Genomic DNA, 61,721 nt, shown 5'->3' with positions numbered 1-61,721 from the left:
AAAATCTGGTGGAGAAAAAATTATCATCGATACAACGTTGATGTTTGTCGTAGCTTCCCTGCAAGTATTTGATGAACTCCACCACAATGCTCTTTCTGCCATAGTTAGCTCACCTGTTCTTGATCTGCCATGGTCCTACACGTCGGTCAATGATAGTGGGCTTGGCGTTCGGCAAGTACGCTACCAACACACCCTTGCCTGTCTTAGTTCGTGTCAGTCAGCTCATTTGGTCTCGTCTCTCACGGAATGCGGCATCACCGATACCCCGGAGTTCCTTCGTGCCTCTAATGATTTCTGTTTATAGTCCTGAAGCGCTATTCCATCCGCTTTTACTGAAGAATTTTTCAGAGAAAAACCCGATAAGGCCAACTACAACACTTTCTTGTCTCTCCCAGATTGGCCCAAGCAGGCTGGGCATGAGTCGCTCTCTCTGCCCTACGACGTTGCTTGGCTTAATAATAATAATAATATGAATTTAGCGTACGCAAGGGGTTTCCCCCCACAGTTTCAGTTCAGTTAGTTAGACATATTTCTGCAGTTGTTTCGGGTACAGTTGCACAGAATTTTCCAGCTACAGGTGTTGGAGTCATCGAATCTTCTCTCGAAATGCTCCCACATCCATTGCAGCAACCGTCCTTTGAGTCCTATCGTGTTGGTAAAGTCCACTTTTTGAGGAACCAAGTGGACCCGTTAAAGGTCTCGGCTTCCACATGATTCTTGCTGCCCACTCCTAATAATAACAAGCTGCCCTCAGATACCGCCCTAGCCTCCCTGTGTCGCGTCTGCTTGTAGGTGCCCAACTTGGCCTGTCCTACTGGCCTTCTGACTATCGCTTGCGGTAGGAATGATGGACGGATCTCCTGTCACGACAGATTCTGTCACGACTTACACTTTTATTCGTTCACAAACTTATTCTCGCAACAAAGTGATTTTCATAAAAATCCGCGTCCCCTGGTGCTTTTTAAAAAGACCACAGAAACTGTCAGCTTTTTAAAGCTATTTGTTTTCCAGAACTTTATGCCCCAAAATGATGATATGAAAATGATGGCTTCAAGTTAATTACCGCCAAACGAAATGACCCACGAGTCTTTGGACTTAAGCCTTGATGATCAAAAAATCATCAGAGAACTTACTGGAAACGAAAAGTTACGGTTGTATTCGAAGTTAGCTGCCTCGACAGAGAATGCTTACAGAAGACTATTTGAGCTGAGAGAAGTTTATGTTCCTGCAGCAGTGGCTTTTACTCTTAGCAGCGGGTTATTTGGTTCGGTAAATTTTAATTTAAATAAATCGGGTATCTTTTAAATTAACCCTACAATGGTATTTTTAAAAGAGTTTTCACCCCTCTATAATTTGCATAAAATTCGGACAGACAAATTTAAGTTAAAAAAGCAATCGACCTGTGTTAGGAAAATGTTGCATGCAAAACTAAGGTTTTAGAACGAATTGTGTCTTCTGATAGTCGCTGAAAAAAAAACTAAATTACATCTCTCAAATGGAACGATTGCTCTTTTTATTTAATTCGCGACTGGCTAGCGTCTAAACACAGCTTCACATGCTTTTAACCGTCTCTACCAAAGCCAGTGCAATGTGTGGTCCATTAACATCGGGTCGAGAAAGTCGTTACTATTTAAGGCTATCGGCCAAATCGCGCAAATTAAATTACTAATATGCAGAAATAGTGAGCTGTTGGCTGGGTCTCAGTTTCCTTAGACCACGAGATCACTCCTAAAAACAGGGCTACTACTTATTATCATATTGCTATTGTTTTTGTTCAGTAGATGAAACTCATCATATCCATCGGAGATGGATCAACCCTTTCCCTCAACTCCTAGATTCTCATTATCTGAAAACGAATTTGATGTTATTTAATTCAATTCAGGACATACCAGGAAGCTAAAAGTTGTTAAAATTGAGTCCCAAGTCTTTTCCCAAGACCCTTCCAGATTCTTGAATCCGGTCGAAGAGCTGTCTTGTTGTTCTCGGGAACTACTCCGTAACGATTGTAGCTGCACAAGCGTTACAATTCGGAATGCTCTTCCGCTAATATCTTTGACTGTAAATTTTTATCTGCTGTCCGTTTTTCTCGCGAAAATCGTCGTTCTTATTTCGACTGGCGAAATATGTTGTTATGATTTTTGCGCTTTTTCTGTATTCGCGAAAATCAAAATAGTCACGTGTCTTTACAAACGAATTTTTAAAATTCTCCATGTCAGTCAAAATCGACCTCTCCCAGTTTGTTCATTTTGCCCAATAAGACCGTTATTTTTTTGAAACAGTCAATTCTCCCTCTAAACTGCTCCAGGTGAAAATTCTTTTTGTCATGCATTTTAAGCGCAATTCTGGTCGAATGCCACATCTATAAATAAAAGTAAATAAGCACGCGCTTTCGATTCAGAATAATAATTTTGCTGCTTTCTTATTGGTCAAAAATTTGACTTATTTGACTTATTTAATCTACTTAACAATCTCCACCCTTTCTTGAAGTCTGTTTTTCAAAAGTTTATTGGAACGATAGATTTTGTTCACCGCCGCCATGCCATCAGAGTTACAAAAGAAGTCATTGTTTTGTTCCGACCATTTAAAAATTGTGGAAGAACTTTGTATTCGGGTGTGTTTTAGTTTTTTCTCCTTTTTTCACGCAAAATCAGGTACCACAAATAATCATCGGAATGGGTCGAGTGATATATCAAATTGAAGCCCCTCCAGTCGTGATCCGAACGACATAAAAAATTTTTCTCGGTATCGAGATAAATCACAAGTGCAATCAGTGCGTACCTTATTCAAGTGCTTTCGTGACGTAAAGTTGCATCATCAGGAATAACATTCTTCTGAAAATGTGGTAACATCGTCCACTAGTAGATAGAAACTGCAGACAATGAGTTAAACAAAAACAAATGAATGAATAGGAACAAGCTTGTCAGGGACTAGAACATGTATCCAAAAGCATCACATCTTTGGAGTGAGGTGGCGTTGCCGGTACTCTTCCCGCTGCTTCAGGGCCGGCTGCCTCCGCGACACATGTAAAGCCTCCAGTGCAAGTAACCTCGCTGGGTTGTCACAGGTGTCTATAATTTAGCAAAAATTTCATTCACTGGTGCTACCGGTTCTTGTAAGTGCATGCCAACAGGAGCTGTAAGACATGAATGTGCGAGAAAAAACAAACAAAGATGTTCAGTATCGAGAGAAACTGGTTCAAAATTTTGATTTTATTTCATTTTTGAGAAAAAAAAGCGAGCGAGCAGGCTTACAACAGCTTAATTATGCTTTATTTGAAACCTGAAATTTTAATTTCAAGCAAGTTTAATTAGTTCTTGGAGATTTTTGCGCCTTTTCAACCATCTGAAAGCAATTGATGTCCTGGGCGTAAATTGGAAAGATATTTAACCTGTGATCATTTTTGCAAAATTACGGGAGTGTGAAGATTAACAATTTGAGATGTTTAATTCAATCCAGACTTGGATGGAGAAAAATAAATAATCAAGGGCTGTACTCATGATTGCGATTTGCATTGTTGTAGCATTGACTGGATTATACCATTGTTATACCCGTGTCCTTTTACTCTTATTCTTAGCCAAGTGTGGAATCCAGACATCACAATTCGAGTTTTATTAATTCTTAAGTCGTTGATTAGTTTAGTCGGTTTCGTTTTATCCCATGTAAAGACCCAGTTTGGGATTACTTAGGCGGATGGTTTGATTTTAACCGGAAGTCATTTTTTTCATATTGCCAGACCATTGTTTGTCGGCTTTTTTCGATCGTCCCACCACTTTCTAAAGCAGGGAATTTTGTTCTGATTAAAGCTGTTTTTATTACCCTTGAGATAAGCAAGGGTATTACAATCGGGTACTATACCTTTTTCCCGTAAACAACTTTGTGCACAGGATGTCTGAAATACGGTCATCTCCAAATGTATCTCTATTTCTACTCAGGATGCACGTCTAACAGCTGTAATTCAAAAGCTGGCTTCAACGTCTGAAGTGAGAATTGTTTAACAGCTGAAAAAGATATCTAGGTTTAAGTTCATTTTTTGTCGGCTTTATTGATTTCGACTCAATTTTTGTCGGCTTACTTGCCGTGTAATTAATTCTGTAAGTTTTTGGTAGATTTTTTGATACTTTTTTCTTCATTTTCATGACGGCAAATTTAGTTCTAATTTTTTTGTTCTATAAGTGCGTGAAACTAGTTGTAGGTTAAATTAGTGTTACGTGTTTTAGGTTTGAGCAGTTTTATTTGAAAATCGATTCAAGTTGATGGTTTAACGTATTGTTTGAATTTGTCAAAAAAATTGATACATTTCCAGGTTGTTTTTTTTGCCGGTTTGACCCGAGTTTTTTGTCTACAAAGGAATATGGTGGCAAGTTTTGCACGAGATTTAGGCGTGTGGTTCTTTCTGGCTGAAATGTTTGAAAAACCTTCCATATTTTTTCATTTCCAGTTTTGGCGTTTTTTCGGATGATTTTTTTGTGATCTAGCTCTTTTACCGTTGCGTTTAAATTTCATAATTGATAATTCTTGAAGTAATTGCGTTTTTTTCATAGGCTTTCTGAGTTTTTTTCAGGTTTTCTGCAAGTTTTTTTGTGTCAAATGTTAGTATTTTTGCATTCATGTGTTATTTTGTTTTTCTCGTTTTTTTTTTCATTTTGATCTTATACTATAGTGGATTGGGCCTTTATATCCGATTGTTTTTATTTGATATGCAGTTTGTTTGGTTGCAAGTTTTAATGAACTGTTTTTGAGTACATTTAGGAATTATTTTATTTCAATTTTTTTACCGAAAAGTTTTATCGTTTTCATCGATTGGTTATGAGAAAGAAATGGTGAAGTTAAGCCCAAATACTTCTTTTGTTTTGAAGGTAATTGACTTCTATAACAATTACAATAAAATTTTTCCGATTTTTGAGCTTACGATTTTTTCAACAAAATTCGTTCATGTTTTTTAGTTTTCGTTTAAGACACATTATCTTTTGATTTTTGGAGCTTGATTGTGTATCGCAAGTGCTGCAAGGTAAGCTTCGCCTCTGTGTACAAAGTTGAAATTTGTTTTGATTCATATTATTAATTTGTAAATATGCAAATAATGATATGTACTGTTTCTGTTCATTATTTTTGTCGTCTTAAAAGTTTCGACTTGGTTAAAAAGTTATAATTGAGTCATATTACGTCGTTTGATGGTAAAAAAATAAATTGAAGCTGTTGTGATTCAGGGGAATTCGATCTGAAAATTTTTTATGACAAATCTCTTTTCAGCCTAACGGGCATCTATTTCAGTGTTTGGCTTAAATGCCGCTTAGTAATTTCTCAATGAATGAAATTTTAACCCCGGTGTTTGTCTTCTTGATCTGATTTTTCTCAAATCAAAAGTGGTTAACTTGAGTCTTGTGAAAAGTTATTTAATGGGACCAATTAGCTTGCCTCAATTCATTCGTCAATTAATCCTTTGCACTTATAGCGGTCTATAGTTTCGAAAAGCTTAGCAAAATAGGCCATTTTGAAACCCGCAGAAATTATCTAAAATTTATGGGGTACAGTTTTTTTTATTTTAACTTAAGATGTTGATATCTTCATCGAAGTTATTTTGCTGAAATTAGTCGGAATAAAGACACAGTGTCGAGCTTAACTATTCCGTTTTTTCTTTGAAATTCGGAGCAATTCTAATTTTCGCAATTGCTTTTTAAGTTGAGTTTCCTTTTTTTTTTTCATTTTTCATGCGTTTTTTTTTTGCTTTTTATTGCTGATTTTTCTCGTATATGGAAGTATTTACTCTTTCAACCTTCAACTAAGTTTTGATAGCATATTAGTTTTTAAGGTGGACTAAGAGCGCACCAAGCTGGCGAAAGCTTTAAGAGATTGAACGAGCAGGCAGTCTACGCCCACAGAGTGCAGTCGGTGAGGGATTGGCACTCTGCTCAATTCAGAGCTTTCTTCAAGTATGGCTTCAGATTCGGATGGCGAGTGTCATTTCTGGTGTCTTCCGTCCTTGCAACTCAGAGCCTGCTCTGGATTTACACCGATGATTACAGATTATCACATTATTCAATAGGTTTGTTAGGGTTATTATAATAGCGGAAAACTTGGAAAATTAAACGTCTCTTTGTCAACATCACATTTTCCTGGCTTTTTTCTTTTTCATGGTGTTTCTTTTTACTGGTGGTTTTTGGTTTTATGCTTCGTCGCAATTCGTAACAAGGCTTTGCAAGTAGCGAATGCTTGCTCATCTGCGCTTACATTAGAAGTATAGTGCCTGTTAATTGAGCTTTTACGCTCAGTTTACTGTTATGCATTGTGGCTTATTACAATTTGTCGATTTGCAGAAAATTTTGGCTATCCACGCCCAACCACGGCTAAGTTTGAAAAACGAATATTCGATTTGAAAAAGTTTACTCTAAGGAACTTAAGTGAGCGTTTGTGCAATAGTACGACTGTATATTTTTCTAACCTAAGTCGTAAATATTGGTGCTACTTTTGATGGCACCTTTACGGTTTTTTGATAGCATGTCGAGTTACTATATAAAACATTTTCGAGTTACTATATAAAGCGAAAATCACCTACGAAATTGACATTTTCCAAGGTTTTCGATAAGTGCCGAAGTGTAATTTCGCTTCTTTTATAGCAACCGTAAAGTTTTGTGTTTCTTTATTTTAGGTGGCTGCATTGGTGGTACTTTGTACAGAATGACTATGGGAGTGAAAGGCATGTTTGTGGGGTCCCTTCTGGGAACTATTTTGGGCACAATGTCTGGATCTCTGCTCTACTTGAATCAAGTCTACATCAATAAATCTGAAGAAATAAAAGCTGCAGAAAATAGAAGACACAAGTTTTACTTAGAACATTTGAACTCACAGACTTGACTTATTTGTTTTCATTTTTGATGGAACAGAAAATTTCTTTACATCAGAAGTTTTGTTCCGTTTTTTATCTGTAGCGTTAAAGACATAATCGAAACCGAAGGTGCCAAAAAATAAACATTGACAACCGAAGGTGCCAAAAAATAAACATTGGCTATGCGAAAAAAAAATTGACAACCGTATCTAAGTCAAGCTGCTGCCTTTGATTTGAAACAACAGTTTGTGGTTGTCAAAAAGATTTCAGTGTCAATAACGAACCTTAATAGCACTCTTAAAGTTTCGTGGAAGTCTAAAGCTGTCTGGAAGCCTAAAGCTGTCTGGAACAGCAGTAAGAGTTAGGAGCGTCTTATATAAATAATATAACAAACTTTGTTTAAGAATTCAGAAACTAAGAAATAATATTTTTGCGTACTCATTAACTATGCGGTGTAATGTTTTGAATGCACCCAAGTGCAATTTCTCTGACCATGAAATATCTTAGTTTGATATTTCTTCATTCCGCAATGAATTTATTGTTGAATTCAAAAGAGTTGGAAATTTTTGATAATTTAAATATCACTAATTCGCATTTAACAAAGCGACAAATGAAGTATTATGGCCAGAACAGACGACCACTGTATCAAATTCTAAGCGAAAATTTGATGAGTGGCTACGCCTCAATAGCGAAACCCACTTTAAATCAATCGGAGCAGATAGATGTCCATGTCGCTATTACATTGTCTCAGATTGTCAGTGTTGATGTTAACTTACACCAGGTAAGTATGAAATATTAACAAGAATTTGCTTATTCTGATTGAAACTGAAACTTCACTTAGTGATCCCAAAGCATAGGGGGGGGGGGAGCATTAGACGGTGGATTAGTTTCTCAAATTGAACCAGATTTCATTATTTTGCGACAGGCATTGTTTGACACATAATTCTTTTTTCTAATTAAGTTGTGAACTTAAAGCGCAAATAATTCTAATGCGATTGAATATAGGCACGCTGTCAAAAAACCGTTTTTGTAATCTTCTGCAGGTTATGTAGAAAAACATAAAAGTATACGCTATTTGTAAGAGTAATGAACGTAGTGAGTATTTTTATATAGGTCTTGGTGATTTTTTTTTCAGGAAAAGCCTTAAAAATATTGTTCACGCTCAATTTCGCGGTTTGAATTAAGATTTCTTTTTAGTTTCAGTGCATTTGCATTGTTTACAAAAGCATAGCTTGTGTTATGGTATGAACTTTCTTTTTTCCCAACCTAAAACGCAAATATTGTTGCGATCCAATTGTTGCAAAAAAATGTGTCGTTTTCATCGTTTTGAAAGTGTTACTGCTAATGTGTCTTAATTGGCTTGCGTCACTTAGCAATTATGTAGACTCATAATTCGGGTACGTCACTTATGAAGTTTTGTAGACTCAAAGTTCTACTCATTCAGTTTTTCCCAGGAGCGTTTTCGGTCATATTATTGCTTGTGCAATCGAAGTACAACTTCGGCTCTATGTAAAAGGAAGGCAAACTCCACTATCGAGCAGCAAAAGTGTAAAGGTCACGAAAATGTGACCGACTTCTAATTTCAAAAATCGAAATGAATTATCAGTAGTCCCAGTGAAACAAGTGTTACCTATGGATCCAGTTTTCTCGAAATGGTTGGTTTTATCAAAAACTGTCCATCATAAAATGTTCTACAAATTCAAAGAGCTTTCAAATCATCTACTTTTTCTTCGAAATTCAAAAGTTGAAGCTTTTTGCAAAAACCAAGTCAGTTTTTTTTTTATTTTCCTTGCGTTCATTGCTCTTTTCCAACTCTCAGTTGGCTATGTTTAAGTTAAATAAAAATTGTTTTTTTTTTTCAAAAGTTGGTACCTTCGTACGCTTGCGATTAGAAAACCTTATCAAAGCAGAATGATTTATTGGGTCACTAAATTGCAGAACAAAACCAAATTAATCATTAGTTTATAGTTTGGCTTCTCATAAATTTAAATTTCGTAGTTTACTGGGACGGTTGGTCTAGGGCTAGCGATTACGACTGACACGGAAAAAATCGTAGGCTCGAAATAGGTCCAAAACAAATTTTTCAAAAAAAATCTGTTTCAAATCACTTAATGGATTTTTGCTTAAGAGGAATGAATGTAGTAAAAACCTTTCTATAGGTCTTGCTGAATTTTTTGTTATTTTTTTCTGTAAAAGCCTTAAAATGCTCAATTAACTACTGATGGGCATTCATACATATTGATGCATTTATGAATGTCTTTAGGTATATATGCTCTTTTTGAGTTCCTTGAAATTCATTTGCTGAAATTGACGTAAATAGCAATCCCCAATTAAGAACCTGCGGAAACAAAAAACTTTACCTATTAGTCCAAAATTCTCTAGTTGGTTTCATGTTATCAAAAAAACCCCAATCAAAAATTGTTCTGGGAATTTGGAGCTTAAAGGGCATCTATTTTTTTTTAAATTGGAAAGTTGAGATTTTTTCAAGTGTTTACTTACGTTCATTAATCGTTTCCAACTGTTAGTTGGCTATGTTTGTCTGTTTACTGTTGTTCGCTTAGTTGAGCAATTTTCTTTCGACTCAACGGGAGTTTTCGCACGTTTTATTGGCTCACTTTCCCCTCGAAAAATGTTTCTATAGATTTAGTTGACGCGGCTAATTATGTTTTTAGTTGCAAGCTATGCTATGTTTGTATGGTAACGCATGTAGTGGAAAGCTCTGCTTTGCCACTGTTCTGAAAATTGAAGGTTGCAAAACATATAATTACGGCTTTCAATTTTCTTTATTTTTCGCCATTCTTTTTTGGAAGGGGAACACTATGACTTTCAATTTGAGGAGAAAGGAGGAGGAAGAACAAAAAGTGGTGTCAATTGCTGGGTTATTAGAGTAATTTAAATGCTTGAGTAATTTTTTATGCTTGTGTTCTCATCAATTGGTGCTCAGCTGGGTTAAATCTGCCATTGATTGGAATTAAGTAACTCAAGTAAAATAGTTAAGAAAAATAGTTTGATTGAGCTCAAATTATGAGCAAGATGAATTATTATATCTATTTTTATAAATCAGCGTATAAGGAAAGCGTGACATCAAGCAGTGATGTTACACTACCTCACAAAAAAACATCTTCCTGGGTGGATGAACTTTTTCTTCTGATAGTTATACAGTAGTCAGAAAAAAACACCAAATTTTGACAAAATATATACTGCTTTTTACTGTGAATAATCAAACTTTGTGTCGCAAGAAAGGAATAAACCATTTACTTAGAATCAAAGGTTGTAACTTCTTTTTAAAAAGTCAGAAAAAATTTTTATATTGGATTTATATGGAAAAGTGAATTCGGCCACCTGGGATTAAAAGTGGGAGATGGATAGATTCTCTTGCATTTTGGTTCTTTTTGTTTGAGAGGGCAGAATTTAAGTGTTTTGTCTTTTAGATCTTCTCAAACTCTCTTTAGCGTATTTTGAGGTAAGTTAAAACTGTTACTTAGGCGGGAATTATTGCTTAAATGTCGGTTTTAAATTCGTGCTGGACTGATTGATGAGGTGGTTTATGTGATTTGGATTATTTGAGGGCTGACTCAGTGGTCTTTTAATTTTTTTTTGGCTCAATTAAAAAAGATAACAATTTACCGTTTCATTGTGGTTTCTGACGCCATCAGCATTGAGTTGCCGTGTAGTTTAAGTTTTGAACAAACGTCGCAAGATTTAGCTGATGCTCTGATCATTGGTACAAAAGGTCAGCTGAGATTGTGAGTTTCTATTTGTGGTATCTGATTGGCAAGACTTTGTGTTGTGGCTGCCGGTAATTCGCTGGTTGCTGTATCTGTGCTAGTTGAGTTTGCAAAACTTGCTGATTTTGCTGCTTGTTTGGGTACTGCTGATGTTGTGCCACTGAGAATAGCGCTGAGCTGTAATTGGTCATTTTGTTCAAAAAATAAACTTTCTTTTGCCGGATCCAAACTGATTTGCTTTTTTCGTTTGCATCTGCCAATTTTTTTGTGGATCAAACCATTCATTTGGGTAATGTTCATTACCACTAAACAGAGCATTCTAATTTGTGTTGTTTTGATGTTGTTCTGAAGGGTAATCCGAACTTTTTGAGGGTAATCAGCTTTTTGAGATCTTATTGTGTTGAAATTGCGTTCCAATTGCTCTTGATTTGAGACAATTTTTGTAAGAGCGTGTATTAAATGTTTTGATATTTTGTCCTTGATTTCGTTGAAACCGTTTTCCGGGCAGTCTTTTTTCCGGCAAGTCTCACGAATCGTGATTTGAACTTTTTGATAAATTACACAGTTTTTGGACGCTTATAGCAGATGGCTGCTCCATTAATTTCGATCTCAACTATTCTGACACTCTTTTTGTGAACAATCGTTTGATTTGCTCATCTATGTTGTCATTTACTTAGTTTACTATTTTTTGTCTTCAAGCAAAATCTGCAGGAATTGTGCTGCTTTTTTTAACAATGGCTGATGTACCGTTAATTGGGGCTGCGGGTGGCAAAACTAGTGTTAGGTACGCTTGTTGCAATTTTTTGTTAGGCTCACATAGAAATATTTAACTATGTTTTTTTGGGGTTAGAACGAAGTTGCTCTAACACCAGGACGTGAACATTTTAGTTGGTTAAACGCAAGATGGTAGAAATGATCTTCTAAGGCTGCGAGCCTGTACGGATCGTTGTCACTGTTTTTTTATGGCAGAGTCGGTAAAAAATGCAGCGCATTGTCTCGTAAACGTACCTGCAAGAATTTCGCTATATGCGATTCTGGTATTTCTGCTGCTCCGACTTCTCTTTGGAACAGTTGTTCGATTTGCAGAAAATCTTTCTTTTTCATTTCTCAACAAGGAGAAACCAAAGTTTCCGCATGCGCCATCGTTTTACAGTTGAATATTATCAAATACGATGCAGTTAAGGACAAAAGACACCGTACTGAATCAGTTTAAGGGGAATACACGGAAAATTTGCTTTTTCTTAAATCAATTAGTGATGTTCATTAGTATTTTGATTCTGATTGGTGTGTTATTAAATCTTGAATGTGCTAGATGCTCCTTTTCCCATTTTGTGGCGTGGAAATTTTGCATCAATATCAATTGGCTGGACGAAACAGAATTCTTAGATAAGTTTTGTACTTCCTATTCTGTTAGGCCAGTAGCTCACTAAAGAACCTATCTACAGCCAGAATTAGCGATGTTGTGGAATCACAATCCTGTATCTGCTTCTATTGATTGAAAAAAATGTCAGAGAAATTGAAAGTTGTTACTCATCTGCAGCCCATATCTGATCTTTGCCGTTTGAAGTGATTTGGAATGCAACCGTTTTATATCAATATATTGTGTTTACCATTGCTTTTTCGTGTGTTGCAGTCTGAATTGCTGATGATTTGTGAATTCAGAAAATGAATCTTCCACAATTTATCACCATGTAATATAACGTGCCTTGAGGAAAGTTTGAATTTATATTTTTTGTTGAGTACGAGTTTTTTGGGTATTGGTTTAGCGCTTTTGGCTATCAAGTTTTATTAACGTTTTTTTTCTAATTTGAGCGGTTTTGCCAAAATTTCTTTGAGGGATGCTTGTATCAGATCTGTTCTGGATCTTCGAGAGCATAACCAAATAAGTGACAGCATGATTAGAACTTTTTTTGCTTTGTGCTCTCGTCAATTGGTACTCAGCTTGGTTAAATTTCATTGTAATAGTTGTTTTAAAAGAACGCTTGCAGGAAAAAAAATTTTTTTTCGTAGGACTAAATTTCATGCAATTTTTTGGTGGTAACAGTTTTTGGGTACTGCTTGTTTGGGTACTGCTGATGTTGTAATACTGAGAATAGCGCTGAGCTGTAATTGGTCATTTTGTTCAAAAAATAAACTTTCTTTTGCCGGATCCAAACTGATTTGCTTTTTTCGTTTGCATCTGCCAATTTTTTTGTGGATCAAACCATTCATTTGGGTAATGTTCATTACCACTAAACAGAGCATTCTAATTTGTGTTGTTTTGATGTTGTTCTGAAGGGTAATCCGAACTTTTTGAGGGTAATCAGCTTTTTGAGATCTTATTGTGTTGAAATTGCGTTCCAATTGCTCTTGATTTGAGACAATTTTTGTAAGAGCGTGTATTAAATGTTTTGATATTTTGTCCTTGATTTCGTTGAAACCGTTTTCCGGGCAGTCTTTTTTCCGGCAAGTCTCACGAATCGTGATTTGAACTTTTTGATAAATTACACAGTTTTTGGACGCTTATAGCAGATGGCTGCTCCATTAATTTCGATCTCAACTATTCTGACACTCTTTTTGTGAACAATCGTTTGATTTGCTCATCTATGTTGTCATTTACTTAGTTTACTATTTTTTGTCTTCAAGCAAAATCTGCAGGAATTGTGCTGCTTTTTTTAACAATGGCTGATGCACCGTTAATTGGGGCTGCGGGTGGCAAAACTAGTGTTAGGTACGCTTGTTGCAATTTTTTGTTAGGCTCACAAAGAAATATTTAACTATGTTTTTTTGGGGTTAGAACGAAGTTGCTCTAACACCAGGACGTGAACATTTTAGTTGGTTAAACGCAAGATGGTAGAAATGATCTTCTAAGGCTGCGAGCCTCTACGGATCGTTGTCACTGTTTTTTTATGGCAGAGTCGGTAAAAAATGCAGCGCATTGTCTCGTAAACGTACCTGCAAGAATTTCGCTATATGCGATTCTGGTATTTCTGCTGCTCCGACTTCTCTTTGGAACAGTTGTTCGATTTGCAGAAAATCTTTCTTTTTCATTTCTCAACAAGGAGAAACCAAAGTTTCCGCATGCGCCATCGTTTTACAGTTGAAGATTATCAAATACGATGCAGTTAAGGACAAAAGACACCGTACTGAATCAGTTTAAGGGGAATACACGGAAAATTTGCTTTTTCTTAAATCAATTAGTGATGTTCATTAGTATTTTGATTCTGATTGGTGTGTTATTAAATCTTGAATGTGCTAGATGTTCCTTTTCCCATTTTGTGGCGTGGAAATTTTGCATCAATATCAATTGGCTGGACGAAACAGAATTCTTAGATAAGTTTTGTACTTCCTATTCTGTTAGGCCAGTAGCTCACTAAAGAACCTATCTACAGCCAGAATTAGCGATGTTGTGGAATCACAATCCTGTATCTGCTTCTATTGATTGAAAAAAATGTCAGAGAAATTGAAAGTTGTTACTCATCTGCAGCCCATATCTGATCTTTGCCGTTTGAAGTGATTTGGAATGCAACCGTTTTATATCAATATATTGTGTTTACCATTGCTTTTTCGTGTGTTGCAGTCTGAATTGCTGATGATTTGTGAATTCAGAAAATGAATCTTCCACAATTTATCACCATGTAATATAACGTGCCTTGAGGAAAGTTTGAATTTATATTTTTTGTTGAGTACGAGTTTTTTGGGTATTGATTTAGCGCTTTTGGCTATCAAGTTTTATCAACGTTTTTTTTCTAATTTGAGCGGTTTTGCCAAAATTTCTTTGAGGGATGCTTGTATCAGATCTGTTCTGGATCTTCGAGAGCATAACCAAATAAGTGACAGCATGATTAGAACTTTTTTTGGTTTGTGTTCTCGTCAATTGGTACTCAGCTTGGTTAAATTTCATTGTAATAGTTGTTTTAAAAGAACGCTTGCAGGAAAAAAAAATTTTTTTCGTAGGACTAAATTTCATGCAATTTTTTGGTGGTAACAGTTTTTGGGTTAAAGTTTCCTATCTGATCGGCCATATTTTACAAAATTTTGCTGCGATATTTTCAAAAAATGCTTATCTGCTATTATCTGCTGTTGGATTGCCTCAACCACTTGCCAAATCCTAACTGATTTTTTTTTAGAACGGAAGTGTCTTCTAATCGGGTATTAGACTTTTTCACATAAACAACTTTTCTTACCCCTAAACTTGAAATTGAAGTTACGTCATAAATGAATCTTGGCAACTTCGAGACTGCTTCTCATTTAGCCTAGAGATAACGCGGTTCTGTCTCTAACTTCAGGTCTGGAGTTCGAGTCGCGGCCGGATCTTGTTTTTTTTTTCTGTATGTATGCAATTGATTTTTTTTGTTTTCGGTTAAAATAAAATGTTGGAGTTCTGTTTGTCTGCTTATGTCTTGTCGGCTAAGTTGCTACTTTGTAGAAATTTCCCGCGCCTTTTGCATTTTTGTCTTAGCTGCAAGTGTTTCTGTTGTCTCCTGTAGTTTATAAAACTTAATAGCCCTGACTTTATATAATTTCTTCTAGTGTTTTTTATTCAGAGCTTCAGCCGTCCTAAATATTTTCGGCCTAGTAGCCTTCATTTTTAATGCTTCAATCGCAAAAATGAACGGTTAAAAATCTGGTAGTTTGTATTGCAAAAACTCGATGTTTTAATGCTTAATTGCTCAAGATAAATGTATCTAAACAGTTTTTAATAGCTTTTTTGTTTCAGACTCAATGAGCAGCTTAGAGCAGTTTTTTTTGGCTCAATGAATGCATTGTCCGTCAAATGGCCGCTCGGTAAAAAAATAAAGACTTTTAATGCTGTTTATTGTATTTCTTGACTGTTTTTCGGAATTTTTTTTTTTGGTTAAACTTTTTTTTAAATTTTGTTTTTACCGCCTATTTTTTTCTCACCAGCCTTCAATGCTGTCCTTGCGTTGTATCATAATTGATGCAAACCTTCTTTTTACTTTTGTGTATCAATTCGTGTTTAGCCATTATTTGAGTATTTACTTGACACCTGAAGATCCATCATGACCACAAGCGGATTTAGGGGGAGGGGGGGGCAGACGCTCTGGTTTAGGAATTCGACACCCCCTGTCGACCCAATGGGTCCCCCTGAAACGCTTTTCTAGCCCGTTTTTTTTTCAAAACTGATCATGACCCTGATCATCTGCCCCTGATCATGACTGCTAGCCGTATTGAAACCAGTTTTTGATTCCGAAGTCCGAAGTGTCATTGAGTGATCAGCTACTTGTGTTAAAATTTTGCTCAACTGCGACCAGATTTTCATCAAGTGCTTAGCCTAACTTGAGCTTAATCTGTCTAGAATCACTTGTCTGTTCATTTAACATTCTTGGTCAAACTTGGGAGTTTATTTACTTGAACTCGACTTGTTTTTTTTTGGCTAGAAAGGAAAAATTGAGCGGGACAACAATGGTTCCATGTGGCGGATTCGGTATACTTGACTGCTTATGATTACAATTGATTTGCCAAAAATCAAATTCTGTTTCTGAAGATAATTTTTTTCCATTTTTTATGGATAGTCTTATAAATCCCCATAAAGTGATTTATTTTGTTTCTCTCAGTTAAAATTGTTTCGTTTTTGAATTATGAGACTTGAAATGTTTTTTTTCTCAGCCCAAGTTTTTTGAGCGTTGTTAGTACAAAAGTTTTATACAGGTGAAACAAAATATCGAAAATAAACTGTTGCTTAAATCTAATGCAGCATGCAAAGCTACAAATTTAGGGACTATTAAAGTTGATTTGGCTTGAATCGATTTATCTTAGTTTTTTATACAGCGTTGTTTAATGCCACCAATGAACGATTCGTATTAACTATACTGCAAATTTCCTTGCTCGGAGATGTCTTTTTTAAGCAAAAATTTTATACTGAAATTTCGTGATTTTGAAAAGAAGCTTAAAAAGTTATCCGTCGCAAGTATCGACCTATTTTCCTGTAATCTGGTTTGTGTTGCGCTGGGAACAATTTCAATTCTCGGTATCTGATCCAAAATTTGTTGTTGATTTTTGACGCATCTTGTCTTGTTTTTTGTTCACTAATTAAAACTTGAGCAATTTTGATATCAAAAAAGGTCTACATTTGATGCAATAATTGAAATTAGTGAAAGTCTTTTAGATTGTAATTACAGGCAAGAGCAATGATATTGCAATGATAAGCTATTTTTTTGATTTATCAAAAGCATTCGATGCAGTTACTCACTCCATTCTACTACAAACATTTTACACACCTGCTTGCCGAGCAAAGTGCATGACTTGTTAAAATCTTGAATGTCTGATAAAAAAATGTAGTCTTTGAAAATCAAGGTTCTAGTATTGAAAGCTTAAATTGCGGAATGCATTAGGGTTCAGTATTAGGACCTTTACTTTTTCCTTTTTAAGCTAGTGATTTAAAAGACACTGTTAAAGTTACCTAAATGATTTTTCTATAGAAGATGATACATATTGAAACGGCAAACTGAAAAATGAAGATTTATTTTAAGAGACCTAGTTGAAATTACAAAATGAATCAATGCTAACAAAATAATTTTGGCGAAATTAAAAACTGATTTCACAATAACCAGCAGGAAGTCCGATTTTATATATATATATATATATATATATATATATATATTAAGAAAAAATAATTTTAACCCCACAAATTAACCCCGCAGTATTCAGGAAGTCAAACAATTTTATCTCAGTTTTATTTTCCACAAAAAAAATTCTATGCGAAAAAACGGTTGATGAAAACCTTCAAAATTTTCGTTCAGCCGCGGTACCAACATGGAATCCTTATTGATGAACCTCCAAACAAAACTACTCTGTTCAAGTTGCAAGGACAACAAATTTTTTTTGTTGAGTTTTATCAATAAATCCAGAAAGCTTGAATAGTGATAATAATTAGATTAAAAGAAAAAAATCGCTTTACTTTCGAATTCTTTGCTTAAGAGTTACTCAAGTTGTTTGCAAAATTTTTAAGATCTGAGCGCACCTGCAACTTCGTTAATGGTTTCATCTCCAAATAATTCGAAGTAAAGATCGCTTCACTGTAAAAAATTACAAAAAGATTTGAGGCCGAATACTCTAAAATTGCGTTTGCAAAATTTATTCCTTCGATATTACAAACTTGTATCAACATTGAAAATCAAAGCTTGATAATTAATTTTTTCTATTTAAGAGATACTTATTTGATAAACTCTGAAGTGTTTACACGTTTTTTTTGGTGATTGTTTTGATTTCTAGTTGTTTTGTATATTTTTAGAAATTTTTTCTGGTGAAACTTTCTATTGTGAATTTTTAAAAGTTTTTCGTTTGTAAGAAAACAGTTAAATTACATTCATTGATAAAAGTTTACTAGGATCAATTTAAGGAAAGTTATCATTCGGCGTTTTTTGACAGGCTATTAAGCCTTCAGTACACGTTCAAGATCGGTGCTTGCTAGTTGAATTATACTAAGTAATCAGTTTAACAAACCGTCCTTGAAAACAATTGATTATGATTATCTGCATGACATATATGCCTATTATTTTTTCCAAAGTTAAAATCTTTTAAAAAATTTTCAAATACTTTCCACTTTGTTCATCTTGCATCTTCTGTTTTCATTTTTTGCAGAATTAAAAATTATTTTTTCACTTTTGAATTTTAGCTTGAGTACTTCAATTTTTTTAAAATAGCTCGTCAGTTTGTAAAAGTTAGTAGCAAAATGTTCAAAAAATCTAAAAACAGGTTAATCAAATCAAAAGAAGCATTTTAACTACTGGACTGAAAGTATGCATGAGTCGCTAGAAATTGCTTTGGACATTTCGCTAGAGATTGCCTCGCAAATAGATTTTTAAGGGAACGTATTTATGACCTAATTTAGGTTTTTAACGGTATTGCAAAGTTACTTTCTTAGAGTAAGAAAATCTTATTATTGTTCACGTGACGGAAATTTGTGTAAATGTAAAACTCTAAATTGTTTGTAAATCTCTAAATTATAGTATTCAAACGCAAAAAAATCTCAAGTTTAATCTCAACCACGATTTATAGTTTCAACTTGTCTTTCCAGCTAGTGCTTCTTGCTTGGGTCTATCTCTCCTGGCGTGATGATAATCTGGTTTGGGATGTGAGCCAATACAAGGGGATCCGATTCATCAGATTGGCTCCCACTCGGATCTGGGTGCCGGATGTTGGGTTCATCAACTCAATCCAGAACTTCGAGTTCATCAAAGAAGTATCTCTGATACACGCCAGGTTGGCTGAAAAATTTGGGAGTTTAAAAAGGAACAATTCACTTTGCCGACCAATTACAATCTGTTCATGACAATGTACGAGAAAATTGGTCTAAAAACAATTTTTCTATGTTTTCAATTTTTTCTTAAGTTTTTGAAAAAAATCATTTCAAGCTTGCGATGTTTTTGCTCATCCATTTTGAAAGGGATATGAAGATATTCGATTAGAATCATCATTATAATTAATTTTTTGCAAAGTAGATTCCATTAACTGTAAAATTTATTACATTAACAACCAAATGAAAGGGTCACCCCTTTGGTATAAATTTATGTCATCCATTTTTCGCTGAACAACCTCAAAATTTTTTGCTGAACAATCTCACAATATTTCTCAAATTTGTTTTTACTATGAACCAAGATGATTCTGTTTCAAGTGGTTTTGTTTAAAAAGTTCTTAAGCCGGAAAGAATCAATAATCCACTTTGATAATGCTTACTATTCGCAAGCGTCAAAATTATCTGCTTTAAGAAAAGAAACGAGAGCATTGAAGCAAAAACACAATAACTTGAAATATCAACTGAAATAGGAAATTTCCCGTTTGAAAAAAGTCATAGTCAGATTCGAACCAAGAAACTTTGCCGTCCAGACACATTCGTTACCTGCAGGCTAAGTTGGCCGGGAACACACAAAAAACTGTCTTTACTATGAACCAGAATACAAAAGATTTTGTTTAAAAAAGTTGTTAACCCGAAAAAAATCTATAATCCACTTTGATAACGCTTGTCAATCGCAAGCGTTAAAATTATATGTTTTAAGAGAAGAAACGATAGCATTGAAGCAATAGCAATAAGACAAAAACTAAAAATGTTAAATCGTAAAGAAGTTATTCGTATAATTCAGGTAGTTCTAATTGAAAAAAAGAGAGAACACGTTTTTTCAGTATAAAAGTTTCAGCTAGGCAGATACCTGTGCATTCAAAGGGTTATCAAAAAAATTCAATAACTGTTAGATATAAAAAAAATTCAGTTTCGTTTTAAGAAACTACCCAGATTTTGTACCGTGGATTCATTTTTGAATAGAAGTTACAAAAAATAAATTTGCAGTCAAACCTTGACAGCAAATTTTCTTATCTATTTTTTACTAAAAAAAATGAGTTCAACCAGTTGATATTTCCTAGAGTGAAATTATCCCAAAACTCCCACTGATTGACAATTTGTATATAGTTTTTTGTGCAGCCCTGAATCCACGGTACAAAGTCTGGGTAGTTTCTTAAAAAGAAACTGAAATTTTTTAAATATCTAACAGTTAATGATTTTTTTGATTACCCTTTGAATGCACATGTATCTGCCTAGCTGAAAATTTTATACTGAAAAAACGTATTCTCTTTTTCTTTTCAATTAGAGCTGCCTGAATTATAAGAATAATTTTTTTTACGATTTAACATTTTTAGTTTTTGTCTTATTGCTATTGCTTCAATGCTATCGTTTCTTCCCTTAAAACATATATTTTTAACGCTTGCGATGGACAAGCGTTATCAAAGTGGATTATAGATTCTTTTCGGTTTAACAACTTTTTTAAACAAAATCCTTTGTATCCTGGCTCATAGTAAAGACAGTTTTTTGTGTGTTCCCGGCCAACTTAGCCTCCAGGTAACGAATGTGCCTGGACGGCAAAGTTTCTTGGTTCGAAACTAACTATGACTTTTTTCAAACGGGAAATTTTCTATTTTTAAAAAATTGTTAGCCATTTATTGGTCTGCTAATCTGTCGCTCGCTTATTGGCCACATCCTAGAATCAGTTTTCTGCTGCTACTTTTCTTTAAATTTACTTTCAGCGTTTGACTGACTCGTACAATTTTTTATTCTCTCTACCCTGACATCGTGTTTCTTATTTTTGTTTCGCTAAAAAAAGTTCCTCGGCCCGAAATATTTCGACCTATTGATCATCGGATTTTTTACTTGATTTTAGGTAGTTTCAAAGGAAACACATTTTTAACACTCCCCTTTTCAAGTTGGTTATATATTTATCAATCGGTTTGTTGAAGCTTCTGTTTTTTTATATGGAAACAACTTCCAAATTTTTTGAAAAAGATTTAATTTCTCTCAAAAACCTCTATTAATTTTGAAAAAGGTCTAAATTGAAAGAGCGCATACTCTCTTGTCGGCCTGTATACTACCCGAGAGCCTCTTTGTACTTGATCCCTCTGTCTACAGTCCTCAAAAAAGTATATGGGGTAATTTTTGACCCATTTTGTCAACTTTTTGGTTTTCTTAAGAACAGCCTCTCCAAAATTTGAGTTTCTGATTCAAATGAATACAATGGTTTTAAAAAAAACTCCTGGCATTAGCGACTACGCCCAAGTTTTTTACACATAATTTTATTGCCCTCGGAATAGTCAAATAATTGATTTTTGATCAATTTGTGGATCTGTTAGACTCTTTTCAAAAACGAAACTCTCAAATCTAATATGGTGCGCTCATTGGAAATAACAGTTATTAAAAAGAGCTGCTGCATTAGCGGCCATCGCAAAGTTTTTTATACTCAAAAATTTATTACCCTCAGAAAAGGTCGATTTATTGACTTTTTGACCGTTTTTTTAAATTTTTTAGATCTTCACAAACACTTTTCTACCATATCTGAGTTTTTGAGTTCACTTCAAACAGTGGGATGCCGGAAACTGATTTATTATCAAAAATTTGACTAAACTATCGGAATAGTCAAATCTGATTTGTTGACCGATTTTTGGTGTCAAGTCTGATATCATAGTTTAATCGAAACAAGAGGTTCTTAAGAGCCTACATTCAAAATTGACAATGATCGTTTCCTATAAAAAATTATAAGACCTTTACACACGTCAAAATTGTGAAACTTTGAAACAATTTTTTTGGAAACTTTTCGACTTTATGTGAAAACCACTGTGCCAGTTCTCAGGGTGTGTTCATTTAAGAATTCTGGTTTGGGGAATATTTTCTGCTTGAGCTAAAATAACCTGCTATTTGAAAAAAAAATTCAATGATTTGAAAACATTTTTGACAGTTTTATAGATTTTTGGGCCGTTTTGTAGAAAATTTCACAGTTTTTTTTCGAAACTACACAATCAATTGAAAGACCCGGTGGCAATTATTGTTTCTGCAGAAGCGGTAACTCCATTATTTTGTGGAAGAGAAATAGTAACTACTTTTAAAATTAGTAGTCCTAAAATTGGTTACTCCTATCACTTTTATTATTAGAGAAACAGTTAAGGTTCTGGGCAACGGCCAATTCTTGAAGTTATATTTTTCGTGCCGTATCAGTATAGCCAATTCATTTAGTATCAAGCACGTACATCTATCTTTAGCTAACCCCAGTTGTTTTTCATCGAGGCAAACGAAAATCGAGACATGAGTTCAACTAGTTTTTTTTTCAAATTTTAAAAAAGTTTCGACTTATGTTTTTTATAACCACTTGGCCTCTGTGTCAAAAGTAGTTTGATTTTAAATTCAACTCTTTCTAATTTATTTTGTATTTTGGCCCATAAGCCAAAACTCCGTACTGTAAAACGGGTTTCACTTGAACGTTATATGCTTTTAATAATTGATTTTTATATAGAATTTTCCTCAACCTGTAATACATACCACAAAATCAATCATAAAACTTTACTAATGGAACGATTGTTTCTCTTCGATAGCTATTCCATTCATTTTTAGGTCTGAAATCCCGCTGCTCTTCTTAGATATTATCATTTTTGTTGTTTTCTGATCAATTATATCCAACGTTTCCTTATATATTACGGTTAATTCACTATTTCTAGTTTTTGTTTTTGTGACAGTTTCGTCTGATAAAAATTCAGATTACTTTCACTTTTTCTAGTCTAATATCAGTTTTATAATCAATGAACAGAAGCTGGCCTAATATATGGATCCCTGTGGTACTCTGGTACTCCATAATTTACAATTTTTTTTGAGATCGGTTGGCTTTAGTGGCTACGTTTTTTCAATTTTTAATGGGATTTCAGAAAGTTCAACACGGATCCCATTGTGTCACATTTTTCGTGTAAAGCCGCGTGGTCAGCTGTATTAAAGGCTTGCTTAAATTCAATGAATGTGCACTGTATCATCTTGGTCTTAGAGTTGCAATATTGACGCACTTCTTCTACTATGGTTATCAAAGCATCAATTGTACTCATTTTCGATCGGAACCTAAACTGGCAATTTTGTAATAATTGATACTTTGTGAGATAATGGTTTTTTCTATTATAAATGACCCGCTCAAAATTTTACCTAACACTCGTAAAAGAGATTGATGTTTAGAGTGAACTGGATGGGTGTGGTGTCGTGGACTGTGCCTGTTCTTGTGAGGACCAAATGTGACATGGACACCTCCCACTTCCCTTTCGACACCCAACAGTGCACTCTAGTCATGGCTTCATGGACATTGAGACATGTCCATACATACCACATGCAACAAGCAAGTCATAATATCTAATCTTTTCATGGCTTCATGGACGCTCATACTAGTCCACACATACCATAAGCAAAATGTCTTCATCAAATTTTTGTAACTTCACTTACTCTTAGCAAAATTAATTCGTCAATGGGGATGGGGGTTGGACGCTCCTCATTAAGAGTTGAACCTCGCCACCCAAACGGTTGCTATATGGTACTATTATACACGCAGATCCTGATAAAAACTTTTTATCGCTATGACGAGCATTTGTTTTTATGCTAGAGCAAAGATTAAAAAAATAAGTGCAGGTAAAAAATTTAGAAATATTAAAATAGAGCAACCTAAATTTTGCATGAAAATAAATCGAAACTGGTATATTCTTTTGAATCATTTGGTTTTCAGGTGCAGGGCATGTTGATGGCTTCCCATTCGATCAATGACCACCCCGAGTGGTTTCTGGTGACTTCATCCCACTCTAGAAAAGTGTTCAGCCCCTCCCCCTCTCTCTCCTTCTCATCCCTGCATTTGCACTACACGTTCCAACGAAGATCGAAGGTAAATACTGACTCGAAACAAAATGTTTATTCTATTGAAATTCTGTTTTGGAGGAAAGCTTTCACCCTAATACATTTAAAATTCATTCACAATTATCAAGCTTGACATTTTATAGCGGCTTCATTAGTTTTCAAACGTCTCATTTTTAGTGTGATTTTCTTCCGAAAACCAAAGAAATTAATCAATACGGAAAAACGACTCAATGACAAAATGAAAATGGCCATATTAAGCGCTAATGTCATTTTTTACACCTACGGTTAGAATGGGTATTGTAATCGGTTATTCTACTTTTTCCCCGAAAACTACTTTGTCCTGTGACAGAAATAGAAGTGGTAATAATCAACAATGGTTTGCTGATTAACCAAAGCGGTTTGCCTTAATAACGGCTAAGAAAAGTTCGAAACAATAAAAAGGTGTATTGCATTTTTTCCATGAAATTTTCTCCCGGTTTCAGTTGACATTATGTCGGCTTAGTTTCTTACAAGTTATGCAGATTAAACTGCAAGCTGGATGGTAATTTTAGTTTTTTTTCTGTTTGAAGGTTCAAAATCAGCAAAAAAATTACATTTTGGAAGAATGATCACAATTGGTGCAAACAAGACTTTTTCAACTTTCCAAAAATTAGATCAGCTTAATTTCCAATCAAACCTTATAAGCTATATCGTTCAAGTTTATTTCTTTTTCATTGAGTTGTGCTTTCGATGGCAAGTTCTGAGTCAAAATAAATCTGATGATCCATATTTTTCATTGGTTTTTTTGTTTGTGTTATTACCATTACAGAATTAGAAGTTGCAGATGGTCAGATCTCCATATTTTCAAACGTTGAAGCATTAGCAGTGGCCACTACTGTTGTGATCAATCAAGCTAGCTAGCTTGTTGGGTTAAATTGCAGCAGACTAATTTAGATTCTTAATTAGAATTTTTTGTTTTAAGCGGTAATATTCTATTTCCATCAAGGTGAGACATGCAATTTTTTTGTAAAAGTTTTGTCGAAACGTTTTGGAGCTTTCTAAAATTTGTGAAAGTTTGTTTTGTCTCTTTTCAGGGCTGAATCAGTTTTTTAACATGAACGACTTAGAACAGCTTTCAGCAGATCAACTCTTTCTGATGGCGTAAGCAGCGTTTCATGCTTGGCCAATATAGTTTTTCAGTTAAATACCTTTGAAAAATACCGGCTAGTAGATACCAGTGAAATGCCGTTAAAATGTATGTGTTACGTCTAATTGCGAGCGAGTAAAGCGATAGAGTACCGTTCGTTATATAGAAAACGTTATATAGGCAGAAAAAATCTTGATTTTACTAAAATATAACTAGTTTTAAGTTTTTTTAGCGGATCCTTGGCAATAAAAATTTTCTTCAAAAAATATTTTAAAAATTGTACAAGAAAACGAGAAAAAAATAGACTCCTGTAAATTAATTTTTTCAAATAATTTTGTTAATTATTATTTTAAGACAACTGTTGTCGATTATGCCTAATTTATTAAATTCTTACGCGTTTGTATATTTCATTCATCGCACTACGAACAAAAACGATACTAATTTGATGAAATTAGTAATTTGAAGAAGATTTTTTGTATTTTTAAGACCTGCGAGAGCAAGTTTCTTGTAATCGGGAACTAGACTTTTTCCGTAAACACGTTAAGTATAACCTATCAACTATGCTTTATTATTGAAGCTTGGCAATTTTAACTGCGACTTCTCTCTTGGTCTGGAGGTGCTGAGCTTGCCTTAGCGTCTTATGTTCTGGAGTTCGAGTCCCGGCCGGATCTTGTTTTTTTTTCAAAGTCTAAAATTGATTTTTTCCGAGAAAAATAGAATCTAACTATACTATGTCGATTATGTTTTGTCGGCTTATTTGCGACACCACGGAATATTTCTGTGTTGAGAACAAATTTCATTATAGCCTTAAGTGTCGTTGATTAAATCCTGTAGTTTGTGAATTTACTTACCCTTACTGGTATGTTTTCTGTTTTTTTTTGTATTTTTTTGCTTAGATACTTTAGCCAGCCAAAAGATTTCGACTTTTGTTTTGTGGGTTTAGTCAAAGTTTTTGCATCGACCGTAGAGTAATAAAGACTAATATTGTTTTAAACAAACCACGTTGGTTGAAGTATAGAAGTTAAAGTTCAAACAATTCAGTCGCTCCTTTGCTCCTTTGTTTTTTTTCGTATTAATGTGCGTCTAATCACTTATTTTTGACTTAGTGAAAGAGTAGTATTGTAATCCGCCGTGTGTCCTTAGGGGGGGGGGGGTCTTTTCGACGGTAGGGGTCTTTGGGGTCCTACCAAAAGTAGGGTCCAAAAGGACCCATCTTTTTTAAAGACCCCAAAGTACCCTGCCCGAAATAAAAAGACCCCTCTCTTAGGACACCCGACAGACAAAATACTTTGGTATTTATTTTCGCGCGGTGGTTAAATTTAATCCCTTCCAAACTTTCCCACCACTAAATAAGTATGGGTATATCCGGCTGCGGTTTTTTGGCTTATTTTTATCTAAAAGCTAATCCTTTTCGTTCATATAAATATGAGTTTACATAAAGTACCATTCATGTTTCCTTTTAAAAATTTTTGGTAATTATTGTTCGTTTCTCTTTCTTATTTTATTTTCAAACTTATTTCCAAGTCTCCCTTAATTTCGACTTGCACCATTTTGATTCTTTTAGCCTTACTATTAGCTTACTTTGGGAAACTTCGCTCCTGCTTCAATCCTTCGCTCCTGCTTCAAGGGTAAGTTGCAATTACCAGTCTCTTTTGCGCCGGTCTATTTAACTTAAAACAATGTTTGCTGAATGTTTTATATTTACAAATGTACAGCCGTAATTCCAAGTAACAAGGCAATTTAGCCGACATTTTCAAGTGAAAAATTTTATTGGTCAACTTTATCAAGTTTTCTCCTTTTTTTCTGACTAGAACGAACAGACGCTTCTGTTAGAATGAATGGATTATTGATAGGCGGAGGGTCTCTTGAACTGCTAGCTGCGCTTTCTTCTTGAAGCTCTTCCTCCGTATAGCTTTCTTGAAGAAAGCCCCAATCTGGGACCCGGAATTCCGGCGATTGCCAGCTTTCGCTGTTTTCGCTGCTATAAGTCGGGGTATTTGTCAACTGTGAGTTTGCCCACTCGCTTTCTTCCGCAATGGCCTCGAAGAACACATTTTCTTCTGTAGACCTGTGTCCAAAGGGCAATGTAGCTATCCCGTCGAATAGTAAGAACCGCTTACTATCGAAGGGTGAAAGGGCAAACATGAATCTTTTCGACAAATCCAAAATCCTTGCACCAATTATCATGGGTTTGTCCCACAAAATACTCGTTACAGCAAAACAAACAGTAGCAACTTCCTCGTCGATTATCTGGAAGCTTTTCATCGTACTCAAAGCTGTTTTTTGAAGCAATTCTCTTTCATTTCTAATAATTTCTAGTTTTTTGCGTCCTAGTTTTGATTCCATAGTTTTACCGAATGCTGAATTTACGATGAGCTTGTAAAAGTTCTCTTCAAATTTGTTGCGCGCTGACATTCTCAATTGAGTGTTTAAATCGACAAAGGGCTCCATCCATCTACCTTGACAAAAGTTTAAGACCTTAATCAATTTGGTAACTCTTAAGCCTAGTTCTATGTAGAGTTTTAATGTGAGGTAGTGCAGAACGTAGCCTTCCTTTGGATCTAATGTTTGAACCAGTTTTGGTACCTTTGGTAGCGACGTGACCCCCATCTCCCCTAACATCTGTATTTGCTCATTAATTAGTTTATCCGTGCCGATAACTTCACGTGAGGGGGCTAGAGGGTAGTCTGCAAAGTAATCTTGAAGTTCTTCAGGTATACTGAGATCCACTTCCAAAATGTATCCCCACTCAGATTTATCGTCGGTTTACAAAATAAACTCGAGACTTTCCTCAACTATTGAGAAATCTTTGATGGGAAGGGGACAGTGTTTCATAATACCCCCGTATAAATTGTTAGCGTCTATATTCAATAGATAGCTAGGGGGCTCTTCAGGATTGTAGTCTTCGAGGTATTTGTTGTTGGCTTTAAAAAAACGGCGTGCATATATCGATGACATCCCTCCCCGTATCATTTTTTGAACCATGTTCAAATGCTTCCTTTCAGTAAGTAACTTGAGGTCTGCATTGCAGACTTTTAAGAATGCATCGCCCGAGAGGTTACTAGCCGTGAAGTAGCATGCACAATCTAATCCGTACGTTTCGTAACAAACTTCACGAAAGGCTTCGAATACTGAAGCGAGTAGTAGTACGTCCGTTGCTAGGTATACATCATGGTACTCGCCTAGTGATGCGCATTTCATTTCGGCGAAAACTTTAATGGCATGGTTGTACTGATTTTTCGAAACACTTATTTCCCCTCCCTGTAAAGTGTTGCTCCACATTTTTCTAGGTGGCAGTCGGGTTTCTCGAAACTTTTCAAAACTACTAAAGTATGAATACGGGTAGAAACCTTTTTGTTTTAGCAATGCTATCTGTTCTGATGAGTAACCAAGTTCTTCAAAGTAATTTTCCAGTAGGAAAATCTTTCTTCCGGCAAGTATTTGACGAGTTTTGAAAGGGGGGACAGCATGAATTTATAGGAGTCTATGAAACGTAGATTTTCATACACTTTTTTGAGTTTTCCGTTTTTATCGGTGTATGATTTGATATAGACCGACATAGTGAGTGATATATACTTCTCCTCAGTCGAAGGGATCACTGAGTAAGTGTTTTCGGGGTTACTGTTTGAGAGCGCTTTTATAATGAAATGCAGATCATAGTTTGACAAGTTATGCGCTATTACGGGTATATAATTCGCCGTTTTTCGATTGATATTGCATTCGTTATGCGCCCACCCCAAGAACTTGTTGGTATAGTGACAGTGATCAAGTACAACTTGGTCATTGTCAGCAAATTTTGTTTCACATATCCAATAAGTGTGCGCTTCTTCACGCGTGCAACTTGGTGTGCCAGTGAACGTGTAATATTTTCGTTTTTCGAGGTATATTTGTTTCGCCAAAGATTCGAGCGAGGCGATCAATTCCTTCATAACATTTTCTCCTCTCTTCAGTTCAAACTTGAAAACTTCACGCTTCCCAAATTCAACAACGGCCAGAGCGTAACCGCATGGTTGATGAATCTCTAGTGTTTGGGTGCTAGATTTTTCGGGGTCGGGTTGCGGTCCGTATACGGGTAGTAGTAGCGATTCGAGGTCAAAGTAAATAACTCTCGGTACATACCAGCGGGCAGTTAAATTTTTGAAACGATGAGTGTCCTTTCCCGGTTTTGGCATAGTGATTACCACTCCCTCGTCTTGGTAGCACATTTCTTGGTGCCTTTGTAGTGTATCGATGGATGAACATGTATGGAAGCATTTGCGGCAAATTTGGTTTCGGTCTCGGTGTAGTTTTCCACGCACATATTCCACAACCCTCATCAAATCAGTGATCAGCACATAGTGATGAGTCTGTCCGTTGCTGAGTAGTAGTAGGTCAACACATAGATCACTTGAGTATTTGCTGGACACTCTCAAAGGTAGCAATTCACCTTCTTTGTACCTAATGAAAACAAACAATTGAGTGCTCGGGTTTCTGGATGAACGTAATGTGTTATACATGATTAAACAAACGTTTTGTCAAAAAAAAATCAATGCTCACCGGAATACATTGACTTGACAGTTGTTAAGTTGTTCAAATCGGTCAATATCATATAGTCCCATTGGCATCTCGTACCAGCCTTCAATTTTCACAACATGTTCTTGGGAGAGCTTGTAATTTTTCAGTTTGTTTCGATGTTGGTAGCTTTGGGCAGCAGGATAAAGAGCAGTTGTGGTCTCTGAATATCGATCATGGTACGCGGCCACAAAGCAGTATAGAAAGCACTTCTGATCGTTTCTCGTTTTAATGTTAGTGAAACTCTGTTTCACCGGTTTCAATGAATCGGGAAGGTCAATGTATGAGCCAGCACGGATAGGAGAAAAAGCTGCAAAACTTACAGCCAGCTTTTCAATGCGCTCCACAATCCAACAGCTACCGTGAGAAGCGAACGTGTTGATGGCATTGACCATATGCTCAATCATTTCCAAATATGTCTCTTTCTCGATTCCATTGAAGAAGACATTGATCATCTTAGAATTCAGATATAACATTGTCTTCTCGTGGCGTAACTCCCCGTCACCAGTTTCGTTTGTATCGCTCGAGAACTTAATCATACTCACGTCCACATGCAGTTGAAATTTACAGGGTCCTTCCTGCACTCTTTCGTCTATCAACGCCTCAATTTCCTCTTTGTTTCGCATGATTACATTCATCAGATCCAATTCATCCTCCTTAACGCTCAACTCGTATCGTCTTAACTTTCCCCTAAACGCAGATTCAGTTGGAGCAGATGATGTTCCCACCTCATTTCCGGGAGTCCAAATGGGTAGTTGATGGTTTTTCGACATATGTTGCCGGAACTTCTCAACGGAGAGGAAGATTGTATGACAGTAGATACAAAGACTATCAGTTGAGACGTTGTGAGCTAGCTCGACATGTTCCCCAGCTTCTGCCAGCGAGCTGAAGGATTCTCGACATTCATCACATTTAGTTGGTGGCGGTGGGGCTGCGAATATTTTATGGATATTTTGTTCATGTCGTCTCAAGTTCCTTGGTGAACTAAAGACTTTCGAGCAGGTCGAACAAATGACTGGTGTCTGTTTTCCACTTGAGTTAGGCATTGTTGGTTCTAGATTGAGTGTTTAGGAAAGAAGAATTCTTTTCAAGCAATTTTTCAAGTTTTACCAAAGCTGATTTCGACAAAGCAAAAGCGAGAAGTGAAAAGTTTTTCAAAAACAAAATTTGGATCAAGACTCAATTAATTAAATTCAATTACGTGGGTGAAGCATAAAATCAACAGTGGCTTTGAAGTGGTTGTAGTTTTGGGGCTTTATGTGGTTTTATGAAATGACTGTCAATTCGATATTGGGTAAATGACTCAACTGTATTAAACAGCATAAATACTTGTGGTTAGAGTAGCTGACAATTCCATGAAGGGATCAACCCGGGAATGTTATTTCTTTTACCTAAAATGTGTGAATGTTAACACCCACTGCTATTATCAACTTCCCTATTTAGTCAACTTGACTAAATATTGAAAATATATTTGAATTTTTTTGCCAAGTTTTTTTGTTTCAACCAAAATGGTAACCCACCAATCAAGTCAAGCAAGGAAGACCCACCAATCAAGCAAGTCAAACATACCTGACAAAAATGATAAAGGGTAGTTGAGAATTTTGTTAATTTCTCAAATAAATTAGTATTCTATGACAAATTTCACATATAGTTCATCAAAAGATTGATGCAGGGCCGTTTGGTACAGTAGGCATTAACTACCCGGCAGTGCTATTCATTAGGAACCTCTGAAACGCTTGCCCCACTGTAATGTCGGGTCAAAAATTTGAGATATTTCATTTTTAGTACATATTCTTGTAGTGAAAAAAAAAACAAAAATTACCAAAAAACTTTTTTGTCTCCAAATCCAATGAAACCTGGTCCAATCAATTTGTCGTGATTTATTGGACAGGGTTGTAACCCATGTTGAAAAATCGAGAAAAAAACATATTTTGAATTTTTTAACCATTTTAACCTGAAAATGAGTATTATTAAACGTGAAATCTGTTATAGACATGTAATTTTATTATATATAATGCTTTATACTGGCTCATACACTCTCTAAAGTCTACTCCTAAGAGTCCTGGCTAACCCCACCAGGCTGTAGACATATTAGAGAGAGAGAGAAAAAAAAAACAAAAACAGAGAGTGTAAAGAGCCAAAAGTAACTATGATTGATTAACCGGCAGAATTGCTGGACCCATCCATAAATAGCTTTCTTTTGAAAAAGCTATATCCCAAAAGGGATAATAATGGGGTTTATGGATCGTCAGTTCTCTCTCTCTCTCTCTCTTTCTCACTCTTTATCTTTTTCTGTGTTAATATTTATATTTTGAAAACTATTATGAAAAAACATAACAAAAACATTTTTATGTTTTTTGTTTCAACATCATTAGATAAAATCTTAGGAAGAGTATTCAGTTTATTTTTTTTTTGATTTTTCGAAATGAGCATTAAAAAAAACTTATATAATTAAGTTGGATTTGACGAGAAATTTATCAAAATTTATACTTTTAGACTTTTATGCCGACTTTTTAAAGTTATTTTGATTTTTTTTTCTATTAATTTTTTCTGTTGTTTTTATTTCCTTTCTATTGATTGAAAATCACAAAGCAAACTTTAAATTAGAAAAAAATCATAAGCAAAACGTAAACAAAGATTCAGCCACAACAATAAAAACTTATCAAACTAAATAATAAACCCCCAAACTGGTGCACTCTCGGTGGAAACAAAGTTTTTTTGAGTTTTCAGAGATCTCCAAATTGCAGTTTGCGTTTTTTCGGCGCAAAGCAAGCATTGATAGGAGGCGTCTCAGCCACTAAGTTTGGTGCAGTGGGACTTTGACTGCCGGAAGAAGAAGTAGAAGAAGTATGCTGCTGCTGTTGTTGAGTGATTGAAAAAATATCCGGTTTTATGGGGGTTTTGGGCGTCTGCTGGTCCTCATCTTTTTTCTCTGTTGAATCTGGTGATTCAATCGACTCAATGTTCCAGTAGCTTTCTCGCTCTGCTAAATCTCTAATGGGTCCTTCCTGATTTTCGTAAAAGGGGATCGATTGGCACTCGTAGTTAAACAGTATTTTTCTCGGTGAACGATCAAGGTAAGTAGGGTCTTGAATATCTGTGCGCTTCAGCGCAGGATACGATTCAGTCACACAACAACTCTCGTAGACCTGTTTTCTGTTTTGTATAAGGATACCAATTTGATCTAATAAATAGTTAGGTAACATCATATGGTGTTTAGTGACCCATTCATCGAATTCTCTGCTTCCTGGATCAAGATCGTTGAAAGGACTTGCTTTTCGATGACGCATTTTCCGTTCCTGTTGAACCACTACGATAGAATCTCTGGTATAAGTTTGGTATAATATAGCTCTTTCAAGAGAATTAATTGAAATGATTTGCAGTGGAGTTGCCATCGTTGAAAATTTTGTATTGACTGATTTTGAGAGATTGAATAAAAATAGTGAGTAGATTTAGTTTGACCTACCACTTTTAGTTTTTTATTGCTGGTGGTCTAAGATTTAGCCAATTACCATAAATCTGGTTTTGTGAAATTTTAATATGTTTTCAGGGCTTTTGCAATTAAAGTAGAAATGTGAACGCTTTGAAAATCTATACTTCAAAGAAACAGCATGGCGCCTTTTTATGATACCCTAAGCACAAAATGACAACAATTTTACACTTCAAAGAGATAACATGCATGCTGCCAGGGTAAAAACGTTGAGATTTATGAGCTAAAACGGGAATTTGCCAGACAGATGCAAGCTATTGCTATCTCTACTTCAAATTGAGTGCATGACGCCTTTTTTTATGTCCCCCGGACGAGGGGCTTTAAAGGTCTCCACTTCAAAGTGAGTACATGTATGCCGACATGTAACATTAACTGAGATTTATGACCCATTCAAGTGCTTTCCAGACAGAAATGACAGATGCAATAAACACGCTTTTATCTTATACAAATCTAATTGCAAAAACTAATTAAATTCTCCCGCTATAGGCTGAAGGGGCGCCATAAAAGTAAATCCACAGATATTTGTTTTTCTTCTATCCAATTCATTATTCATTTCATTCTATCATAAAACAGTTGAACCAACAAGTCACTACCGTAACCACCACCACTATGTACTCGTCGCTAGAAAATGATACAGACTTTTACGATGATTTTTAAGATATATCTTCGGGAGAAAAACGCATTGTACGGGTTGGAACGAAAACTTTTGACAAAACGGGTACATATATCACAGTTAAGTTATACAAAAAGAATGAAGATGGTGTATTTAAATGTTATCAAGCAGTGACCTTAACGACAAGAGAATTTGATTGTTTGGCAGATAATTATTCAAAGATTAAAAAATTGGTTAAAAACAAACTGGTGAAAAGACTTCATCTTCTTCCTCCTCCTCCTCATCCTCCTCAGCTGTAAATGATAAACATCATAAAAGACGATACACGTCAAAACGATTAGTCCCTCCCAAAAAAGAATGTGCTGAAAGTGGCGATGAAAACGATGCGGATGATGAATACTCGAATAAAAAAAAGTGTAGAGTTGCCTGAAACAGAAAAAAAAACGTTTGAATAATTTGATTTAACCAGCAGAATGGTTGAAGCAATGTATGAGCAGTCGCCTGAATTTTAAAAAAAAATTCGAAAGAATTTTAAATTTTTTATTCTGAACAACGAACCCGACGCCTCACAACTCCCTCTAAACACAAATTTTGCATTTGCAACCCACTCAATTCAGAACGAGTCTTGCGCCCAATTGCTCGACAATGACCATCCCCACATCCATGTTCTCATCGAAGTAACCAAGGATTGTGTCGACGTAGTGAAAAAGATGACCTCAACCACTTTCGTTGTACCTTGTCTACTCTCATCTTTCAAGCATCTAATATTGGGTTGCAGTAAACTTCACCTATCGGGACCCCTGATGGAAAAATTAAAAATTGCTGTCAACTACAACAATTCTATTAACAACTCAACTGACATTGGTGGTGCTTCTCTACGAAGAAGATTGCCACAAATTTGCTTTGCTTCACAAACTCGATCCATTCAAACTCAAACTGATTTAATCACTAATGTAACAATTGAATGCTTCATTAATATTTTGAATGGTGATAATGCCGCCGAGTTTTATAAAATTATTGATATCATTTTCAGTGGTTATGGTCGTTTAGAGATTGATTCAAATACTTTGTTTGTTAAATTTGTAATGGAAAAAAAATTTAAACTCTGAAAACGGTTTTTAGAGCCTGCGATAACGCCAGAGGCAAGTGTTCTAGCAACCATAAAACATGTTTTTTTCTTAAAAATAAATTATAAATCCTTAAAGAAATGCATCAGTATCACAAAGTTATAACATCATATGTTTAGCAAAACGCATCATGTCATGGTCATTAACCTTGAAACCTATAGGAAATTTAGATGAAATTATAACATGAGCAACATAAATACAATAAAGTCCGCACAAGACCGAGTTAGCTGATTGGATTGGCTTATTCATCAGTATTTGGTTTCCCTCATGGATAGAACGTCTCATATTTTTGTATACATATGGATAGTTGTGTAGGCTTCGTCCAAGAAGATCTGCAAAAAAGATTTGACCACCAGCTTGAGCAAACAGTAACCAATGAGTTCCTGGCTGGTCTGAGTTTGATGCGTTCACTATCATGAAAGTATTGTCACGTTTCAATATTGTATTAAATGCTAAGTTAGGGGGAAAAATGCCACAAAATCGATGTTTCAAATGCTTGTATCGGTGAATAAGCTAAGTAATCTGTAAATTGTCCATTTTTTTCACCGAGTCAACTCATTAGAGTGTTTTTAGCTATTTTTCTATCGGAACGCACGTAAACTGTTGATGCACGCTCTCCCATGAAAAGTAACTCTACATTTTCCCCCAGCGGTGCATCAAACTTCAGTTCTACTGAAATGGTGCAATTGGTTAATTCAGGATGAATAAAGTCATGTGAAGCCTCCCGAGTAGATATGAGATCAAATGCCATAATATAATGATTGTGATAATTAGCCAAACTGATTCCATGACTATTGTTGAAAACAAAGTCTAGAGCTTCCAATGTGTTATAGTATATTCTTTTGTTATCAGTCGTTGACACAGGAGTTCCTGCAATGGGCAGACCGTTTCGGTAAACAAGGATTTCATTCAGCTGAAATTTTTGATAATGAAACGGGTTTGTTCGGTTAGTTCCCAGGTATGCTGTATTCGAGCTCATTGCTAAAATCATTCGACGAACTGGCTCTTTGGCAAAAACGTCTTCTTGTCGCCAGCTTTGCACACCAGTTGTGGCCAAAAAAGTTCTCGGTAAAACTTCAATATAATTGTATATTGCGGGTGTTTTCAACAGAGTTTTTTCTATCGACGATAGCACAAAATCAGTTACTGTCATTTTGCGCACATATAGGTTAGCCTCAGTGATTTCAACACGGTAATGTTTATCTCTATGCTCAGACATGATAACAAAGTCATTAGGAGATCGTCTCAGAGAAAGTCTTATTGTAACACCGCTGATAAGATGTTTGTCACATGATAAAAAACCACAAGCAATTTTACCAAATAAACGGAATTCGGTTGATGCAGCTACGATTCGTTTACGTTCAGCGACATCTTCAGCTCGCCCATTGGCACCATCAATACCTGATGGATTATCTTCATAATAATAACCTTGACAAGCAAGCCATGTTTTCTTTGCTTCATTACCATGTGAAAATTCGGTCTCAATGAAACTCTTATGGGCAAAATTGGCATTGGTTGTTGAAATTTTTTCTCCATTCAAGGACATTGTGCATTCGGAAAATAAAGATGAAAGTGGATTGTTAACCAAATATGGGGTGTCTCGTTGTGCTGCCTCTGTAGCATGAGTTCGCAGTACATTACCATTATTTTGAACAACGCGTGCTACAATCTCCAAGCGAGTTCGTTGAAGATCGATAAAGTTGTTTCTATCTCCTAAAACTTCGAATTCGAGCATAGGACCATCAGGTGAATAAGATGGACCAATTTTTTGGGTGAACGCATTTTCAAATGTAACGAGTAGAGGAGGTTTTTCAAATAAACCTAATGAGCTGTGAGTTGCTTCAGTTGGCAATAAATTAGAAATCATTTTGTACTTTGGTGAAAAAGTTGGACCGACTTCTCAGTGGGGTTCGTTTCTGTGGAATGAGAGCTTTTGTTTTTCTTTTTCTTGTTGTTGTTGTTGTTGTTGTTGCTCTCTTCCGTTTTCTGCTCATATGGGACTTACTGCGTCCAGCCCCAACTTGTTTTTTGATTGTGTTTTTTACTGTGTTTTTCAAGGCTTGTTTGGGCGTTTTCTTCCTGGTTGCTATGTCTATTAATTCGGGTGCTGCTTGAACAAGTAATTCTTTTCCAATACTTTTTGCTGCTGGTACTATAAATTTCCGAGCTAACGGAAGTGCTACTCGTCCAATACCCATAGCCAGAGCACCGAAGCCACTACCCCGCTGTCTGTAATGTCCTGAGAAGTGAGGCATGGTCGCTTGATTATGATAGTATGCCTCCATAATCTTAATCAGAAAACTTTTGAAATTTTAAAGTCAAAACAACTTTGCCTCCTCCTCCCGCAAATGGTACAAGTCTACCGGTTTCTGTTCGTAGGTTTACTGCAATGCTCTGGATGTTATTCACGAGGAGTTTTTTATAATCTAAGTTGCTAAAAACTTTGCGATGATTTGGTTCAATGCTGCACACGTAACCGTTTTTCACTCGTCGATTAGTATCAATGACTCTGAGCAACGGTGCTTTGGTGTCACCCACAATCTGATAATGGATTATATCCAAGTAGATAAACATCATTTGGGTTCCAGCAGAGATATCGACAGGGTAGTCGGAAATGAAGTTTTGCGATGTGAGAGTGCTATGGATATGACTGGATTCTTTATAGCCGATATGGTAGCCCGTTCCATCTCTTATACCTTTGAAACCCAAAATACTAGGAATTTGTGGGCTCTCAAAGGTAATGCCTTCCCAATAATGCATCCAAATTGAAAGATGTTTGGTAATGGGGTCGATGCTATAAGTGAAATTATCAAGATCAACCTTCCGATTGATTTCGTTGAATAATTTCTCGATTTCGCCATATTCACCCTTTGTTATTTCAGTTTTCTCTCCATCATATGGTCTAGATATTTTATCTTTTGCCACTTTAAGACTTGCTCTAACTTTGTCTTTTTTATAGTACACTATTTTAGTATCTGTTACATTGTTAAAATGAGTGGGAAACGTTATTTCTGACAATGCAACTCTCCATTCGCCTTGCAGATCGATATCTTCACTCAGCAGGTTTTTAAAACTCGCTAGTGAGTTGTCAATGAAGATATTCATTGAGGCTGATGACACCAATGTAATACTAAAGGAATCTTTGTCACCTCCAAAGTTGCTAGACATTGCTTAGCTTGACCCTTCCTTTTCCAATACTCTGATTAGTTCGGGCTCATAAAATTTACCCTCTATTGGTTCTCTATCAGCGTCGATAAGATTATAAGTCGGTGGGTTCCTTGTTGGTATGTCAAATATTTCAAAAACTTCCCCAGTGAAGGATTGTTTATAACCTTTTCGAAAAGGGATGTCAATTTTTGCTATTCTCACAAAATCGCCAACGTAGAGCTTTGGTCGGCGAACTAGTTTCAATGATTGTTCCGCTCTTAATGAAATTAGACGTGGAACATCCTTTTTTGTCACTTTATTGGGGGCTAATTTGATGACGCGGTTTGTTCTCGAATTTATTGTGTTGACAAAGTCTTGAAGCTTATCGATGTAAGAGTAGGTCCATTTGTCCTCCAAATACTTATAAATCAAACTTTTTAGTGATCGAACGTTCCTCTCGGCGAAAGCGGACTTCTTTTCACTCTCTGTTGTGTATGTCTTGATACCCTTTTTCTCACATAAAGTTTTGAATGACCCCTTGAACTCTGTGCCTTTATCTACCCAGACTTTTTTCGGTTTCTCTGTCTTTATCATTTGATTGAACGCTTCTGCAGTTGTTGTGGCATACTTTGATTTCAGTGGCTGCACGCGAAGATAACGGGACATGCAATCTACTGCAACTAAAAGATATTTGATATCTTTGTTGTATTTTGCTAGTTTATCAACATATGCCAAATCGATTGACCATATTTCGTTTATGTCATAAACTATCACTTTAAGCCGAGCTATTTTGCGGCGAACTGTTCGGTATTTTGTATAAGATGGTTCTGTATGTAAAAAATGTTTAACTTTTCGCCTTGGTATGAGCGTTGTAGCCTTCAAAGTTTTAACACTACCGAACAATGCTGGACCTTTATCTGTGTAACTCTTTTTCAAAAGTTTTTCCTCAGTTGGTGTAGGTTTCCCATCTTTTACTTTTCGTCTCCGTCTTTTCTGACGTTGAAGAATCTGAATCGTTATAGGGCGTATCGTACGATTCAGTGTCGTCTTCGTCTTTCTCTCTTTCCTTGACTCTTTCCGTGGTGGCTTTCTTTCTTGTTTTGAGTCGTTTGGTTTGTTTTGAACTTGATGATGGCTTACTACTGTCGAGGGTTTTTGTTTTGCCCGATGTTGACGGAGATTTGGTTGGACTTTTCGTTCTTCGTTGGGCCTGTTCTTTAATCTTTGACTGAACCGCGTGTTTGGCATACTTGTTAATAACAGACTCTTCGGTAAGTTCGAGAGCGGATAAAATCCTTATGTGAGCAGGGTTGTGTAGTATTTTAGTTTGCTGTTGTATATCATACAAAAACGATGCTGCTTTGAGACCGGTTGGTACATTGTCAACATAAATTGTTTCATCCATGGCGTTTATTGAGACTCGAGTTGAGCTTTTTATCCTCCATTATTTGCAATTGTAATAGAATGCGTTCATAGTTTATTTTATTATCCTTTCGCTCCTTCTCATCCACAATCCGTTTCTCCTCTTCCTCCCCACCTTCCTGATATTGATTAGTCTCATCTTCTGTAAGAAGTCCTGTTGATTGTTCCCCAGGGTCAACAATAGGCGTTGAGGGAGGTGTTGGTGGAAGGGGTAGTGGAAGAGTTTCAGTCGATACTGAGTTTTGCTTCGTGGGTATTAGAGGTCTCATGCGGTTCAAGTAAGATAACTGGGGCTTTTTGTGTTTAATTGAACTGTTAAATAGCACTTGTGATGCATGCGGTTGCTCACGGATATATGTATGTTTTGGAATTAAAACAAACTCTTCTGCTGCCATGTTTTATGCTGATGGTAAGTATCTGTAGCAGAAGTAAAGTATCAGTCTGATCAAGTTGAAACCTTGTTTCGTTAGAATAATTGCTCGTTTTCGTTCAAGTTTCGTTTTTCGGCTGATTAAAAGTTTGTATGCCACTTCGAAATTTTCAATGTTTGGAATATAAACAGATACATTGCCATTGACTACATTGAGCAAACATTCACATATAACTGAAATAACTTGAGGATTTGATGTTTTTCTAATGAAGCTTCGGAGCTGGCTGGGATTCAATTGTACCATGTGCTGCAGAATAGATAATTTTTTCGCGTTCATTTGTGAGAGGTGTAACCTCTGGCTGATTTATTGGTAAGTAAAAAATTGAGGGACCAGGTGGTGTAATGTTTGAACAATATCTCAAACAATCGGATGTACGCGGATCCAAGTCGATTAAAAGATGACCGTATGTGTCTTTTGTAGCGAGCTGATAACAGTGTCTCAAAAATTTAGTGTTGTTCAATTGTCTTCCAAGATGATCAAGTTGCTGAATATCACGAGGTGATTTGAACAGAATGATGTGTGATGTGTTTAAATCAATTGTTCGAGACCATCTGCTTTGTTTGAACAAATTATGTTTAACATATATTACATCTAGTCCTTGGTGTCTTCCTGCTGTTGCAAGTTTGACAAAGTCTTTATCGTTATAGATTTCTTCGCATGAATCATCAAAAACTAGAAGAATGTTTTCAAGGTTTCGCAAACTGTCAAAGCCATTGAATTTTATGAAAGTTAGATCAATGCTGTCGGTATTGGATTTTTCACTATAAAGAGGCTGAATCTCTTTGTAAAAGTATAGGGCTCTTTGAAATTTGGGATAAAATGTTTTTCCTTTCAACAATTTGAATATCAGCTCTGTTTTTCCAGAACCCGAGGGGCCCACGATGGCTAAAAAAAGTCTCGTAGATGTATCAATAACTTTATTCATATTCTTGGATTTGGTAATACATAACCAACTAAACCCGATAAAATTGAGAACCAAACTGAGGTTTCTTCACAAGTTAACTGCGTTAATGAAAGTTTAAAGATACAAAAAGCCAATAAAATCAGAATTAACACCATTTGTGACATGAAAACTACTTCAGACCGTGGTACAGTCACGTTATTGCAAAATTTCCATGATTTTTTCTCCATATGATTTTCGTCATACACAAAATCGGTAATTATAGTTCCATCAGTCTCGTCAACTACTGTGTCATTCATTTCAATTTCCCTACCGCTTTCTCTCACTCTCGAACTTGCAGAATGAAAAATTTATATCATATATAAAAAAATTAATTAAGCATCTGAACAGTAATAAATTTCATATCGTGTATAACCTGTATAGACACTCGGTTTATTATCATCATCAAAATCATAGTGCATTTCCAAAACATAATTGGCTGGGACATGATCAGTTTTGGCATGATACACAATTTTCTTCACAGAATCTTCTCTTATTATTTTTTGAATCTCATTGGGTAGTTCACTGCTGGTTAGATCCATTTGAACTCCTGGTTGACGTTTGGGCACTAAGACTAGCTTGGGAAGACAAAGACCGCGCTTGCTGGGTAACATTACTGATGTATTTGAATCGTTGAAAGTAGATGAATTGGTCAATCACGGGGAAGAACCTCCTCAAAGTGCACAACTCTTCTTCAGAAAGTGTAACTTGTTCTTTTCGTTGAACTACTTGGCCTCTACAATCAATGCGTTCAATCCTGGTCAATGAAATCTTTATGTTACTTTCTGGTGTCATCCAAGCACAAAGAACTGAATTTGGAGATATGTATGTCTCCACTTTCCCCTGACGCTCGTTGTTGACACTCATTTTTCAACCAATCAAAGAACGCTTTCGACTTTTTTAATGCACAATGATTTTTAGAGTTATGGTGCGGTAGGTGTTTGTTACATTTCACAAAATTCTTGAAATATAATTGTTCGACTCGTGGACAGCCCAAATCGTCAAGATTCACAACTTTGCGGTCTAAGTATTTGGATAAAAAATCAGCTTTTTCTTTTCCTTTGGCGTAGAATACAGCATTGGGGTTTCTTAAGACAAAACTTTGAATGATTTGGTTCAAATTCAGGTATAAATAATCACCGCTATCCCAATGAAGTCCGTGCAAATAATTTGTCAGCCAGTTGTAGGCTTTTTGTTCAGATTTTGGAAGGGAATTGAAATTAACTGGAGGTAGAAAAATTAGGTAATCACTGTTGTCGGAAGTTGTTATAGCTAATTCTTTTACTATAAATGTGTTTTTCTGGTGTCGAAATCCCTCAAAATCCAACACAACTGATTTTTCTTTCAGCATTCTAATAAATGGTAGAGTTTCGGTTTTTTCAGTTTGATATACAAACAAAACGTAATTCCACTCAAGTGACCAATCAAACTACTGTTGCATTTCCATGGTAAAACATAGCAGTATGTGGGACCAGTGTTATAAACTTCGCGGACAAAACCGGCGGCATCGTGTAAAATAGCATGCATTCGTAAAATTTTCGAATCATTTAAATATTTATCCAAAGAAGAATTGTCTATACCGATCAGACCCCCATAGGGTCTCAACTTGATAGCAACATCGTAATTTATATCATTAGTAGTTGAGAAGAAGAACAGTGAACATGCAGCTAAGAAATAATTTCGACGGTTGGTGTTTTCCGGATAGGTTTTTTTCAAAGTAATAAAAATTTCATGAATAATTTCCAAGTCTTTTGAAGTAACTCTACGTTTTTCCAATTTCATTTTTTTTATTTTTTCCAGCACTTCTCCGACCTGCTGAATTTCAAGCCAGTGGAAATGATAGTAACCTTCTAGATACCACTTACTCACTCCTATTTCTAACTAATGATTTCAACCTATTTTCATGTGTTTAGATGGATATTCCCCTTGGTGGTCTCCACGAGTCACCCATTGATTTGCCTTATGTGGGACCTGGAACTCACGAAGGCAAAAATATCTTTGGTGTGACCGTAGAGTTTACCCCGGCCACCACTGCAGCGAATTTTAAGCTGCATTACATTGAGGTTGCATTTGAGAAAAAGGAGGGCATATTTGAATATGTGTGTGTTGATGTGGGGAGCATGGAAAATTTCTGGCTGTGCGAGTCTCTGGGTGCGGGATTCGAGAGTACTGAGTGGCGCTTCAAATTTCAAATGGAGCGTCTAGTCAGTATTCTTCATGTCCCTTGGTCGGATCCCGAAGGCGACATGCGGATGTGGCCGTAAACCCTTCCTCTGCTCTCCTATCCGTACTCTTGTCAACATTCCGTTTTTAATTTATTTTTTCTTTTTTTTTATATGTTACTTTATCTATTATTTATCAAGTCCTCTTTACCTTCTTACCCTCTTATTATTTGTCACGTCCTTCCTCCTTCTCAAGCAGGTCAGTTTTTTAATGGGGTCTCAAACTTATTTAGTTGAACAGTGGGAAAGTTTGGAAGGGATTAAATTTAACCACCGCGCGAAAATAAATACCAAAGTATTTTGTCTGTCGGGTGTCCTAAGAGAGGGGTCTTTTTATTTCGGGCAGGGTACTTTGGGGTCTTTAAAACAGATGGGTCCTTTTGGACCCTACTTTTGGTGGGACCCCAAAGACCCCTACCGTCGAAAAGACCCCCCCCTAAGGACACACGGCGGATTAAAATACTACTTGAAAGCTCGGAAAATACTAAAAGCTTGTTTAATGCTAGTGGTTGTGTTTCTCGTCTGTTTTTCTAAAATTGACTTTTTTTCAAAAAAATTATGTTGACTTTTTTCAAAATTTTTCGAAACTGAGTTAATTTCCTTTCACTTTCTTTTTTGCAGCTTGCAATGCTACGCTTTCGTTGTATCGCAAATGAAAGAAAACCCTGATTCGCCTCTGTGTTTTTTTAATTTTCTCGAAACATTATATGATGCTTGCACAGCAACCGGCTACCCTTGTTGGCTTTCTGTCATCTGTTTATCTTTTTTGATGCTTTTGTTTCCCAAGATAAATTGTCACAAGCAAGTGATTGTTGATGCCGACTGTGATGCGCAGAGAAAGCTTACACAAATTTCCGTTTACTTGAAATCAATTAAAATACATGTGTTTCTTCTAAGAAAGGCTAAACTGCTCATATCTTCGATAGTGGACCGATCTTTTAGCAGGCCAATCTTTTGTCACAAAAAGTGAAAAATTAGTCTTTTAGCAGACCAACGTAACAAACACGAAGCATAGTTGATTGACAGACCTACAAACACGCTCACTCTTGGGTCAAGCTTCTCTGTTTAAGACAACCAAAACTGTAAACTTCAGAAATATAATAGTCTAACCCTCTTTTCGCATGTTTTCGCAGCGGAGCAAGTGGTCGCTAATATCCAATACCGCGTCTGAGTCTAGCGATCTGACTTGCTAATTGTTCGGAGTCCGCTACAAGATTGTTCTGCTTAAAACCGGTCTGCTAAAATCCCTAGAACTTCTTCGATCGTTTCTCCCTTCTTTTTTTATTACATGCAGTACTACGAGTGGGTGCTGATCTACCCCACATGTCTGACTGTGCTGATGTCTCTCTTTGTGTTCACTCTGCCCAATGGGTGTGGGGAGAAGGTCATCTACTCCAGCACCCTCCTTCTCTCCCTCCTCTTCAATTTAGCCTCATTGTCACAATTCACACCACACGCAGGTGGGCTTTTGTCTTTTTTCTTTTGGAATTTGTCAATTTTTTGTTTTTGAAGGGCAGCCATTTTCATGTTTCGAGCTCGAAAAAAATGCTCGATTTCGCAAGATAAATGGGACCTCTCTACGACGTTTATAAAGCGTTTGAATTTTTTGAAAGATTTAGGCAAAAAGGTTTAACTTGATACTCAGATGTCATCCGAGTCTAATCTGTCGTCGTTATTTAAAATACGAAACCCTGAAATATACTTGCACTATTTTTAGGCCACTCGTTTCCTCTGATTGGAATCTTCTTCCTCGTCTGTGCTGATATGGTGGCCTTGTCTGTCATCCTCAATGTAATAGTCCTCCTCATCAACTCACCCTCAATCAACCCAACACCTGTTCCAAAGGTATCCATACGATATGAATATTGCAGTGAGCGTAAAAAACTAAATAGTATGGCAAGAAACATTTTTTTACCGGTTACAAACAAATAGAAACTTCATTATTTTAGATGTTTGAGAATTTGAGAATTACATAAATGAGAATTTGAAATGAAAAGAAGCCTGTATGACGGGGGTCAACAACGGATGCTAAACTTTTCACTGTTTTTTCACCTGTCTTGTTTCTTGTCAAGATCTTATTTTTTGTTCAACAAGCAATTGAGAACTGGATTAAATCGGAAAACAAAGAAAGTAATTTTATTAGACTAGATTTTAAAAATAGTGTTTAATAGAGTATGTGATTACAACCAAAAGTTGTGTTTCAGTGTGTCCGCTCATTTGTTTTCGGCTATTTGGCCCGAGTGACATTCTGCACCGATGCTCACAAGATGCTATCAAATGAACAAATAAAGAAATCTTTCCTCCACAAAGCACTACTCATAATGGTTGACATCATGAAAAAAGACCACGAGAAGGCCGCAAAAAGTATAGCTTGGAGTTTTGAAAGTTTTTGAAAACGATTTAATTGAAGCCATGAGAACATATATGATGAAGATGGCCTTTGAATTAAAGTAGTTTTTTTTGTCTGAAAAAAAACGGTAAAAGATTGTTCTTGTCATCTGAAAACTTATAGTACGCTCATGTTACTTCTCATTTATATACAGAAAAAATATTTAACAAAACTTCAGTAACTTTTTTTTTCAAAATTTCACCTTTTTGCCCAACTTGTTTTTCGGATGATGCCAAATATTTGTTCAGAAACTGGTGACCCAAACTCATCAAGTGTTTCTGCATCGACTATTCCCCACTTGTATCGTGTGCTGAATGAGCAAGTCGTGCTCATGAGTCGGATGATGGAGACGAGCATGTGTGAGTATCTGATGAGCAGCAGAGAAAGTGAGTACAGACAGACCAGACAGCTGGAGTGGACTCTGTTGGCCAGTGTGATTGACAGATGTCTTTTCCTGCTTTTCACAATTACAGCGTCATTATTTGCTGCATATTTTCAGACCATGGTAAGTTTGTTTTACAATGATTGAAAATTTTTATTTGCTTCTTCTTAAAAATCGCCCTCATCACCACAGGAGGGGTGAGAATGTAAAGTAGATTAAATCAGCGATATTTTAACCAATCGGAATGCAGCCAAGTTAAAGTTTTTTAGTAGGTACCGTAGGTTGAAGATTGTTAATCAGATAAGTAGATTCATATATTGATTCAATTTCTTTCCCATAAGAAATTTTTTGAATCAAATTTCTACAACCCATCATTTATAAAGAAAAAAAATAATCAAAACGAATTTTTGGTACTTTGTCAAACCATAATTTTTTTTGAAAAGAAAAAGCTGAGCTTGAAATAATGATTAAATATTCTCTACTAATTCATCGACCCTCCTCTCTCGCCTTTCAACAGCCTTCCTCTCTTCAATTTTCAATAGAGCTGTTCAATTATCAATAACCCTCCTCAATCGACTTTGAGGAGAAGCTTAAAATGAATACCACAACAGATCGATTGAATTGAAAAAGTATAAACGAACCATACTTGAACCTAAAGCACTAAGAATGTGCTCTTTAGGCTCTTTTTCTTTTCCTCCTACCCCACACCACAAGCATAAAATTTATGGAGTAATAAGGGTTTCTCAAGGTTAAGCATGAAGATCAAATGTTTGTCATGGCCTGTTAAAACCGCATCAATTCAAAAATTGGACAAGGTGATCAAAAAATTTACTTGTAAAAATTGGCAGGTAGGGAAAAAAGAAAAGAGCCGTTAATTTCACTTGCGAGAAAACGTGTAGTTGTAATCACGAAAAAGGCTTTTTCCAGTAACAAATCCGTAAGAAATTGAACTTGCTATATTAAGGAATGGACAGTTTTCTTGGGCTGAGTGTGAACTTTTTGACAGCCATGAATATAGACTATTTTTGCAAAATATTTTTAAAAATTTCAAAAAAAAACGACCCAGCTAGATACTACTCAGCTTTCTTTTTATAGTGGTTGTATTTTTTTTTTGCAAAGTTTCCAAAAACTGTTTTTGGAAAATAATATCAAACTAAAATAAGCCAAAACTAAATAAAAAAATATGATGATATCGTATCTGCTCATTTTACTCACACTCAGGTAGTTTTATTGCAAAAGAAAACATTTCATTGTATACTTTCCACATGAAGTTTTCTGGTTCATTGATCAGTCAATGGCGTGCAGCCAACAAAGCGACAATTCAAGTTTAATTCTCATCAGAAAGCCGATAAACTTGATAGTTCTCAAACCAAATAAAAACTCAGAGAGCGCTTATTTGAAATACTCAAGCACATGTGGTCGTGGGTCTAGTCTCAATGGCGAAGAAACGAATGGGTGAAGGACCCAAAGACGAAAGACCGAAAACAAAAACAGCCGAAAGTCAACTACTAAAACAAATCAAATGCCGTTCAGTTAGAAAGAAATAAATGAAGAAAAATTTTGCTTTTTTTGTAACGAAACCCTTAGAAAAAAAAATCGTTCCAATTTAGTGACAATTTGAAATTTTTGCATATTTCTGCTGTTTTTATATTTGGTCAATATTAATGTTAAGTCTTGAAAATGTTTACTTTTTTGAGATTCTCACGCTTTCTTTCCAAACTTCGGAACACTGTATTCTGATTGGCTAATTTTTGTTTTTGGTCCTTCGCCTATGAGAAATATTACTCAAACCAAAGTAAGTACATAAATAAAAGGCAGTGAATTGTAAGTGAGAACTAAATTTTCTTGCTTTAACATTAAATAACTTCTCTTAGAAATCTCATTTTTCGAGCTCTCCCTAAGCACAGTTTAGTCCCTGTTTTGGCCAAATTATCTGCGCCGCAGGCATAATTTTGAAAAAAATCCAAAAAAGCGTTTTTAAGCACTTTTTGGAATACGTTTACAAAAAACAAAGCGTTTTTCGGCGCGCTTCCACCCTAAAATTAGTATATTATTGCTCCGAAGGCGCCTTTAGAAAAACTTAGGGTCCGTCAGCTAAAAATGGATATCTCAAAATAGTTCAAAGCCCCCCTAAATCCGCCCATGGTTTGAGTCGTAACCGTGGCTTTTTTGTTATTTTTGTATTGTATATCCCACATATCGCTATTTTTTATCTTTCGAGATACGTTGAGTTGGCAGTCAAAAAACGCTGAATTTTTTTTCAAAATTTATATGATACAAAATATATGACTTAAGCTTTTCATTTTATATTTGCTTCATATAAAATTCGTTGTTAAATTTCAAATTTTTCTTTTGGCTCTTTTGTCCGTTCCAAAAAAGCCAAGGTTACGACTCAAACCATGGGCGGATTTAGGGGGGGGGGCTTTGAACTGTTTTGAGATATTCATTTTTAGCTGACGGACCATAAGTTTTTCTATAGGCGCCTTCGGAGCAATAATATACTAATTTTAGAGTGGAAACGCGCGCCGAAAAACACTTTTTTTAAAAACATTTTCCAAAAAGTGCTTTAAAACGCTTTTCTGGACTTTTTTCAAAATTATTCCTGCGGCGGATAATTTGGCCGATACAGGGACTAAACTGTGCTTAGGGAGAGCTCGAAAAATGAATTCGGTCGACCTAAAAAAAGGTCGACAAAATTTTCGAAAATTTTTTGAAAATTCGCCCCCCCCCCTCGAGAAAATCCTAGATCCGCCCCTAGTTGTGTTGTGACGACTCAGTTAGCTATCAAACTCAAAAATTGAGGCGTTTTACATGACAATATACGTTTACATTATGTCGCAGTTCAAACGTTACCATGTAAACAAATCAATGCATCCGAATAAGGTTATGCAAAATGTATGAAATTCGTTTGAAAAATAATATTATTGGAGGAAAATGCACTGCAAAATCTGGCGTGCTTTTGTATAGCCAAATCACGTACCTCAAATAAGTTTTGAGGATATAGAATCTCATGTTAAAGCTCTTTAAGTCGTGATTTTTTCAGAACTAGCTGTAGACTTTTTTCGTGTATTTTTTATAAACTTTTGTGAATAACTTGATGACACATGCTGCAATTTAGTATTGCTGGTTCATAAACAAATAGGGCTATCAAAAAAACTATTGTTACAATTGAAGCCTCTTTTCATCAAAAGTAAAGAATTAACTTTCATAGTTTTTTTTGGAGTTTTCATTCAATTAGAATCGAGGATTCTATGCAATCAGTAAAATTAAATCCTTTTGAAATTTGGGGGTTAAAAATTTGTACTTCGTCTATTTAAAAATCATACAAATAAATACGATTATTCATTTCGTCATAAAATGTTAAGTTTGATAATGTCACTTGTTTCTTTTTCAGGTTCATATATTTTCCGAATGAAAAATTAGAAATTCGAGTGGAAAACGGACTTCAACAATCAAAATGATGTTCTGAGGGATGCAATCAGATGCAAACTTTTTGATACTTGATTAAATGAACGTTAAAACTGTTCAATTTTCCATGATGTCAAGTTTAATACCAATTATTCACGAGGGAAAGACCAACTTACGAGCTGTACAGTTCATCACGGCGAATCGCTGTTGTGCACCTGCTTAAAAACTATTGGTTATGATGAGTAAAACATTCTACAGAAATTGCACTTTCAATCATATAGACATGCTATCTGATCTGTGTGATATAGCAATATAAAATCAAAAAGCAATTGGATTTCATGCTTTTTCCTTTTTATATCTATACATAATTTAATTATGGTAATTTAAGAATATAGTTTTGATAATGATGTTCTCCTGTCAAGGCCAGACAAATGAGAAGAATTGGGGGGAAAAAGATAAAATCGTAATATAAAGCATTGCAGTAAAATTTGTAATAGAAACCGGCTTTTGTTCCGACCATTAGAAATGGGGAAGAATTTTTGTCTTCGGGTGTTTTTTATATTTTTTTTCATGCAAATAAGATACCGCAATTATTCATCAGAACGGATGGAGTGATATATCATAATAAATTCCTTCCAGTCGTATTTCGAACATCAATTAAAAGTTTTCAGAAAACTTTACTAGGGTCAAGAAAAACTGGCCCGATAATTTTGAGAGAATAATGCAAGTGAGTAGGTATTGTAACTAAATCTTTAAATACCAAGTTTCCAATTAAATAGATCAAATTTCGGTTTGTTTCCGCACAACGAGTTCTGAAAGATTAATGTACAGAATCTTTGGCCAAAAAAGTGTCAAAAAAACTATTCTGCGAAAAATTAAAAAACGTTTAAATAATTTTTATGATTTTTTCTTCTATTTTTGTATTTTCATCAATTTTTGAAGACAATTGTTGTCAATTTTGTCAGCCTCAATCATTTTTCAGACCTCTTTTGTATAGTTTTTCATCACACGCACAAAAACCACACTAATTTGAATTCGACGACACTAATTTGAGCGACGCTATCTTTGCTTGAAAATGCAAACGACTGTTATCATTTCCAAAATATACGTTTCCTTCCGAGTACATAAATGTAGGTGTGTATCCATTTAAAAAACCATTCAATTTTTTCTACATCTAGTGAAAACTCTTTTGATCCAGAAACCTAAGTCAAGTCAATTTATGGTTGACTACAGGGCGGATCTAGGATTTTCTCCCGGGGGGATTTTGAAAAATTTTTCGAAAATTTTGTCGACCTTTTCTTAGGTTGACCAAAATGATTTCCAGGATCTTCCAAAGCACTAAAAATACATTGTGTTTGCCCAATTTTCTGCGCCGCATCAGGCATTTTTTTGAAAAAAAAAAACAGGTCAAAAAAGGCGTTTATAGGACTTTTTGGAAAATTTTGACCGAAAAATTTGCGTTTTTTCGGCGCGCGCTTTCACCTCAAAATTAGTAAATAATGGCGCCAAAGGCGCTTTCAAAAAAATGTTACGGTTTTTCAGCCAAAAATGGAAATCTCAAAATAGTTTAAAGGGGGGACTTTTTGGATCGACAGGGTGTCGAATCCCTGAAGGGGGAGAGCGACTGCCCCCCTCCCCCCTAAATCCAACCCGGTTTGACTAACCAGTGTCAATGTTTTGGCGACCATAAAATGAAGTCCCCAGTCTTTTTCGCGGTGAAAAAAATCAAACATTTTCCAATTGCCAACCTTATTAAAATAAGGCTGTAAAACAGGATACTGGAATATGATCAATAAAAACATAAATTCAAAAAATTTTTACAAAACAATGACAACATCTTAAGCGTTATAATTTCATGAAAAGAACCTTTGAGGTCAAAACAATTGTCATTATTTAAAACAAAAACTTGTATTCTTGGCCAATTTTTTGCTTAAAATCAAAAAATGAAAAAATATACTTGAAATTTCATACTTTTATAAAGTCTTACAAAAACTTACTCAATTTACGCTCACTCGTAGTGCCAACAGGACTGATGGTGTTATTTGTCTCAAAACGAACCAGTTGGTATCTAGAGCTACATTACACTCAATTTCAAAATTTCGGTGTTAAAGATTCAAAACCATTCCTACAACCTTTTAACACTCCAACGATGGCTTTAAAAATCTAGCAACAAGCGCTTATAAACAAATGAACGTCTCGATACACTGAGCAGCAAAGTAACTTGAAAGCCGTAACTTAGCAGCAAAAAAATAATCTACTGAAACTGAACGACCCCAAGAATGCCCTCTAGAACACTTTCAGAATCTTCCAAATGATGCTTAATTGCTACGATGTCGTAAATGTACAATAATAAAACAGTGCAAAACGTACAACAACGGGATACCGTACGATAACTCCTCCCAACTATCGTTGCATGCAACGTGAACCAGCAATACAAATCGCATGCGAACTTCTTTTGCAGCTAACTACATCACTTACAACGTTTCTATGGGAACCATAAGCTTTGGCACTACAACAATGGTACGCTTTTTGCGTTTCGACAACCAACCCTAAACGAGCAAACTAATCGCAGAAATTTTAGAACAACAAAGAAACTAGCAAGGCTGCAAAATCTAGGATTCATCAATTTTCTAGAGTTCTCTAGGAATGATCAATATTCACCAAATCTAGCATTGAGTCAACAAAAAATTTGTGTTACCTTATTCAATATGCATCGTATTGAATGAAGCGATCAGGGATCGCAACTCCATTTGCTCACGTTCTTAACCGCACTCATCAGAACTCGAGCAACAAAGCACTTCAAGGAAGTCTCAAAGACTTCAAGTTTCCTGGTGTTAATAAAAAAGTTGATTTGAGCTATTTCATACTGCAAAAGTGAACAGCTCCAAAAAAAAACTTTGGAAAAAAACACTTACCTGCATTAGCCTTGAGTTGATAAAGCAAAGTCATTGAAAAGGACGGTTCAAGTTCTTCACAAAAAACCCAAGCGCAGCAGTTGCAGTTTATACCAACTTGCAGATGCCGCAACCTGAAACTTGTCATTGCAACCGTTACTTAAAACTGGAAAACTTTATTCGATTGCGCTTTGGCGACTCTCATGCCTGTGTCAATTTTGCTGAGTTTCTGCGCAAACTCGTGCAAAAAACTGAGCTGAACAACTGCGAATTAGACTTAAAGTTTTAAAGTCGAGTAACCCAATGCAACTTGCTCGCTCTGAACTGCGTACAAAATGGAATGAACTGTGCAACACCCAAAGAACTTACCCACGGGCATATCAACACCGGCATACTCTAGAGTTTTAAAAAAGGTCAAAAGGTACTCTATGTTGCTTTCGGTTAAAAAGATTGACAAAACACTTCACAAAAAAATCATCAGTCATCATGCGTAACAGCCAAAATAACAACAGAAACAATACTTCAAAAATGAACCCGGTTAATCAAAGTAGCTAAGCCCCTCTAGTTGGACAATATGCAGTTTTTGTAAAACTAACTAGGCAGCAAAAAAATGAGCTAATGAAAGTTTATTTTTTGTGCTTCACTCGCCTAGGTAGCTATAGACCAAATAGTTGTACTTAGGTTAGACGGTGTATCATAGACATCTGCTGATGTAATCAACTCTCTACTTTACACATGCAAAACACTTTACACAACTACTTACTGAAATGTTAAAAATATGAACAAGGAAAACCAACTGGACTCCAACTGTAACCTTAATTCAAGTTCTTGCCAACTAATTTAATCAAAATAATTGATGCAATTCATTGCCATGTATTTCTCTACAGTTGCAGAACGTATTCCCATATTTTGAAGTGTGCAGTTGAACTTGTGCAGTGTCAGCCCAGTCCTGTGTAGTTTGAGCCCAAACTTAGCATTCGTGGTGCATCCAGTAAAGATACTGTATTATCAAAAGTTGCTAAGCTATATCTTGGACAAATCAAGTCTACATCTGCCGCGATCGTTGTATATTTGTTTTACAATGGTAGAAGAGAAGAACAACTGCAATGCTATAGACACTGCAAAACGAACAACTTTTTTTCTCGATTTGATTACCTGAGACACATAACGCTTCCCACTCTCTTACACGGAGAAAAAGATTTTCTGAAAGGCCTTGTCAGCAGTCGGTATGGAGTTTGCATTTTCGTTGAATAAACGCCAAAGGACCATCTGCAACATTAATCTCTAGATAAGTTGAGTAACCATCATTTCAGACTTTATAAAAGAGACACGGAGCAAAGTCAGGATGATGCTTTTTTAAGCTCCTCTGCGCTTACATTTGGCACAAGCGGTATTTTGCGCGTGGAGGTGGCGACCCTCATAATGCAGGGATCAAAAATTGGAAAATTATTTTTAGCATCTTTCAACCAATCAGATTTGAGTATCCAAAATTCTCAAAAATTCCCAAACTCGTGCAAAAAACTGAGCTGAACAACTGCGAATTAGACTTAAAGTTTTAAAGTCGAGTAACCCAATGCAACTTGCTCGCTCTGAACTGCGTACAAAATGGAATGAACTGTGCAACACCCAAAGACCTTACCCACGGGCATATCAACACCGGCATACTCTAGAGTTTTAAAAAATATTGATGTCAAAAGGTACTCTACGTTGCTTTCGGTTAAAAAAGATTGACAAAACACTTCACAAAAAAATCATCAGTCATCATGCCTAACAGCCAAAATAACAACAGAAACAATACTTCAAAAATGAGCCCGGTAAATCAAAGTAGCTAAGCCCCTCTAGTTGGACAATATGCAGTTTTTGTAAAGCTAACTAGGCAGCAAAAAATGAACTGATGGAAGTTTTTTTTGTGCTTCACTCGCCTAGGTAGCTATAGACCAAATAGTTGTACTTAGGTTAGACGGTGTATCATAGACATCTGCTGATGTAATCAACTCTCTACTTTACACATGCAAAACACTTTACACAACTACTTACTGAAAGGTTAAAAATATGAACAAGGAAAACCAACTGGACTCCAACTGTAACCTTAATTCAAGTTCTTGCCAACTAATTTAATCAAAATAATTGATGCAATTCATTGCCATGTATTTCTCTACAGTTGCAGAACGTATTCCCATATTTTGAAGTGTGCAGTTGAACTTGTGCAGTGTCAGCCCAGTCCTGTGTAGTTTGAGCCCAAACTTAGCATTCGTGGTGCATCCAGTAAAGATACTGTATTATCAAAAGTTGCTAAGCTATATCTTGGACAAATCAAGTCTACATCTGCCGCGATCGTTGTATATTTGTTTTACAATGGTAGAAGAGAAGAACAACTGCAATGCTATAGACACTGCAAAACGAACAACTTTTTTTCTCGATTTGATTACCTGAGACACATAACGCTTCCCACTCTCTTACACGGAGAAAAAGATTTTCTGAAAGGCCTTGTCAGCAGTCGGTATGGAGTTTGCATTTTCGTTGAATAAACGCCAAAGGACCATCTGCAACATTAATCTCTAGATAAGTTGAGTAACCATCATTTCAGACTTTATAAAAGAGACACGGAGCAAAGTCAGGATGATGCTTTTTTAAGCTCCTCTGCGCTAACATTTGGCACAAGCGGTATTTTGCGCGTGGAGGTGGCGACCCTCATAATGCAGGGATCAAAAATTGGAAAATTATTTTTAGCATCTTTCAACCAATCAGATTTGAGTATCCAAAATTCTCAAAAATTCCCAAAAGTTTCAAAGAAACCGACTGAATTCAGGCCAATAAATTTAATATTGATCGATCAAAAAATTTCAAGTACTTCAATTTTTCAATATTGCGAAATCTAAGCCGAGCTTTGGAAAAAAACTCAAACAATTTTCAAAAATGAAAAATGAAACAAAAAATTTATCCGCAGAGACTGTAATGCAAAACTTTGCTGTGCTGATATTATTCATGTTCTGAAACCAATTTTTTTGCAAAAGTCATTTAGCCAATTAGAACTTTTCGCAAATTGTGATTGGTTAAAAGTTTTCCAATATTCGATCTCTCCATCAAGAATAAACCCCTCTCCCCTCGTCTCTGCCGCTAAGTTAGAGATTTCTGTTTTTGAAGTTGATAGATTTGCGTTTACTAGCCGTGAGATGGTTGTCTTAATTCGGAAAGCTCAACCCCAGCTAAGCGCCCTTTTGTGTCAATAAATTATGCGTTAGTTCTTTTGCATTGGTCTACTAAAAAGACATAGTTCTTCCGTTTTTTTATACTAAATGGGAGGTCTGCTGAAAGACCGTTTGCCTTTAAAAACACCCCTATTTGGTGAGAGACAGTAAAAGAACCTGGCTGGGTGACACAACACCCTCCCTCTTTTTTCAATAGAAATGTTCTATGTTCAAAAAAAGCATTCATTACTTTTACGGCTTATTCGATATTTTTCTGTGTTGTACGCTATTGTACCGACTTTCCCCGGGCATATATAAGTGAGGAATATATATGCCCGGGTTTTTTATTCAGACTGCTTTTAGATGGTTGACTGCACATGGGCATTGATCCGAGAACCTTGGGATTGCCAAGCGAGTATGCTTGCACTAGACTAAATTGCGGCTATGCCGATTGGAAAATTTGTTTTGCTATTTTTTTTCAATAGGCCAATTATTTAAGCGTGGCAAATTATCAGCACTCATAATCGTTCCAAATTGAATTGAGGCAACCTAATTGGTCTCATTAATTCCAAAAACGACTCAAATTTTTACACTTTGAGCAGCCTTAAATTGTAATTTGTCAATGTTTCATATAACAAAAACGACTCGAGACCAATTAATGAGCAGTCGGAACATTCAGGGCTTTGCCCTGATACGAGCAGTCTTGTTGTACTGTATATAAAAAGAATTCCGTACATCAGAATGTATTCAAAATTGTTTAATTGTCATAATGTTATACATACTTGCTAATTAATCAACGAAACAAAGTAAAAATCCAGAGTTGGAATGGAAATATGCAAGCCTACATTTTTGAACCTACGCAGAAAAAAAACCTACATTTTTGAATCTATATTTTTGAACCTACACAAAAAAAGAACCTACATTTTTGAACACTTAAGTTCTGGGCTGTAAATATTTACTTTAAGTGTTCAAAAATGTAGGTTGTTTTTCTGTGTAGGTTCAAAAATATACACAACGCTCTCTCAATCCATATACCAATCCACACACTGCTCTCATGTTGTCAACAAAAAAAAGTTTTTGCGGTAGATTCGTTAATGATACAAGAGCTTATTCAAGAAATGTGTTCATAAGTTATTGTGGTTCTCGATAGATTGTTCAGCGGTAGCAACAACATCTTCATAAGATGCAATTGAACTGCTTTTGTTTGCAATTAAGTTCATATCTGGACTGATGAAGACTAGGGCCGCATTGTACACATTCTCATTCACAGTTATTCTTCTCTGTCGCTCTACCACGAATCCCTTTTCAATCACACAGATTAACTGTCGCGTCGATAGTCTGACAACAAAGACACAAGAATGACAGATGGGTCCCAACAAATATGCTGCATTTAGCGCTAACTTGGCATACATCATTTCTAAAATCTCCTGAAAATTATTGCGAAAAAGAAAACAGGAAATGATAGAATGTTTTCTGATTTTTTTTTCATTTGTTTTTGTTTGTTGTTCACTTTTTCATGACAACGATTGTCGAATGTGCCTTGTTCACTAACTTTATACGCATTTGTGTAGTCTTCTTATCACAGCGCGCACGGAGAAAACGACACTAATGTGAATAAAAATTTAAAAAAAGTTTAATAGTTTTTTTTATGAAAGTAGTTTTTGCGCAGTAACCGACCATCCATGTTTCAGTTTTTTTATCATTAAGAAGTAAAGGTTTAAATATCGACTGACCTTTCTCACACAGCTGACCTCATTCAACTATAAAAATGATGCTTACTTTAGGTGGGGGTAGCGAAGGAAAAGCGCCCAAATATTGTTCAGGTACCCATCTACCATTGTTTTACCTGACAATGTCGTCTTCTAAGGGCTTCAAGTAGGTCCAAGGACAGTCCTGTATGCAAGACATTGAGGCCAAATTCAAGCAATCTGAACTATTTGACCCAACAAACTTTGACTCCTTTCCGCAACCCCTCCCCCACTAACTTGGTGTTTCCATAATGTAATGAAATTTTGCATGATGAATAAAATATTTATTCTGAACCAATATTAATACCTTCATTCTGAACCTCATAACATTTTTAAAAAAATCGAACATTTAGCCATAACAGCATGCATAAGTAATTTAAAAATGGAGTTTTGAGATTTGTGGGGGAAAAGGAAAAGAGCCGAAATGTTCCATGAAACGGATGTTACAATCAATTAGCCTCGTTAGTTTTCTACAAACAAGAAGAAAAAACGTGCAGTAATTGATCCGAATCCTTATCGTAATTATTAATTGCGGTTGCGAAAGCTTTCAGACCTTCAAACTATTTGTAGGTCAATAATGTAAGGTCTAAGCTGTTTAAAAACGTGATCGCCATCAGCAAAAGAGTGATCGCCCCACCCATCTTCATTCATAGCAACAATAATGTCTGCTTGAATTTAGCCCTTTCCTGAGAGGGGTAGAACAGCCATACGTCCACTTTTTCAGCCAGAATATCCTTTACTCTACCCAACATCAGGTGCTGCTCTCCTGAAGTTAATTTTAAAAACAGATATTAAAACATATTAAAACCCTAAAAGAGGGTAGATCATCTATAAGTTGTGAGATGAAGTTTTCGACCTAGCAGAATTGAGTAATTTGTACGATCAAAAAGTATCGAGGAAGTTATTGGACTTAGTATTGGCAAATGTAAGGGTCACGCGAAACTGGGAATCAAAAAACACATTCTTGAATACCAAAGTTTTCAATCATAAGTATCCAAAATATACCCACAGCTCTAGATAAATTCTTCCAAAAAGGAAGCGCTTCTACCCCTTCCCCCTTTTTTTCGCCTCTCCTCTCCCCTCCTCATCCCCCTCCCTCATTATCAACCCTTAAATACGTTTACACACATACACACATACACACACACTTACATGAAAATTTACTTATTTACTTATTTTGTCTGAATATAGGCAATCTTGTATAACAACAGAGTGCATCAAAAAAATCATGTTTATGCAATTTTTAAAAGAGCCTTTCATGTTTAAGAGAAAGGAAAACGGCCTTGATCGAATTTTTAAGCTGAGCATGATTGAAAATTGAAGTTTTCCCTCAAGTTCAATGAGTAGACAATTGAAGTACCTTTAATCTGGCAGACAGTGAAAACGAAGCTATTTAGAGACAAGGATTCTTTTTTGGGCGCCTGAAAAGCCCTTCTCCCTTGTAAACTGGGCAAGGAAGGCGGGAGAATTTTAGCAACTATATTGTCCATTAGTGGAATAGCTCCGCAGTCTTAAAAAGGAACTCGGTGTTAAATCACTGTTTTAATCTTCGATAAATGAGAAAAACAATCCGGTAATGCGCAAATTCAAAAGAAAATAAAATGTGAATGAATAGAAGCTTTTTGATCTGAAATCAATTGCGTGAATATGTTCAATTTGTTCACCTGTCGTTCCATTATTGTGATTTGAAGCCATTGTTTTGTAAATAAACAAAAGTACCTTTTCAATCCCATTAATTGAACTTAGATGTAAAATGAAAGTGTCTTTATTTTCCATCTTTTTACCATAATTGCCGCTATTGCAAAAAGGGGAGAAATTTGCTTTGTTTAAGGTTCAACATTTTACCTGGTGCATATTCGTTTGTAGGTACGAAATACCGCTTAAGTGACACATGTTTTTCACAAAAAGACAAGCAACATTCCATCAAATCATTCGCCATTAAGAAGCAAACGATGGACATATTCATTAAGAACCAACCTCAAAGTTAACTAAAAAGCTGTAGAAAATGAGTTACACAGCAGTTCCATTTATGGTATTTTTTGCTAGCCAATTTAAAATTGACTTTTTTTTCAAAAATAATGAAGTATTAAAGATAGTTTTGGTAGTGTTGTTTTTGAGGGACCGTTTTGGTAGAAGGGAGCAGTCTCAAACTAAATTCCGGGTTGACAAAAATGCTACTCATACAACTTTGTTCAAGTTGCTGCCCTTCAATCAGTTCAAGTTTTCAACTATTGAGCAATTTACTTTCAATTTACTGCCAGGACATGGTGATTTCGAATGAAATTCTAATTCAGCTGTTTGCAGCAAAATATGATGATATCCTACTCGATTAGCAGTACTGCTCTTTAGGATCTCCCTCCAGGCATATTATATTGCTTTTGGCGTTGTATATGTAGCTGGTAAACTAAATCAAATTTCAATTTCAGACACCCGAACTCACAAGAAATCATTGAATAGCTGAGACTGGGAATCATTACTTATTGGGACCATGAAAAAATAATGATGAAAATGTTAACGCCTGATGAACTCGTAACGATCCCTGCTTCTATTTTTATTTATGTCAGGTTATAAAGATGGATTTCACTGAGTTATTACTCAAATGTAATTGCATTTCTACCTCAGTAATTTAGGTGTCTCTGGGCTGGAATTAGATTACTTTTAATCAAGCAAAAACTTCAAAGGTAAATTTCCGTTGACTTTTTCATGACCTAAAATAATTACCCATACATTACATACTGAGCAAAATTTAAATTTCATACACAACCTATTGTTTTTTAATGGGTAGTTTTAACTAAACAAGGCTGTTTTGACTGTTTCTAAGCAGTATAAGCCATTTTTTTACTCGTACACGTAGTTCCTTGTTTTATGCCGCTGAAATTTTGTATTTCGGATTTTCAAAATCAATTTTTTTTTGTTGGTTAGTCAAGAGTATAGATGTATCAGAGATTAAATAAGCTTAAATTTTCTTGATAAAAAAACTGTTTTTCTAATGGTGGCACAAAATCAAATTAAAAAGAATAGAAAAAATTCAAGGCAGGCCTTGCATCCATTTGTGATGCTTTCAACTACTTAAATAAAACTGATACAGAAAAGCATTCAATCAACATAAAGCATTCGTTATCAGTTTTGAAAAAAAAGTTATTTTTATATCTAATTGTTTCTATGACATTTCTGATTTTTCCAAATTAATATTTTTTTGTCTCAGTTCTTGTTATTAGGTAGCAAATGAAACGCTCTGTAAAAGACAGCAATTATCTGACAACAATTTCAGTTCGGAGGAATAAGAAAAAATTGTCAAACAAAAGCAAACCTATAAATTCTTGAATAGTTTTGGCAAATTGCGTGACAAATTTTAATCAAATATCAGTTCGTTTGAATGTTCTGCTTGAAAAAAAATTATTCCAATCAATTTAAAAAAATATTTCAAAAACAGCCTGCGTTTTATTTTTCAGCCGACAATTAAAGGAGGCTGGTCAAACTTGTTTGCTAAGTGAACAGCATGAAGTTGATATTGGCTGCTTGCTGGCAGCACGCCGCTTCAATAACAGTCGGCACCCGTTTTAAATGAGTCTTCGCCATCGTGATAGTCGTCATTGAAAATGATTTTCGCACAAAAATAGATCTAACAATTTTGCGTTTTATGGTGTGGATTTTGAAAAAATGATAACTGAGCTTGCCCGAAAAACATGTCGATTTGAGCATAGTTTTGACCAATTAATCGCTTTTTAAATTTAAAAAATTGTGCTTAGAAAACTTTATGTTGTCAAAGTGAGCTTAAGCAATTGGTGGCCTATAGCAGTATCAAATGGGCAAATATAGAAAAGCAAAAAAATTCAAATTCCTGAAAGACTTCGAAAAAAAACTTCAAAAAAATTGACGCTGAACTGATTCCTTATCCCTATGAAGTTTATTTTGCATTGCAGAAATTTGCCCCAAACTTTATGATTTATAAAACCGTTTTTGTGAGGATCATAAATCATACAGTTTAGAGCAAATTTGCGCGTTGCAAAAAATTTTCGTGGACATGAGGAATCAGTTCAGCGTCAATTTTTTTCGATATTAGGTTTTGAAATCTAAATTTCGAACTATGACTTTAAATGGGAAGTATTCGCATGATAGAGGGACTGCATGATTGAAAACTTTCAACAAATCAGATTGACAGTACGATTGGTTAACCAATTTTCGCACATAACCGAAGTCGTTTTTAACAAAAAATTAATTTAGTTGTATAACTTGTGCCGATAAACAAAAACTTTTTATCATTTTTTTCGTTAAATTCAGTTTCAGCTTTTTTCCATCAGCCGATTTCGATTTTGCAATGTTTGAAAAAACGTATATCTGCTTAATGGGACGAAAATTTTAATTGATTAAAGGGTCTTCTATATTCATTTATCAGTCGATTTTTTTTGGCCTGGATTTATTCGTTTTTTTTGAGATTTTCGCCATTTGTTTAAGATTTTTGAATACTCGTTTCTGATTGGCTGAAAATAACTAAAATTAAATTTCCAAGATTCCGTCCCTCCATCGTGAGGGACGCCACCTCTATAAATAGTTACCAGCAGTAAAAATAAAATGTGATAAAAGCTAACAAACCGAAAAATAAATTATTACCATTCCAAAAAGCTGAAAAAATAACTTTGTTGCGCATTAGCACAACAGATTGTCACCGTTGTTCTGCAGTTTTTTGTAATTCTGATGTAATTTACGCTATTGTTATGTAACTTCGTCTTCAAGATATGGCAATTTGTAGATATGGTGGTTTGTTGAATATCCGCATTTGTTTTGTGCATCAGCCTCATTACGTAGCAAAAAGCAGACAGGTCGTAAAATAGACACGTCATAAAGTAGATAACTACCATATTAATCAATCAGAAAACGAGAACAAAAAGCAAACTCAGGAAACAAATATTTTATAACTATTTCTTTACTAATTTTTCTTTCTGTTCTCCATTCTGAT

General features: G+C 35.6%; 3 protein-coding genes across 3 annotated transcripts; 2 read left to right on the top strand and 1 right to left on the bottom strand.

The window, feature by feature from the left end:
• The first annotated feature begins 983 nt into the window (after positions 1-983).
• LOC134847952 (complex I assembly factor TIMMDC1, mitochondrial-like) lies at positions 984-6,882 on the top strand. The gene is made up of 3 exons (XM_063865254.1): positions 984-1,264; positions 5,810-6,043; positions 6,647-6,882. Exons 1-3 carry the CDS (start codon positions 1,075-1,077, stop codon positions 6,850-6,852), a joined length of 630 nt encoding a protein of 209 aa, XP_063721324.1. The 5' UTR covers positions 984-1,074; the 3' UTR covers positions 6,853-6,882.
• Positions 6,883-7,433: 551 nt separating this feature from the next.
• LOC134848787 (acetylcholine receptor subunit alpha-type acr-16-like) lies at positions 7,434-24,765 on the top strand. Its single transcript, XM_063866298.1, has 5 exons — positions 7,434-7,604; positions 18,572-18,756; positions 23,024-23,180; positions 23,562-23,714; positions 24,760-24,765. Exons 1-5 carry the CDS (start codon positions 7,434-7,436, stop codon positions 24,763-24,765), a joined length of 672 nt encoding a protein of 223 aa, XP_063722368.1.
• Positions 24,766-56,057: 31,292 nt separating this feature from the next.
• LOC134848394 (uncharacterized) lies at positions 56,058-58,410 on the bottom strand. Its single transcript, XM_063865822.1, has 4 exons — positions 58,125-58,410; positions 57,454-57,530; positions 56,863-56,912; positions 56,058-56,354 (listed from the first exon to the last, which is right to left on the bottom strand). The coding sequence occupies exons 1-4, from the start codon at positions 58,252-58,254 to the stop codon at positions 56,141-56,143; spliced, it is 471 nt and encodes a 156-aa protein (XP_063721892.1). The 5' UTR covers positions 58,255-58,410; the 3' UTR covers positions 56,058-56,140.
• Positions 58,411-61,721: the final 3,311 nt, after the last annotated feature.

This window comes from Symsagittifera roscoffensis, chromosome 6 (genome assembly GCF_963678635.1).
Source record: "Symsagittifera roscoffensis chromosome 6, txSymRosc1.1, whole genome shotgun sequence".
Lineage (NCBI taxonomy): Eukaryota > Metazoa > Xenacoelomorpha > Acoela > Convolutidae > Symsagittifera > Symsagittifera roscoffensis.
Note: the sequence above shows the minus strand (reverse complement) of the source record. Positions and strands in the feature narration are given on the sequence as shown.

Bases quoted from the DNA above. Each gene is read 5' to 3' on its own strand.
- LOC134847952 (XM_063865254.1), top strand. From the start codon at position 1,075: ATGACCCACGAGTCTTTGGACTTAAGCCTTGATGATCAAAAAATCATC. The intron at 1,265-5,809 runs GTTCGGTAAATT...TTAGTTTTTAAG, and splicing joins TCTTAGCAGCGGGTTATTTG to GTGGACTAAGAGCGCACCAA. The intron at 6,044-6,646 runs GTTTGTTAGGGT...TCTTTATTTTAG, and splicing joins ATTATCACATTATTCAATAG to GTGGCTGCATTGGTGGTACT.
- LOC134848787 (XM_063866298.1), top strand. From the start codon at position 7,434: ATGAAGTATTATGGCCAGAACAGACGACCACTGTATCAAATTCTAAGC. The intron at 7,605-18,571 runs GTAAGTATGAAA...TTGTCTTTCCAG, and splicing joins TTGATGTTAACTTACACCAG to CTAGTGCTTCTTGCTTGGGT. The intron at 18,757-23,023 runs GTTGGCTGAAAA...ATTGATGTTTAG, and splicing joins GTATCTCTGATACACGCCAG to AGTGAACTGGATGGGTGTGG.
- LOC134848394 (XM_063865822.1), bottom strand. From the start codon at position 58,254: ATGGACAATATAGTTGCTAAAATTCTCCCGCCTTCCTTGCCCAGTTTA. The intron at 57,531-58,124 runs GTACTTCAATTG...AATTAACTTCAG, and splicing joins CACTGTCTGCCAGATTAAAG to GAGAGCAGCACCTGATGTTG. The intron at 56,913-57,453 runs CAGGAAAGGGCT...ATGTCTTGCATA, and splicing joins TATGGCTGTTCTACCCCTCT to CAGGACTGTCCTTGGACCTA.